Source organism: Pongo abelii, chromosome 10 (assembly GCF_028885655.2).
Source record: "Pongo abelii isolate AG06213 chromosome 10, NHGRI_mPonAbe1-v2.0_pri, whole genome shotgun sequence".
NCBI classification, from domain to species: Eukaryota; Metazoa; Chordata; class Mammalia; order Primates; family Hominidae; genus Pongo; species Pongo abelii.
The window spans coordinates 54,748,567-54,820,655 of record NC_071995.2 but is presented as its reverse complement, the minus strand read 5'-3'; the positions used below and the strand labels follow the sequence as shown (position 1 = coordinate 54,820,655).

Here is a 72,089-nt window from a genome sequence, read left to right as displayed (position 1 = left end):
AACATTATTCACTAAAATATAACCTGAAGATCAAACACCAGTTTATTTTGACAATCTTATATAACTAAATATGTCAAATAATTCCAATTACCTCTCCTTTGGATGCTCCAGGGGACCTCTGTATCATCCAAAAGTTTGGGATTAGAAAAGACAATTTTGAAGCTGAAATTTGATTTTGGGAAGCCTATCAAATATATGTTAAAGGCTTAAAATGCTTAATAGAATTTCAGGTTACCATAAGTCATCCATTTAGTCAAAATGATGACTCAAATTTTAAAAAGGAATAAACCTTTACTCATTAAGGGGGAAGACCTAGTTTTCCAAACAACCAGTCTCTTGTCCTTCCCTTCTTTTTTCAGTAGTTTATTCACAAGACAAACCGAAATTTTTCATTACATAAAAATCTTGTTCAAGAGAGAAAAAACCAAATTTTACCCTTGCATTAGTCAACCTCAATTTTTTAATGAAACCTTACAGACAAATCCATCCAATCTTAATCAGTTTGACCATGAATTGAGATTCTTATAAACCCTTTTTTTTTTTTTTTTTGAGATAGAGTCTCCCTCTGTCACCCAGGCTGGAGTGCAGTGGCGAGATCTTGATTTTGGCTCACTACAACCTCCACCTCCTGGGTTCAAGTGATTCTCCGGCTTCAGCCTCCCGAGTAGCTGGAATTACAGGCATGTGCCACCATGTGTATTTTTAGTAAAGATGGGGTTTTTCTATGTTAGCCAGGCTGGTCTCAAACTCCTGACCTGCTAACCTCAGGTGATCCACCTGCCTTGGCCTCCCAAATTACAGGGATTACAGGCATGAGCCACTTCACCCAGCCAAGATTCTTATAAGCCTTTTATAATCCTTTACAAATTTTTGTTAAAGAGCAGGTCAGTGCCTCAAGAAAACTTTGTTGTGATTTTATTCCAATGTTCACTTTATGGAAAAACCATATTATATCCTTTTGGGTTTGGTCAATATGAATTTCTTTTACAAGATTAATTTTTATAAACCTTCCACAATTTGTTCAAACTTTTAGCTTTTAAACAATCCTTTAACTCTCTAAACTTACGTATAGATTTACATTCCCATGCCATGTGGTTTCTTTCACCAAAACCACATTTTACTCTTCCTATACACTTTGCATATAAATCTATTTTCAGTAGTCTCAATTATATGTTGCAATGTTAACTCTCAGCTATTTTAATTTTGGTGTAAAATCTGGTAAATTATTTAAAATGTGTATTAAGTGCAGATGAGATCTGACTCTTTCCAGCATAGTTACGGGCATGATTAACTCCACATGTCCCTAGGCCTTAACAAATTATAAAGCAGGCAAGTAGAACAGTTTTCAAAAGCCAAAGAAGCAGTTTATGACCTGAAAGCATGTAGCAAACCTAATATCTGACCTGCATAATTTAGGCCACCTGTCTACATTTTGAAGACATTTTTATTTTACCAATAATCTTTATATTTCTCAAAAATTAAAGCCATGTGAATTAAAGGCATTAAGGCATCTATTTTTCTTAAGAATATTTTATCTAAGCACTTATTTTTCCCTAAGCCAGTCAATTAGTGCTCTTTTACGTAAATATCACACACATAATACATGTATAATTACACAGACAGACAGAGATCCGGTAGTTGTATAACTTTTCATTTGCCAATCTTTTAACTGGATTACTGGCCTCAGGGTGGAGCCCTTCAAGAACCAGGACTAGGAAAACATGCAATTTCTTTTTCTTTTTTATTCATGACTTTCCTTATCAAAAAGTCATACCTTCATACTATTGGCTTTGAAGATTTCTCCTAATTGTTTTTTTTTCTTTTTCTTTATTTCTTCTAAAAAAAAAAAAAAGAGATACATGTGCAGAACGTGCAGGTTTGTTACATAGGTATACGTGTGCCGTGGTGGTTACTGCACCTATTGAGCTGTCCTCTAAGTTCCCTCCCCTCACCCCCGACCCCCCCACTGGCCCTGGTGTGTATTGTTCCCCTCTCTGTGTCCATGTGTTCTGAATGTTCAACTCCCACAGATGAGTGAGAACATGCAGTATTTGGTTTTCTGTCCCTATGTTAATTTGCTCAGGATGGTAGCTTCCAACTTCATCCATGTCCCTGCAAAGAACATGATGTCATTCTTTATGGCTGCGTAGTATTCCATGGCATATATGTACCATATTTTCTTTATCCAGTCTATCATTGATGGGCATTTGGGTTGGTTCTATGTCTTTGCTATTGTAAATAGTGCTGCAATACACATACGTGTACATGTGTCTTTGTAGTAGAATGATTTATAATTCTTTGGTTATATACCCAGTAATGGGATTGCTAGGTCAAATGGTATTTCTGGCTCTAGATCTTTGAGGAATCACCAGACTGTCTTGCACAATGGTTGAACTAATTTACACTCCCACCAACAGTGTAAAAGCATTCCTATTTCTCCACAGCCTTGCCAGCATCTATTGTTTCCTGACCTTTTTTTTGACATGAAGTCTTGCTCTGTGACCCAGGCTGGAGTGCGGTGGTGTGATCTCAGCTCACTGCAACCTCTGCCTCCTGGGATCAAGTGATTCTTCTGCCTCAGCCTCCTGAGTAGCTAGAATTACAGGTGCCCACCACCATGCCTAGCTAATCTTTGTATTTTTAGTAGAGATGGGGTTTTATCATGTTGGCCAGGCTGGTCTCGAACTTCTGACCTCAGGTGATCTGCCCGCCTTGGCCTCCTAGAGTGCTGGGATTACAGGCATGAGCCACCACACCCGGCCTCCCGACTTTTTAATAATCACCATTCTAACTGGTGTGAGATGGTATCTCACTGTTGTTTTGATTTGTGTTTCTCTGATGATCAGTGATGTTGAGCTTCTTTTCATATGTTTTTTGGCCACATAAATGTCTTCTTTTGAGAAGTGTCTGTTCATATCCTTTGCCCACTTTTTGATGGGGTGAAAACATGCAATTTCTAAGGCCTAATAAATAGGTATAGCAGGATGACAAAAACAGATTTTGAGAGGGATTTATCCACCCTTAATCCCTGGGGTTCCATGAGGTAAAAGAGAGTTTTTCCCAAAATGGGTCAGTGGCACCTCATCTGCTTTTCCAAAGGAGTCCTGGGGCCACCAGATGCTATCTTGGAGACCCTTGTATGTGCATTAAGAGTGGCCAGACAAAAATGGAGAAAAATAATTCAGTCAACTGAGAAGAAAAAACCTTTTCCAGAAAAACAAGATCCATGAAGAAAAAAGACATAAAGGCCTTTTAAATATACCTATAGCTTGGATATCCATCTTTAATTAAGCTTTTAACCATAGCATTCCTTTTTTAAGAAGTCCTTTTAAATATCTTACTACCTGACCTTAGCCATGCCAAAAGGCCAATACTTCTGATTTTTGAACTCATGGAAAGGCAGAGAATACAGTGGTTTTTTACCATTCCTGCAACCAGTTTGCACAGAAAGAGAGAAGCCAGAAGTCCAACTGGTAAGAACTTTTACCCTTTTGCCAGCATGTCAGACTTCTGGGTTCCCTTCCCCTGAGCCATGGAGCCCTATTTACCCTGGAATTTTATGAAGGGTAACAGATAAAGGAAAGTTGTCCCTCCTCAAGAGATTGCCAAGCAGTTTAAGGTTTGGGGAAATTAAACTTTTCCCAGTTTAGGGAATGCATCCAAAGGGAGTGTCTTTTAGCACAGAGATGTAATTACCCACCTGTGAAGGGAAGACAGAGGAAGAAAAAATAAAAAAGATTTTTTTCTTTCTCCATAGTCTGAGGTTCAAAGGAGTTCCAGTGATTTAGGATGCACTCAAGAGGAGTGCAGGCTGAAAATGGTTCATTACCCATCTGAAAAGAGGGGAAATGGCATCCCTTTGTTCCTCTCTCTTTCCGGAGAATAGCCAGGGTACATGATGGAGAGAAAAAAAAGGCATCCCTATTTCTTCTTCTGACCTTCTATCCCCAAGTCCCAGTGGCCTTTGCAAGTGTCATCCCATGGGTGCAAGTGCAACCTTCACCCATGTAGCAGGGAGGCCTAGTGAGTAGGAATATTTGCACTTAGCTACATGCCACCCTATCCTCCTGCTTTCACTAACCTTTGGGTTCCCTAGACCTTATGATGTGAGCATGACCTACATCCACAAAGCAGGAGGGCCTGATGAGCAGGAATTAGTCATATTCACCTGCACTGTGCCCCTTGACTCCTGCTGTCATCTGCCTCAGGTCTAGTGTTCCATTCCAGGGCTTCAAACTGAAGCTTGGGACAAAAAAATGCCTCAGGAGAGTGTATGGATCCATTAAATTAGTCCCAGGTGGCCCTCACCAAATTGCAGCCCACAGCTGGTCTTCTGTTGCTTCCCTATCATAAGCAGGTGAAGCTGTGGGACCAGGTCTTCCTCAAACAAGGGGGAGAAAGGGAATCCCAGGAATTGACCTAATAAGGTGCTTCCCAAAAGGAAAAAAAAAACTAACCCCTCACATAGAAAAGCTCCCTGTATTCACAGGACTATGTTGGCTTCTGACATTGTAGAGGAATGAAATCTGAGATGCCCCTCACGGTCATGTCAAGAGAGGAGTGGGGCCTAGATTGGAAAGGAGAACTGAAAGTCCTGCTCCAGATTCCAGGAGGAGGTCCACCCTCCTTCCCTTGACCCCCAGAGTCATCTGGGTCTCCAGGGTGGCAATGGCAGTCTGGACCACTGGAGTCAGTGACAGGAGCCCCAGGACCCATCAGTCCTGCTGGACCATTTGGGAGACCATCCTTGGACCTGGTGACTGGTGTTTAAAGGGACAGTCCACCCTCGCATGGTCCCCATCACAAACAGGACAGGATTGAGGTGGCCTCCCCCTGCTGTCCAGACAGTCCCTCCTAAAGTGCCTGGGCCTGCCACATTTGCAGCAGTCAACAGATGTATCTCAGGGACTCTGGGGTCCATGAGCCCACAAGGCAGTTATTAGAACCTCTGCCTTTTTCCTGTGCCTCCCCTCACTTTTCTGGACTTCCTCCTGGTTCCCACTGCAAAGACCAAGGTGACTACTCCCAGGAGGCCCTCCAAAGTACCGTCTGGTCCAACAGCTCATTTCCGCAGTCCCCTCCTAATATCAAGGGCTGCCTCTGTGATAAACTCATCCCCTAGGACCAGCTGTCCCTTGACTGAATCAGGAGACAGACAGATATGCTTTAACAAGGCCCCTCCCAACACTCTAAGGGACTCCCACCCAATCTCTGGTCTACCATGGATAGCCTGGTGAAATCAAGAGGCCTGGCTCCAGTCCCTCACAAGCACTCCAGTATGCACACCTGAAAGTGTTTTCTCCATTCTCTCATTTCATCATTGAGATACCATTTAGGATCCTTCAATGGCACTGCTATTCTTTCAATCAGATAAGGCTCCTCCCCCTTCCTGACCCTATATAAAAGATAAAGTTCATCCCCAAAATTCTCTGCTGCTTGTAGGATGGTCGGCTTTTCAGTAGTGGTCAGGCTTTGATTCAGAAGTAACATGACATCCCTCCTGGAGAGCTCAAATACTTGGGTTAAGTTCTGAAAAGCCTCTATATGCCTGTTAGCACCATCAGAAAACTTGCCAAGATCCCCCTTAATTTACCTTAAGTCCTGTAGAGAAAAGGGGACCTTAAACTTAATGGGGCCATATCCACCAGGCATCTGTTGTGTGGACAGGAGTGAGACTAAGACCTGCCTAGAGCAAGGATTTCTAGGCTGGGGCAAGCTTGAGAGAGAACCTGGATAGAGAGGAGGAGAGGAGGTGATTCCCCCGATGGAGGTACCTCTGGAGTTTTCTTCCCTATTTCCCTCGGATTGCTCATTGTAGCCTCTCCTGAGATAACTGCTAGGAGGGCTGAATCAATAATACAACATTGACAAAGGTTCAGGTTATCCTACAAGGTAAAGAAGGACTGAACATATGGGACCTCAGACCATTTGCCCTTGCATTTACAGAAAAAGTCCAGCTGCAGGATAGTATTGAAATTAACACTTCCTTCCTGAGGCCATACTTCTTTTCTGTGCCTCAAGATGCTTGGCACTAAGTTTTCAACCAAGGAAACGACAAGAACATTTTCACCACAAATTTATTTACAGATACCAAAGCCCACTTTGCTTCATCTGTGCTACTCTTAATCTTCCATTTTATACTTTTGATGACTAAGCCAAATGCTCATTCTACCCAGTACTATTATCTCTGTGGTTTGCAACATCTTTAACATTTAACATTGTATATAAAGAAGAGACAGGAAACATGACAGCCATGAAAGAAAGAAAGAACAATAGGACAGACTGGAGGTCCTAGTTCTAACACTCTAATGAGTGGTCAGGGACCAGAATTAGTCCAGGGGTCTTTGGATAACACCAAGGTGTAGCCTTAGCCAGATACCCTCAGTTTCCCCAGGGCCTCCTTCCAGTCCCACAGCTAGACCTCCATAAAGGAAAACTAGGTTGGAACAAAGCCAACATTCCCAATACTCGAGGGTAAAAGGGGATTGACTGTCCTCCCCAGCAAGTCTGTCCTCCGTGTCTTAAGTTCAACAGCCATGCTAGTCACATTTAACTGGTTGACAGAGGCCCAGTATTTTTCTTTCATCTTGGCTATTGCGGAATTTAGAGACTCTGAAAAAGGACAGAAAGAGCAGGTCCACTTTTACTAACCCTTCTGCAGATCCTGGGCAAGCCCCCATAATGTGACAGAATCTTTGGGGTGTCACTTTTCTGGTCAGAAACCTGTGGCCAATGGCACCTTTGCCCAAGTTTTGGTCAGGCCCGCTGAACTCATTCTGCCCACTTGACCTGGGAGACTACACTCAGCTCATGCTACCAGCCTGGATCCCACACCTTCAAGGGAAACTGTGAGTCAGGCATGGAGTGGCCAGTGATGTGTGAGTGAGCGAGGGTTCTGGCCACTGTGCAGTCAGACATACTGGCTGCTGCCACAGGGTGGGCAGCTCCAGGTGCCACATGGGCACCAGCTCTCTGAGAGGCTGCAGCTGGACCAGGCACACTGCAAGCAGCTTCCTCGCTGGCACTGGAGAATGTGGTAGCACCTGGAAGCTTGGAGATGGAATGAACTACAGGGTCCCAAAGAGGGAGTCACAGCCCTGGCTCAGGGAGCTCTCAGGTCTGGGCCCCCTGAAGGGCCACAGCTCTTCTCTCCTTCTCTTTGCCCACCATATGCCAAGCAAGGGGCATGTCTCAGCCTTGTTTGTGTTACAGCTCTTTTAGCCTTGCCATTCAATGGGTCCCAAGTTCTTGTCCTGCAACCAGGAAGAATGAGGTACACAGACAAGTGGAGGGTGAGCAAGATGAAGAGGAGCTTTATTGAATGATAGAACAGCTCAGAGGAAACCCACAGGGGACAGCTCCTTTTTGCAGCCAGGGTGTCCTGATGAGTGTTCTGCTCCTAGCAGAGAGGGCAGCCCCTCTCTGCACTGCTCATCCCAACAAGTGTTCAGCTATCAGCAGAGAGGGTAACTCCTCACTGCAGCTGGTCATCCCATTGTGTGCTGTGCCTCAGGCTGAGCTCAGGGCTTTTGTGAGCCTCAGAGGGGAGAAAGTGCACACTGATTCATTCATATGTGGCCATGGGCAGGCCTAGAAAAGGCACCATAAGTTCCCACTCTGGTCTGCATGACTGGCAGCCCATGGGGCACGGGAAATGCGGGGCACAGGGGTCCCCCCCCACCACTGCTGCTCCTGCAGCCACTCCTGCCACCACTTCTTGCATCTCCCCACTGTAGCTGGCACAGTGGCAGTGGCTGCTCCAGATAGCCCACTGCTGCCATCACTAGGTGCCCATCAATGGTGGATTGTGTGTAAAGAAAATGTGGTACATATACACTGTGGAATACTACACAGCAATAAAAGAGAATGAAATCATATCCTTTGCAGCAACAGGGATAGAGCTGGAGGCCATTATCCTAAGTGAATTAACACGAAATGGAAAATCTAATACTGCATGTTCTCACTTGTAAGTGGGAGCTAAACATTGGATACTTATGAAGTACGTCAACAATAGCCCCTGGGGACTAATACAGTGGGGAGGGAGAAAGTGGTACAATACTTTAAAAAGTAAATGTTGGGTCTCACTTCCTGGGTGACAGGTTCAATCATACCCCAAACCTCAGCATAAGCATCATGCAATATACCCATGTATCAAACTGCACATGTACCCCCTGAATCTAAAATAAAAGTCAAAATGATTCTTACAATAAATAAAGAAATAAATATTTTTAAAAGAAAAAGAGAAAACTGTAGGCCCTCTCCTGCCAGCAATCAGGCAAATAGTTTTGACTTTTGATTCATAATAACTGATTGTGAACCTCAAACAGGGCTCTGATCTGTAAAATTTCATTCTTGTTATAAAACAGAGTTGAGAAGCCAGGAAGAAAAGGCACTCAGGACACATATAACATTGCTCCAAAAAATGTAATTATCTGCCAACCTGGCTGCTGAAACTGCCTGATGTAACCCAAAGCTAGTTTTATCTATTAGTTGCTGAAATGACCTACTGCAATTTTAAGATTAATTTTACACCCAGCCCCCACCCGCCATCATTCACCAATCAACTTTCCAGCTCACTAGAACATTTACCAGGTGCCCATTAACTTTTTCAAGGAGCAATACATAGCATTTCTCTTTTTTATAAAACCTCCAACTTTCTCTTTGGCTTTCAGACATGCTGAAGACCACCCAGCCTGTACGTATGCCCAGAATTGCAATTGTTTCTCCCCCACCAAAAAATTATATTTAGAGATTTGTCTCTACATTTTTATTTTAAGTTTGACAGATCCATGAAGGAAAAGTCCCTCAAAGCTGGTTGGTTTTGTCCCGAGAAAGCCAGCTTCCTAAGGTCTTATTCCTTGATGGCTGCTTCTCCCTAGCAGGTTAGGCTTCCCCATTGCCTCATCTTCCCTGCTGCATCTTACATACTTGAATATGCACACAGATACATTGAAAATTTGTTTTCTAGAACAATCCAACTCCAGCTTCAGTAAGACCAGTAACCTATATCTGAGGTACCCCAATGAAGGCCCTGCTGAAGATACTCTCCTCCAAGTGCCAAAAATCAAGGGCAATAGCTTATTCATTTATTCAACTGATTTGTGTTGGGGAACCTACTGTAAGTGAGCACTGTGCTAGGGCCTGGGGATATGATCGTGAACATGCCACAGTTCTCGCCCTAGAGCAACTTTCAGTGTCAAGGAGTAGACACAAGTAAATAAGAATTTATAATAACATATGATATGCATAATGGCAAGAGAAGAATAGGCTGTCATAGGAACTCATACAAGGCAGAGGCAATTAATCTAGGCTTGGGAGGTCAGAGAAGATTTCTTGGAAGAAGTAATGTCTGCACTGAGAGTAAGGAATGAGTCAGAACTAGGCAGGCAGCTAACTGGCCTACACCGTGCATTATTCACAGATATTCAAGCCCAGGCAAGTTTAACTCAACCTCTCAACCACTCACCTTACTTCTAGGTCACCTTCTCTACTTTGCCTCCTTGCCTCACCCTACCTATGTAATTTGGCATTTGATCTTCCAGAAATTCCAGCTCATATTGATATTTATTTTAGCCAGATAGGTTTACAAAGGTAAATGTGTAGCAATAAAAGGGATCCTTGGCCTGGTGATTGAGAAACAGAATCCCCAAATTCCTGGAAGCTTCTGAGCATGAGGTGTCAAGCCAATTGGCTGGGCTTCTCTACAAGAGTTCAGGTACCAGATGGGGGTTGGACTAGATAACCCTGAAATTCTAGTCCTGAGTCTACTCTTGAGTAACTGTGTGATGTTGGGCAAGTTTCTTTTTTTTTAATTTTAAGTTCTGGGATACATGTGCTGAATGTGCAGGTTTGTTACATAGGTATACATGTGCCATGGTGGTTTGCTGCACCTATCAACCTGTTATCTAGGTTTTAAGCCCTGCATGCATTAGTTATTTGTCCTAATGCTCTCCCTCACCTTTCCCCCATGCCCCGACAGGCCTTGGTGTGTGATGCTCCCCTCCCTGTGTTCATGTGTTCTCATTGTTCAACTCCCACTTATGAGTAAGAACATGCGGTGTTTGGTTTTCTGTTCCTGTGTTAGTTTGCTGAGGATGATGGTTTCCAGCTTCATCCATGTCCCTGCAAAGGACATGAACTCATTCTTTTTTATGGCTGCATAGTATCCCATGGTGTATCTGTGATGTTGGGCAGTTTCTTAACCTTGCTAGGCTCTCTTGGTTTTTTATTAGCAAAACAGAGGGTGTAAGTCCCCAGATGCCTTCCACCTTTAATAGGAAGTGAATCGAGTTTTTATGCAAAGCTAACTAGAATAGATTCTTGAATGGGCAGTACCATAGAAAGCAAGCTGAGGTCCTCACTAAAATGAGAAAGATTCTACCTAAAGTGCCAAGGTAACGTTTAGGAATAGAGCTAGTGGGCTTGCAATCTACCCCAACAGCTCTCTCAGGCTTACACTGCACTTCTCTCATAGGTCTTTTTTCCATGTGGTTGAAGAAGGTTTCCATTGTGCTCCTATAGGTTGCACTTACTTATAAATGTTATTGATTGAAGTTAACCAGATCTGTCTCTAGGGACAGACAGCAAGGGACACATACTGTTTCATATCCCCACACTTGCTACTGCATCTAGTTATATTCGTTTCTCTCTCTTACTAACATGCTTTCCTGGAAGAACCCCTGCTTCTAACTGGGACTAGGCAGAAACCTACAGTAAGTGAGGTAGACCCATTCCACAGCTCACTCCAGGTGTCCAGATGCCACCTGCAAGCTTAAGCTAAACACACTGATGGCCACTAACTCCAATATAATGACAAGTCCTATTCTGATAAATCCCACAATAATATGACCTATTGGCTGAATACATGTTGGCTAAATATGAAAGTCTTCAATATGCTCAAAGAGTCAACCCAAAGTCTCTGTTTTCCAATTTCCAGTTCTAGAATAAATAACTTCTCTTTTAACAGTCCTGCTGGGAAGGGAAGGTGGTGGACAGCACTTTCATCTAGCGTAAGCCTGGGGTTCTTACGTGTTCCAGAGAGCAGGAGGGGGTGCCCGAGGGCGAGACATCCACACAGCTAATAATGTGTGTGTGTGGTGCATGTGTGGGGTGTCTGTGTGGTGCATGTGTTGGGGGAGTGTGTGTGTGTGGTGTGTGGTTTGTGTGTGTGTTGTGTGTGGTGTGTGTGTGGTGCATGTGTGGGGGATGTGTGTGGGGTGTGTGTGCAGTGACTGTGTGTTGTGCGTGTGTGATGTGGTGTGTGTAGTGTGGTGTGTGTTTGGTGCATGTGTGGTGTGTGTGGTGTAGTGTGTGTGGTGTGTGTGTGATGAGTGTTGTGTGTGTGTGTGGTATGTGTGTTGTGTGTGTGTGGTGTGTGTGGTGCGTGTGTGTGGTGTGTGTGGTGCATGTGTGTGATGCATGTGGTGTGGTGTGTGTGGTGTGGTATATGTGGTGTGGTATATGTGGTGTGCATGTGTGTGGTGTGTATGATGTGGTGTGTGTGTGGTGTGGTGTGTGGTGGTGTGTGTGGTGTAATGTGTGTATGTGATGTGCATGTGTGTGGTGTGTATGGTGTGGTGTGTGTGGTGTGCATGTGTGTGGTGTGCATGTGTGTGGTGTGTATGATATGGTGTGTGTGTGTTGTGGTGTGTGGTGGTGTGTGTGGTGTAATGTGTGTATGTGATGTGCATGTGTGTGGTGTGTATGGTGTGGTGTGTGTGGTGTGCATGTGTGTGGTGTGTATGATGTGTGTGTGTGGTGTGGTGTGTGGTGGTGTGTGTGGTGTAATGTGTGCATGTGATGTGCATGTGTGTGGTGTGTATGGTGTGGTGTGTGTGGTGTGCATGTGTGTGGTGTGTATGGTGTGGTGTGTGTGGTGTGCATGTGTGTGGTGTGTATGGTGTGGTGTGTGTGGTGTGCATGTGTGTGGTGTGTATGGTGTGGTGTGTGTGGTGTGCATGTGTGTGGTGTGTATGGTGTGGTGTGTGTGGTGTGCATGTGTGTAGTGTGTGTGCATGATGTGTGCACAAGGTAAGGACGGTGGAGTAGGGCAAGGGATGTCAAGTTGGTTTTCATTTCATTTGGGGAAAATGAAAGGTGAATGATTGAGCTGTTCATAACTGGCACAGGCATAAGGGGACTGTTTACCGCAGACCCATTCTAACCTGCAAATAGTGGTGTCTTTTTGACCCTACAGTGCTGTGCTCTTATGAAGTGCTCAATGATGTTTGTGGGATCAAAGAATGTCACATTTGTATTTGCTTCCTAAAGGAAATGTGTATTTGTCAGGCATATTTTCCCCTTGTAGCAATGTTGTTTATGTTGTTCCTGAGCAGATATTAAAAGGAGTGCTTGAGTATACATTTAGTAAACTTCACCCGTGTTATAGACCATGGAGTCTCATCTGTTTTTCCCTTGTTGCCATTTACCTTAAAACAAAGGAGCAAACAAGAAAACACATACACACACACACACACACACACACACACACAAGCCCTTTTATCATTTTTCCTCATTATGTAACATGTGCTCATTGTAAGACATCAGAACACATGGATAAGAAAGAAGGAAGAAATAATAATGAGCATATGTGTCTCATTATTATTAGTAGAGATAATAGTACTAGTACTAATAGATATAGTTAGTAGAGATAATATCTCTACCACTCAGAGATAACCAGTATTAATATGTTTGTTGAAGCATGTCTATGCTTTAAAAATGGATCACAGGGCTGAGTGCAGTGGCTCACGCCTGTAATCCCAGCACTCTGGGAGGAGGCCGAGGTGGGAGGATCACTTGAGCCCAGGAGTTTGAGACCAGCCTGGGCAACATGACAAAACCTCGCCTCCACAAAAAAAAAAAAAAAAAAAAGTACAAAAAAAAATTAGCCAGGCATGGTGGCAGATCTCTGTGGTCTCTGCTACTCAGGAGGCTGAGGTGGGAGGATCGTTTGAGCACAGGAGGTCAAGGCTGTTGTGAGCTGTGATCTTGCTACTGTACACACTGTGATCTTGCCTGGGTCACAGAGCAAGACTGTCTCAAAAAAATTTTTTAATTAAACAAATAAATAAATAGTATGTCATAGTGTTCATATACTTTTTTCTCTTAATACACATTTAAGTGCTAAATATATTTTATATCATATTTACATCACCACGTTTTTATTGTATGACTGTGCCGCATCTTATCTATTCTTGGCTGGCTGGATTGTTTCCAGTTTTTAGCAATCACAGCACTGCAAGATAGTTAAATATTTAAGTGGTTATTTTATTGTTACCTTTCATATAGTAAAATTTTGAAAATAAAAATGCTAATCCAATGGGTGTGCATATTTTATGTGGTTTTTAAGATTATTTTATGAGCTACCAACTTACCTTCAGACCCCTCAATCAGTGTCTGAATACCCAGGTCCTTGAGTTCTTGCCAGCCTTAGACACTTATTTATAGCAGAAACAAGCAAACAAGACATTTGGTTATTTTAAAGTAATTTTTGTTTTACTTGGCATTTCTTTAATTGCTGGAGAGGTAAAATTTCTTTTCATATGTTTATTGATGCTTTTCTTTTTAGTCAAGTCAGTATTTGAGTCTTTTGTTAATTTTTCTGTTGAATAATTTAAATGCCTTGTTTTTCATGGGAGTTATATCAGTGCCTAGAATTGCCCTGACTGGAAGCCCATTTTGTAATTACAGGTGTTAAGTGAGGCTTTGAGTGTGTGCATGCATGTATGTGTGTGTTCTTGAGCAGGACATTTATGAGTAGGAAAATCTTTTCTGGGGATACTTTGATTATTAAAATTAATGTTTGATTTGTTAAACTTACAATTAAAAACATATTTTTTCATAATTTGTTTACTTGATAGATTTTATTTTATTTATACAATTTAGCAAATATTATCAATTTCTTTTTTTTGATAGTGAACATTTAATTTAAACCTGACAAAAAATACATCAATGCATATGCTACCAAGACTTAGTAATTAAATCACATTAGGATTGAGAAGCTCTTATTCTAGCATGATTTCTATACTAGCTGCAATATTGTTCACTTTGACTCTTTTTTTTATTGTACTTTAAGTTCTAGGGTACATGTGCACAATGTGCAGGTTTGTTACATATGTATACATGTGCCATGTTGGTGTGCTGCACCCATTAACTCGTCATTTACATTAGGTATCTGTCCTAATGCTATCCCTCCCCCCTCCCCCCACCCCACGATAGGCCTCGGTGTGTGATGTCCCCCGTCCTGTGTCCAAGTGTTCTCATTGTTCAATTCCCACCTATGAATGAGAACATGCAGTGTTTGGTTTTCTATCCTTGCGATAGTTTGCTGAGAATGATGGTTTCCAACTTCATCCATATCCCTACAAAGAACATGAACTCATCCTTTTTTATGGCTGTGTAGGATTCCATGGTGTATATGTGCCACATTTTCTTAATTCAGTGGATCACTGATGGACATTTGGGTTGGTCCCAAGTCTTTGCTATTGTGAATATGCCACAATAAACATACATGTGCATGTGTCTTTATAGTAGCATGATTTATACTCCTTTGGGTATATACCCAGTAATGGGATGGCTGGGTCAAATGGTATTTCTAGTTCTAGATCCTTGAGGAATTGCCACTGTCTTCCACAATAGTTGAACTAGTTTACAGTCCCACCAACAGTGTAAAAGTGTTCCTATTTCTCCACATCCTCTCCAGCACCTGTTGTTTCCTGACTTTTTAATGATCGCCATTCTAACTGGTGTGAGATGGTATCTCATTGTGGTTTTGATTTGCATTTCTCTGATGGCCAGTAATGATAAGCATTTTTTCATGTGTCATTTTGCTGATAAATGTCTGCTTTTGAGAAGTGTCTGTTCAGATCCTTTGCCCACTTTTTGATGGGGTTGTTTGATTTTTTCTTGAAAATTTGTTTAAGTTCTTTGTAGATTCTGGATATTAGCCCTTTGTCAGATGGATAGATTGCAAAAATTTTCTCCCATTCTGTAGGTTGCCTGTTCACTCTGATAAGTTTCTTTTGCTGTGCAGAAGCTCTTTAGTTTAATCAGATACCATTTGTCAATTTTGGCTTCTGTTGCCATTGCTTTTGGTGTTTTAGACATGAAGTCCTTGCCCATGCCTATGTACTGAATAGTATATCCTAGGTTTTCTTCTAGGGTTTTTATGGTTTTAGGTCTAACATGTAAGTCTTTAATCCATTTTGAATTAATTTTTGTATAAGGTGTAAGGAAGGGATCCAGTTTCAGCTTTCTCCATATGGCTAGCCAGTTTTCCCAGCACCATTTATTAAATAGGGAATCCTTTCCCCATTTCTTGTTTTGGTCAGGTTTGTCAAAGATCAGATGGTTGTAGATGTGTGGTGTTATTTCTGAGGGCTCTGTTCTGCTCCATTGGTCTATATGTCTGTTTTGGTACCAGTACCATGCTGTTTTGGTTACTGTAGCCTTGTACTATAGTTTGAAATCAGGTAGCGTGATGCCTCCAGCTTTGTTCTTTTGGCTTAGGACTGTCTTGGCAATGCAGGCTGTTTTTTGGTTCCATATGAACTTTAAAGTAGTTTTTTCCACTTCTGTGAAGAAAGTCATTGGTAGCTTGATGGGTATGGCATTGAATCTATAAATTACCCTAGGCAGTATGGCCATTTTCACAATATTGATTTTTCCTATCCATGACCATGAAATGTTCTTCCATTTGTTTGCATCCTCTTTTATTTTGTTGAGCAGTGGTTTGTAGTTCTCCTTGAACAAGTCCTTCACATCCCTTGTAAGTTGGATTCCTAGGTATTTTAATCCTTTGTAGCAATTATGAATGGGAGTTCACTCATGATTTGGCTCTCAGTTTGTCTGTTATTGGTATACAGGAATGCTTGTGACTTTTGCACATTGATTTTGTATCCTGAGACTTTGCTGAATTTGCTTATCAGCTTAAGGAGATTTTGGGCTGAGACAATGGGTTTTTCTAAATATACAATCATGTCATCTGCAAACAGGGACAGTTTGACTTCCTCTTTTCCTAGGTGAATGCCCTTTATTTCTTTCTCTTGCCTGATTGCCCTGGCCAGAACTTCCAACACTATGTTGAAAAGGAGTGATGAGAGAGGGCATCCCTGTCTTGTGCCAGTTTTCAGAGGGAATGCTTCCAGTTTTTGCCCATTCAGTATGATATTGGCTGTGGGTTTGTCACAAATAGCTCTTATTATTTTGAAATACATCCCATCAATACCTTGTTTATTGAGTTTTTAGCATGAAGCATTGTTGAATTTTATCAAAGGCCTTTTCTGCATCTATTGAGATAATCATGTGGTTTTTGTGTTTGGTTCTGTTTATGTGATGGATTATGTTTATTGATTTGCGTATGTTGAACCAGACTTGCATCTCAGGGATAAAGCCAAATTGATCTTGTTGGATAAGCTTTTTATTGTGCTGCTAGATTTGGTTTGCCAGTATTTTATTGAGGATTTTCACATCAATGTTCATCAGGGATATTGGTCTAAAATTCTCTTTTTTTGTTGTGTCTCTTCCAGGCTTTGGTATCAGGATGATGCTGGCCCCATAAAATGAGTGAGGGAGGATTCCCTCTTTTTCTATTGATTGGAATTGGTTCATAAGGAATGGTACCAGTTCCTCTTTGTACCTCTGGTAGAATTCAGCTGTGAATCCATCTAGTCCTGGACTTTTTTTTTGGTTGATAGGCTGTTAATTATTGCCTCAATTTCAGAGCCTGTTATTGGTCTATTCAGGGATTCAACTTCTTCCTGGTTTAGCCTTGGGACGGTATGTGTTTCCTGGAATGTATCCATTTCTTCTAGATTTTGTAGTTTATTTGTGTAGAGGTGTTTATAGTATTCTCTGATGGTAGTTTGTATTTCTGTGGGTTCAGTGCTGATATCCCCTTTATCATTTTTATTGTGTCTATCTGATTCTTCTCTCTTTTCTTCTTTATTAGTCTTGCTAGCATTCTATCAATTTTGTTGATCTTTTCAAAAAAACAGCTCCTAGATTCATTGATTTTTTGAAGGGTTTTTTGTGTCTCTATCTCCTTTGGTTCTGCTCTGATCTTAGTTATTTCTTGCCTTCTGCAATCTTTTCCATTTGTTTGCTCTTGCTTCTCTAGTTCTTTTAATTGTGATGTTAGGGTGTCAATTTTAGATCTTTCCTGCTTTCTCTTGTGGGCATTTTCTGCTATAAATTTCCCTCTACATACTGCTTTAAATGTGTCCCAAAGATTCTGGTACATTGTGTTTTTGTTCTCATCGGTTTCAAAGACCATCTTTATTTCTGCCTTCATTTTGTTATTTACCCAGTAGTCATTCAGGAGCAGGTTGTTCAGTTTCCATGTAGTTTTGCGGTTTTGAGTGAGTTTCTTAATCCTGAGTTCTAATTTGATTGCACTGTGGTCTGAGGGACAGTTTGTTGTGATTTCGGTTCTTTTACATTTGCTGAGGAGTGCTTTGCTTCCAACTATGTGGTCAATTTTGGAATAAGTGCGATGTGGTGCTGAGAGGAATGTATATTCTGTTGATTTGGAGTGGAGAGTTCTGTAGACATCTATTAGGTCAGCTTGGTGCAGAGCTGCGTTCAAGTCATGGATATCCTTGCTAACCTTCTGTCTCATTGATCTGTCTAATCTTGACAGTGGAGTGTTAAAGTCTCCCGTTATTATTGTGTGGGAGTCTAAATCTCTTTGTAGGTCTCTAAGGATTTGCTTTATGAATCTGGGTGCTCCTATATTGGGTGCATATATATTTAGGACAGTTAGCTCTTCTTGTTGAATTGATCCCTTTACCATTATGTAATGGCCTTCTTTGTCTCTTTTGATCTTTGTTGGTTTAAAGTCTGTTTTATCAGAGACTAGGATTGCAACCCCTGCTTTTTTTTTTTTTTTTTTTTGCTTTCCATTTGCTTGGTAGATCTTCCTCCATCCCTCTATTTTGAGCCCATGTTTGTCTCTGCACATGAGATGGATCTCCTGAATACAGCAAACTGATGGGTTTTTTATCCAGTCTCCAGTCTGTGTCTTTTAATTGGGGCATTTAGCCCATTTACATTTAAGGTTAATATTGTTATGTGTGAATTTTATCCTGTCATTATGATGTTAGCTGGTTATTATGCCCATTAGTTCATGCAGTCTCTTCCTAGCATTGATGGCCTTTACAATTTGGCATGTTTTTGCAGTGGCTGGTACCGGTTGTTCCTTTCCATGTTTAGTGCTTCCTTCAGGAGCTCTTTTAGGGCAGGCCTGGTGGTGACAAAATCTCTCAGGATTTGCTTGTCTGTAAATGATTTTATTTCTCCTTCACTTATGAAGCTTAGTTTGGCTGGATATGAAATTCTCGGTTGAAAATTCTTTTCTTTAAGAATGTTGAATATTGGCCTCTGCTCTCTTCTGGCTTGTAGAGTTTCTGTGGAGAGATCTGCTGTTAGTCTGATGGGCTTCCCTTTGTGGGTAACCTGACCTTTCTCTCTGGCTGCCCTTAACATTTTTTCCTTCATTTCAACCTTGGTGAATCTGACAATTATGTGTCTTGGGGTTACTCTTCTCAAGGAGTATCTTTGTGGTGTTCTCTGTATTTCCTGAATTTGAATGTTGGCCTGCCTTGCTAGGTTGGGAAAGTTCTCCTGGATAATATCCTGAAGAGTGTTTTCCAGCTTCGTTCCATTCCCCTGTCACTTTCAGGTACACCAATCAAATGTAGATTTGGTCCTTTCACATAGTCCCATATTTCTTGGAGGCTTTGTTCATTTCTTTTTACTCTTTTTTCTCTAAGCTTCTCTTCTCGCTTCATTTCATTCATTTGATCTTCAATCACTGATACCCTTTCTTCCACTTGATTGAATTGGCTACTAAAGCTTGTGCATGCGTTGCATAGTTCTTGTGCCATGGTTTTCAGCTTCATCAGGTCATTTAAGGTCTTCTCTACACTATTTATTCTAGTTAGTCATTTGTCTAATCTTTTTTCAAAGTTTTTAGCTTCCTTGTGATGGATTTGAACATCCTCCTTTAGCTCGGAGAAGTTTATTATTACAGACCTTCAGAAGCCTACTTCTGTCAACTCATCAAAGTCATTCTCCATCCAGCCTTGTTCCGTTGCTGGCGAGGAGCTGTGGTACTTTGAAGAAGAGGCACTCTGGCTTTTAGAATTTTCAGCTTTTCTGCTCTGGTTTCTCCCCATCTTCATGTTTTTATCTACCTTTCGTGTTTGATGTTGGTGACCTACAGATGGGCTTTCGGTGTGGATGTCCTTTTTGTTGATGTTGATGCTATTCCTTTCTGTTTGTTAGTTTTCCTTCTAACAGATCCCTCAGCTGCAGGTCTGTTGGAGTTTGCTGGAGGTCCACTCTGGACTCTGTTTGCCTGTGTATCACCAGCAGAGGCTGCAGAACAGCAAATATTGCAGAACAGCAAATATTGCTGTCTAATCCTTCCTCTGGAAGCTTCGTCTCAGAGAGGCATCTGCCTGTATGAGGTGTCAGTCGGTCCCTACTGGGAGGTGTCTCCCAGTTAGGCTACATGGGGGTCAGGGACCCACTTGAGGAGGCAGTCTGTCTGTTCTCAGAGCTCAAACACTGTGCTGGGAGAACCACTGTTCTATCTTCAGTGCTGTCAGACAGGGATGTTTAAGTCTGCAGAAGTTTCTGCTGCCTTTTGTTCAGCTGTGCCCTACCCCCAGAGGTGGAGTCTACAGAGGCAGGCAGGTCTTATTGAGCTGTGGTGGGCTCCACCCCAATGTTATCAATTTCTTAAGGGGAACTTAAATTAATATTTCATTGTGTTAATTAAACTCACTTTAAAAATTTAAACTGTGTTCACAAATTTAACATATTTAATATTCTTTTAAAGTATGTCTTCAATAGAATTGTAAACAAAAGAAAATAAATAAATACAGTCTTTCAATTGTATGACTGATAAACCTTAAATAAGCCTTATAAATCAAGTAACGCAACATATAAATATGGAAAAGCCACATTATCTTAAACTTTCTAGTATCATTTATAATATAGCACAATTTTCCTTTATCTTAAAATCACAAATCTAATTGAATACTCATTATACATTTAAAAATTGGAATTAGAAAGCAAATGTGTTTGATAATCTATTATGTGAAATTGTTCATAATATGCCACATTCTCTTTTATGTTTTAAATATTTAAAATACTGTATAAATTATTTCCAAATTTAATTCAAAATAATAATTCAGGGTTTGGTTTACTTGACTGTCTCTATACATTACCATTTCTATACTCTATTATAAATCTCCTCGGACATTTACCCAATAAAGAGAAAATTATTTCATTCCAAGTAATTTGACATTGCCTTTTAAAGTGGCTGAACTTGGATACAGACCTGAGATTTTGGTTGGGATAAGAATATTTATAGCTGTAGACATGTAGCAAGAATTTTCTCACAATTATGGGGAACATTTATTAGAAGCCCTTTTAAATGCTCCTATGCTGCATGGGGATGCCTCACACAACCCACTACCCCTGCATTATAGTGGGTGCCCCTAATTCGCACATCCAGTCTGTATTAGTCCATTCTCAAGTTGCTGTAAAGAATTACCTGAGACTGGGTTATTTATAAAGAAAAGAGGTTTAATTGACTCAGAGTTCTGCAGACTGTACAGGAAGCATGGCCAGGGAGGTCTCAGAAAACTTACAATCACAGCAGAAGGTGAAGGGGAAGCAGGCACATCTTACATGGCCAGAGAAGGAGGAAGAGGATGAAGGGGGAGGTGCTACCACTTTTAAACAACAGATCTCATGAGAACTCACTCACTATCATGAGAACAGCAAGGGGGAAATCTGTTACCATGATCCAATCACCTCCCACCAGGCCCCTCCACCAATATTATGTATTACAATTGGACATGAGATTTGGGCAGGGACACAGATACAAACCATATCATTCTGCCCTTGGCCACTCCCAAATCTCGTGTCTTTCTCACATTGCAAAATACAATCATCTCTTCTCAACAGTCCACCAAAGTCTTAACTCGTTTCAGCATTAACTCAAAAGTTCACAACCAAAAGTCTTATATGAGACCAGGCAAGTCCCTTCCACCTATGAGCCTGTAAAATAAAAAACAAGTTAGTCACTTCCAAGATATAATGGGGCTACAGGCATTGGGTAAATACACTCATTCCAAAAGGGAAAAATCAGCCAAAACAAAGGGACTACAGGCCCCATGCAAGTCCAAAACCCAAAAGGGCAGTCATTAAATATTAAAGCTCCAAAATAATCTCCTTTGACTCCATGTCTCACATGTAGGCTACACTGATACAAGGGGTGGGCTCCCAAAGCCTTGGGTAGTACCACCTCTGTGGCTCTGCAGGGTACAGCTCCCTCAACTGATTTCATGGGCTGGTGTCATGTGCCTACAGCTTTTCCAGGTGCACAGTACAAGCTGTCAGTGTATCTATCATTCTAGGGTCTGGAGGATGGTGACCGTCTTCTCACAGTTCCACTATGCAGTGCCCCAGTGGGGACTCTGCGTGAGAATTCCAACCCCATATTTCCCTTCTGCACTGCCCTAGTAAAAGTTCTCCATGAGGGCTCCACCCCTGCATCAGACTTCTGCCTGATCATCCAGGTGTTTCCATACACCCTCTGAAATCTAGACAGAGGATCCCAAGCCTCAACTTTTGCCCTCTGCACACCTGCAGGCTTAACACCACATAGGAGCTGCCAAGGCTTAATGGCTTGCACCCTCTGGAGCAGCAGCCTGAGACTTATCTGGGGCCCTTTTAGCCATGGCTGGAGCTGACGTGGCTGGGATGCAGGGAGCAGTGTGTCAAGGTTGTGCAGGACATCAGGGCCCTGGGTCCAGTCCACAGAGCCATTCTTCCCTCCTAGATCTCCAGGCCTCTGATGGAAGGGGCTGCCACAAAAGTCTCTGATGCCTTCTGATACATTTTCCCCATTGTCTTGGCTATTAACATTTGGTTCCTCTTTACTTATAAAAATTTCTATAGCCAACTTGAATTCCTCCCCCAGAAAATAGGTTTTTGTTTTCTACCACATGGTCAGACTGAAAATTTTCTAAACATTTATGTTCTGCTCCCCTTTTAAATATAAGTTCCAGTTTCAGATCATCTCTTTGCACACATGGAGGACCATACACTGTTAGAAGCAGCTAGGCCAAATCTCAAATGCTTTGCTACTTAGAAATTTCTTCTGCCAGATAGCCTAAATTATTACTGTCAAGTTGAAATTTCCACAGATCCTTAGATCAGGGGCACAAGGCTGCCAGTCTCTTTCCTAAAGCATAGCAAGAATGACCTTTACTCCAGTTCCCAATAAGTTCCTAATCTCCATCTGAGACCTTCTTAGCCTGGAATTCATTGTTCATATCACTATCAGCATTTTGGCCACAACCATTTAACAAGTCTCTAGGAAGTTCCAAACTTTCCCTCGTCTTCCTGTCTTCTTCTGAGCCCTCCAAAGTGTACAACCTCTGCTCATTACCTAGTTCCAAAGTTGCTTTCACATTTTCAGGTATCTTTATAGCAATGCCCTACTCCTGGTACCAATTTCCATATTAGTCCATTCTCACATTGCTATAAAGAACCACCTGAGAATGGATAATTTATCAAGAAAAGAGGTTTAGTTCACTCACAGTTCTGCAGGCTATATAGGAAGCATGGCTGAGGAGATCTCAGGAAACATAATCATGAGAGGGGAAGCAGGCACGTCTTACACAGCTGGAGAAGGAAGAATAGGGAAAAGAGGTAGGTGCTACACACTTTTAAACAACTAGGTCTCATGAGAACTTACTGTCACAAAAATAGCAAGGTGGAAATCTACCCTATGATCCAATCATCTCTCACCAGGCCCCTCCTTCAACATTGGGGATTACAATTCAACATGAGATTTGGGCAGGGACACAAATCCAAACCATATCATGATGTAAGCCTGCAACTCTCATTCAGGTTGCTTCACCAACTGACTGGATCCAATGGATGCTTTCCAGTTATATTCTAAGCTGAATTATTTTCCTATTCTTTCTATCTGTAATGAGACAATTCTTACTGATATTCAAATGTCATCTCTTTGTATTCTGTCAAGTCTATGTTTGAGTCTAGGGTCATAATTCTAAGGTCATTCTAGTGACAAGAGGGTTTTTAAATATTTTTCTGGCCAAGACAAGTAAAGCAAGATAAGTACAAAGTATTAAATTTACTTGAATAAATAATCACTGGCACTTAACTAGGTTTAACCGGTTTAACTCCTTCCTTTCCTTCTTACTCTCTCCCCTCTTGTGCAAACCACCAAAATCATATATTATCACTTCACTTATAATGTTAAATCCCTAGTTGATGCATATGGTAGCTACTGGCTCTAAGTCAGGAGATGAGCTCAGAATTTGGGATAATTTTAGAAATAATGTCACTCAAATGCAAGATGAGTCATCTTAGAAGAAACCCTACCCAAGAGATTATTTGCAAATGTCTCACTAAGGTGTCATGGGACACTTCAGAATTTCATCAGGGCAAGGCAGGTCTCCAAGAAAGCAAGCCTGGAATATAATGTGTGCACATTCCGTGCATGTACTCCATACACTGCAGCAAGTGAGAGTAGAAGAGGGTCTGCCAGGGGTGATGGGTTTCCTGGATCCTAGGAGAAGGTAGCCAAAGAGAAGGACCATGCCTGGTGGCCTGCTGCCCTGTGCAAGAGAGAGGCTGTTCTGGCCTCAACAGCTGCTGCTGGCTCTCAGGACCCCATACTACTAGAGTGAAGAGAGGCAGTTCATTCCAGGAACTTGATAAAAATATTCTTTAAAAACATCAGATTTCTTTGGCTCTAAACCTGGCCTCATGAAACAACCTTCTGATCTCTAATAGGTGCTCTCAGTGTCCTTGATCTCACTCAGAATAAGTTAGTGGCCCATGATTATGCCCTAGGTAGGTTTTCCACCTAGCAGTAGCTTCCCTTGTAAATTGGGTTCTGGGTTTGTAAATCATCTTCCTTTCAGAGCTTGATCTCCTGGGGTAATGGCTGGAATTGAATGTGAGGACCTGCAAAGCTAAAATACAGACATTGCCTGTGAGCTCTTACACCAAGTAGAGCTTCCTGGATGAGGTCTAAATTGGCCAGTTGACCTTCTAACTGTTAGCTGAGTTTTCTTCAGCTAAACTTTGGCTGTGGATCTGGTGGATATAGAATTCAGAATCAGCAGATTCTGATTTTTCTATGGGATAAAACAAATTTTGATGGAAGTGGAAAGAAAAGTTCAAATATGAAAGAAGTTGGTGATTGTTTGCCATCATATGGGAAGTAATAAGCCTTGATGAGGCTTGGTGAATAACAGGGCTGTAGCTAGAGCAGAGACATAAGGATCAGTAGCAGTCAAAATTGCATGTTATTCCTGACACAGCATGCTCTTTGGGGGCAGCCCAGTGTCATGGGTGGGGAAGCACATGGACTCTGGAGCCAGCTTGCCTAGGACTGAACCCAGGATCTACCACATACCAACTGCATAACCTTGGGCAAGTAAATTAACTTCTGCATGCCTTAGTTTCCTTAACTGTAAAATGGGTTATTGTAAAGATTAAATGAGATGAGGCACATAATTAAAACTGCATCTGATATATAGAAAGTGAGACATAAGTGTTTAATATTATATTATTACTAGGTGATAGAATATTGTCTAATAACAATTGTGGAATATCTTATTTTTCATGAATTACCTGAGAAAGAGAAAACCAACCAGCTTGTTAAAGAGCTGACATAAAGAATGTAAGGGGCCAAATGCAGTGCCTCATGCCTGTAATCCAAGCACTTTGGGACACTGAGGTAGGAGGATCACTTGAGCCCAGGAGTTTGGGACCAGCCTGAGCAACATCGTGAAACTTCATCTCTACAAATAATAAAAACTTAGCTGGATGTGTGTTGCAGGAAGTCACAGACCCCAAACAGAGGGACCAGCTGAAGCCATGGCAGAACATAATTTGTGAAGATTTCATGGACATTTATTAGTTCCCAAAATTAATACTTTTATAATTTCTTACACCTGTCTTTACTGCAATCTCTGAACATAAATTGTGAAGATTTCGTGGACATTTATCACTTCCCCAGTCAATACTCTTATAATTTCCTATGCCTGTCTTTAATCTCTTAATCCTATCATCTTCATAAGCTGAGGATGTATGTCACCTCAGGGCCCTGTGATGATTGCATTAACTGTACAAATTGTTTGTAAAACATGTGTGTTTGAACAATATGAAATCTGGGCACCCTAAAAAAGAACAGGGTAACAGCAATTTTCAGGGAACAAGGGAGATAACCATAAGGTCTGACTGCCTGTGGGGCTGGGCAGAACAGAGTCATATTTCTCTTCTTGCAGAAAGTGAATAGGAGAAATATTGCTGAATTCTTTTCCCAGCAAGGAATAACCTTGGGGAAGGAATGCATTCCCAGGTGGAGGTCTATAAATGGCCGCTCTGGGAGTGTCTGTCTTATGCAATTGAAGATAAGGGATGAAATATGCCCTGGTCTCCTGCAGTGCCCTCAGGCTTGCTAAGATTGGGAAATTCCAGCCTGGTGAATTCTAGTCAGACCGATTGTCTGCCCTTGAACCCTGTTTCCTGTTAAAATGTTTATCAAGACAATGCATGCCCAGCAGGACAGGGATCCTCATCAGTAATTCTAATTTTGCCCTTGCCTTGGGATCCTGCTCTGCCATTTGCCTTGTGACCTTTTATTGCCTTTTGAAGCATGTGATCTCTGTGACCCACTCCCTATTCATACCCCCCTCCCCTTCTAAAATCCCTAATAAAAACTTGCTGGTTTTGTGGCTTCAAGTCACCATCACGGTCCTACCAATATGTGATGGCACCCCTGGAGGCACAGCTGTAAAATTTCTCTCTTTGCACTCTTTATTTCTCAGACTGGCTGACACTTAGGGAAAATAGAAAAGAACATATGTTGAAATATTGGGGGCTGGTTCCCCCAATAGATGTGGTGGCACACACTTGTAGTCCCAGCTACTTAGGAGGCTGAAGCAGGAGAATCCCTTGAGCCCAAGAGGTGGAGGCTGCAGTGAGCCATGATAGCACCACTGAACTCCAGCCTGGGTGACAGAGCAAGAGACCTTGTCTAAAAAAATACAAATAAATAATAAGGATTTGTTAGCTAGTTCTTAAGTCTATAATGTTTTATGAATAGCAATGGCCAAGGCTTTTATTTGAATTCATTCAGACAGGATTTATTTTTATTATTCAATAAATGAATTTTTTATTGAATAAATTGAATATTTTATTATTCAATAAATGTTTACATAGCCCATATTAAATGCCAGACACTGGAATAAGTGCATTGCAGATACTAACTCATTTAATCTTCTGTAACAATCATTTGCTATTATTAACATGTCAATTCTACAGATGAGGAACCAAGTGAGATGAAAGCTGAGGTTCTAACCTCAGTCAGGCTCCAGTGACATGTGCTGAACCACTGTGTGACACTGACGTCTCCCACCTCCACACAGAATTGTAACTGCAGAGCAAGTGGATTCAAGAGCCTGCAGCTCAACAAACAGCTCTGATGCAAAGCATTTTTTCACCTGTTTGTCTTGTCTAAATTTTTTTCTTCATCAGATTTGTATGAGAAAAGAAATTATAGTTTTCATGATCTGAATTGGGCTTAAGGTATACAGAATTTAATTTTTCTTATTGGGATAATAAAGCCAAAAGAAATTAACCACTTGGGGTCATCAGGCAACTGTAGTGCCCCAGGCTTTACATTGAAGCTACGCCAAGGATAACAACATCACTCTCAGTCAGGTCAGCCAAAGTGAAGGCCTGTGAGCTCTTGTAGTAGGTATACAATAAGAATTAAATTTAGTAAATTCCTGCCTAGCCTGAAATGCATATAATTTTGAAGGCACATTACTGGCCTCACAAAGTTTCTTCTCTTTTTAGAACTTCTGGTGCTGCAAGGATTAAACTCAGTAAGTACAGTGTTTATTTGCTAATAAGAAAGAAATTAGGCAGGTGATTTCTTGAGGCAATCAAAGCCCTATGTTGCTTTTGCTTCTAACAGTGTAAGTCTAACCCATAACAGAATTAAAGGACAGGAACTGTGTCTTATCTCTTATGTTATTTGCACCCAGTGACCAGTTTGTGTTTATGCCATTCAATTGAATCTTGAGATGCAACAGAAATGTGCTGGGTTAAATATTTGACTGGGAGGAAATATACTGAGTCTTAGCTGAACTCTTAACAGCAATTGTCTTTGGGTAGTCAGATGCCTGTGGTTTTTATTTTCTTCTTTATACTTTTGATATTTCCCCTAAACCACAACCTTAGGTGTTCACAACAGAAGACTACTTAGAGAAAGAAGAGAACCCTTCTCTCTATCTCATTCCTTTTCAAATTGTGGTTTTTATTTTTACAAACAGTATATGGGCACACAGACGACCAAATAGTTACAAGGGCTGTTATGAAAACCCACAGGAGCTCCTCTCCTATTTCCTTCCATTTCCCACTCCACAGAGGATACCACTTTGGATTATTTTAGCCGATTCCTTTTAGTTTAATCATGATGGTTATTTCTCTCTCTTGCAGCAGTTTGAGCAGAAGCAGGCCAAAGTGGCATGGTAGCTCCCCAGTGTCGAAAGCCCTGACTCCTTATACCTTGCTTTACCATCTTTAGGTGTTGTTCTTATTCACATCTTCCAATATGGCTCATCACCAAGTTTTAATTCCAACCAAGAGAAAAGGAAAAATAGGAACAAGGAGCACATACTCCTTTCTTTTAGGGATGTGAGTTATAAGCTGAACAAATTTTTTGCCAGCATACCATTAGCCAGATTTTAGTCATAAGTCCACATCCAGATGGAAGAGAGGCTAGAAAATTATTTCTTTCACTGAGCAGTAATATGCCCAACACTGAAAATTCCTTTTGCTACTATAAAAAGGAGAAAATGGGTATTAATTTCTACCCCCCATGCACAGTGATTGATTCATGAATGGGTTATTGAGGTGGGAAATTAAAGAAAGAAAGAAAGAGAAATAAAATTAAAAAGAGAAATAAGCTTTCCTGTATTAGGCTGACTTGTCCCAGAGGCAGAAACAGGCACAGCCCAGACCCAGGAAAAGTCTTGATAATACTATCTAATGTGCCCTGAAGACTCTCCTAGCACTCCCTCAACATAGGGAGAAGAAAAACAAATTTTCCTTTCTCTTATGGTATGAGTTTATAGATTCCTGTTCTCTGTAACTAGTAAATTCAAGTATTCTGTTTTATCTAAGTGGTATAGAGAACACCCTAAACCATCTGAGCAGGGGTGAGATACAGCCATCTGGGTGCCATAGTGAAGGTCAGGGAATGCTAGGCACTAGGGCAAACCCAGATAACAAACATCTGGGCTGCACAGCAATGGCCATGTGTAATCCTGAGTTATGAGCCTCTCACAATTTGATTAACTGTCTTTGTTCTGCCTCTGTATCCTTGCTTTTGCACCATGGTAAGCCTGCTTCAAGCTAGCCTACCCCCTTTTTGAAGTGTGTATAAACATTAAGTGCTGTCTTTGTTCTAGGCCCAGTTTTTGGATAAGTCTGATGGGTCTGAGTGTACTCAATAAAGATCTTCCTGTATACACCCCAAGGTCTCTCTTATCCTACTAATTCCTGCAACATTATGACCCAAGACAGGCCAATGAGAGTCAATCCTGGGGTTTGTGCTAAAATTATTATGAAACTTGCAATGCCGATAGAATGTAGGCTTGACTACTGGCCATCCTGACCATGTCAAGGAGACAGCTTGACTGAGAATGACATCAACACAATGAGAATGGAACCATGAGATGGAGAGAGACAGTGTACTAATGACATAGTTTAAGGCCCTGAATCTATCTGGGTAGTTTCTTCTGTAAATGTTTTCTCTTTGAACAGAATACTGCATACTAAGATGTTGATCCTTTAGAGTTTCATCCACTGTCCTTCATCCTGGCTGTATTAAAATGTCCCAGGACAAAGCTGGGATTTGTCCTTTGAATTGCCACCTAGAATTGTACAATGTGCAATTCAGCAAACTTGCTATGTGGGATAATAGCTAGAATTTACAAAAATCTCTCCTTGACAGATATTTATCTCATTCTACTTTCATGTATTACATAATGTCAGGAGGTGGATATCTTGCTACTTCTGCTATTTTCACTCCCACTGCTCTAAGTGGAGCTGCACTGACTGCTGACCTAGATGCACATGAGTATGTGGTCTGTGTCCTTGCTGTTTTCCTAGTGTTCCTGTACCTTGAACTTCCCAATTATATTAGCCAATACAGTCTCTTTTTGCCTAAGCCACTTTCAGTTGGATTTCTGTCACCAGCAAGCAAAATAATCCTGACTCATGCTCCAAGTAAGCCTTGTTCAAGGAAGAGACTTTGCATCATATTCTAAATGTTCTAGCCTCAATGGCTTTTCCTAAACTGGAGAATAAAATTTAAAAGATTAATATGTATATCTTTTCCTTGGGAACATGCATATAAATATAAAATTATATTTTTAAAGGTTAGAAGGATACACATCAAACTAGTAACAGTGAGTTACTTCCTGAAAAACAGTAAGCAGAACAGAATTAGGTATAGTGATCAAAAGAGCCTTTGGTTTTATCTGTAATATTCCAATTTTAAACATAAGTTTAAAATATTGTGATTTTTAAGCTAGTGATTAAAAAAACTTATAAAAAGCAAGATTCTCTTTTCTTCTCCTCTACCAGTCCATTCCTGAATAGTTCAATTCAAAAACAAGGTAAGCATGCATGTTGAAGGGAGGTGGCAGTGCATGATAGGAACCACAATGGCCAGAAGGAGGTGTCAGAGCACAAGAAGGTTGAAGAGGGAGTCCATGAAGGAAGGCTGTTTGGGATGAAGTGTTGGAGCCCAAGTGGGGCATGAAGGAAATATGTACACAAGAGGGGCAATAGTAGGCCAGGCATGGTGGCTCATGCCTGTAATTCCTGCACTTTGGGAGGCCAAGGCAGGTGGATCACTTGAGGTTGGGAGTTCGAGACCAGACTGGCCAACACTGTGAAAGCCCATCTCTCCTAATAATGCAAAAATTAGCTGGGCATGGTGGCAGACACCTGTAATCCCAGCTACTTGGGAGGAGAATTGTTTGAACATGGGAGGCAGAGGTTTCAGTGAGCTGAGATTGTGCCACTGCACTCCAGCCTGAGTGACAGAGCGAGACTCCATCTAAAAAAAAAAAAAAAAAAGTAATGGCAGGAGTTTTGAACAATAAGTAAATCTACTAAGGGCAATGAAAATTAGAGTGCTCACTGGGAAGGGATTAAGAAATATGGAAAGATAAATGTAAGAATATAGAGAGGAAACAACCACTCTCTCTCACTACTTAATCAACACAGAATACTTCTGTGGCCACAGATGTGTGAGGATTTTTCCCCACAGTGAACCCTGAAAATGTGAGACAGGTTTCAGTTAATTTAGAAAGTTTATTTTGCCAAAGTTGAGAACATGTGCCCATGACACAGCTTCAGGAGGTCCTGATGACATGTGCCTAAGGTGGTCAGAGCACACTTTGGCTTTATACTTTTTAGGGAGATATGAGACATCAATCAACACTCGTAAGATGAACATTGGTTTGGCCTGGAAAGGCTGGACAACTCAAAGTGGGGAGGGGACTTCCAGGTCATAGGTAGATAAGAGAAAAATGGTATAATTCTTTGGAGTTTCCAATTAGCCTCTCCAAAGGTGGCAATCAGATATGCATTTATCTCAGTGAGGAGAGGGATGACTTTGAATAGAATGGGAGGCAGGTTTGCCCTAAGCAGTTCCCAGCTTGACTCTTCCCTTTAGTGATTTTGGGGACCCAAGATATTTTCCTTTCACACCACCAATAACCAATTCTCCAGCAGAGTCTCCAAAGGATACAGCTGGGTGTCCTCTAATTCAATTCAATTCTAATACTACCTACCTGGAAATAATGTCAGATTCCATAGGTTGAGGTCTCAGTCCCATAAGATTATTCCAGCTTCTGATACCAATAATAATAGGTTGTCACATATAATTCTGACAGATCAGCTATAAACTAGGGTTCCCACTCTCCCCTCCTCAGGTTTGATTGTTACTAGGATGGCTCACAGAACTCAGGGAAACACTTAATTTACCCATTTATTATTAAGGATATGACAAAGGATACACATGAACAGCCAGATGGGAGAGGCACATGGAATGAGGCTAGTAGGAAGGGAACAAAGCTTCCATGCCCTCCACAGAACTCCCTCCAGGCAACTCCATGTATTCAGTTATCGGGAAGCTTCCAGAACCCAGTCCTTTTGGGTTCTTTGGGTTTTTAATGGAAGCCTCACTATGTAGACACAATTAATTAAATCATTGGCCATTGGATTATCAATTCAACCTTCAGCCACTCTCTGCTCCCCAGAGGTTGAGGGGGTAGGGGGATGGACTGAAATTTCCAACCCTCTAATCTACATGGTTGGTTTCTCTGGCAACCAGCCTCCCTCTGAAACTAGGGCCCCAGCCACCAGTCATCTCATTAGCATACAAAGGACACTCTTATCGCTCTAGAGATTCCAAGGATTTTAGGAGCTATATGTCAGGAGATGGGGATGAAGGTCAAATATATATTTCACAATATCACAGGAGAAAACTGGAATGAATCCTGAGATTTTGAATTGGCATTGAAGGTATCCATGTTAAAGCATACCATTGGCCCACAGACAAGATAAACTCCTCATGGCAACTGAGGTGCTCAAATTTAAAACAGAGCCAAGTGGCCATGGCTGGATTTGGGAAAAGTCATGTACTCTCTGTTCTCAGAAGATGTTGTAAAAATATCATAGGACCTCCATTTCTGTAATCAAGCTAAACCAGTTCCTGTTGCTGTTAAGACAAAGGGGAGCCAGCAAGCATCCCCATTGGCCATTTTAAAGAAACACCCCACAGAGACTTCTGGTTTGGGGCTTGGAAATAAACCAATCAGAGACAACCTGCCACAGCCAATCAGGGCTCAGCTGTATCAACCAATCAGGGCTTAGATGCCCCAATGAGTCCGAACTAAGGAAGTTTCAATCTTTCATTTGCGTAAACAGACCTGATTGAGAACCTGGAAAGGAACTTTTGCTATAAAACCAAAACCACTCTTTGTTCTCTGGAATGCACCTTCATTTTACACTGAAGGCTGGACCCAGCTTGGAAATTGTTTACTGGAATAAAGTTACTTTCCTCCAAATTCCTTTTCAGATAACTTTTTTTAAAGTTTTAAAATGCTCACTTTATTTCACATAACACTTAACCAGATATGATCTATGTCTGAGGAAGAGATGGCCTAGGAGACTGATCTATAGTAATACATTCTAAGAAATGCAGTCCAATCTTATGCATGTCCAGGCATCCCTAGACAAGTATATCATGATGCAGAAATATAGGTATCACTACCACATTTTACACAAAAGGGAATTATCAATAAACTTTAGAAAGTAGTAAATTCACCCGTCCCTTAATATAGGAATATGCAATTGTTACAAAGCCACAGTAAATGGTTTATATTAGGTTGGTGCAATAGTAATTGTGGTTCTGCCATTACTTTTAATGTAATTTTATTTTATGTTATTCTGCTGTTACATAGGGCACAACATTTTCACAAGGCTTTTTTGGGACTTAGTCAATGATGAGCAACACACAACAGTTGTCCAACTAAATAACAATCACTAGACAAACAGGACACCCTCTTACATATACACAAATCTGCATAGAAATGTACTAAAGTTTTAGACTTGGACTTGTGTGCTTTGTTTCCCCTTTCTAGTGTGTTAAGAAGTGACATGTACTTCAGTTTGCCAAAAGAAATGCTAGTATTCGGGCAGCAACATGCTACTTCTATTACATAGTAAAGTAGATACCAGAACTATAAAGGCAGGAAGTGTAAATGAATTTTTATTGGGAGGGAAAGCTGCCAACTTAAACAGCAGCAAATGAAAAGTGAATAAGGAAACTCTTATTTACTCTTTCCACAGATACATATGACCTCCATAATATGTGATAAGGAGACATTTCAATTTGTGACACCTCAACCCAGAAATGGCAAGTGCTTTTCCATTCAATCTGATATTTCTGGATTTCTACTAAAAAGAATGCATTAAGAGCATGGAAAAGTTGATTATTGAGTAGAAACCCCCAAAGAGTAAGGGAGGGAATGTAGAAATTAAGAAGTTACATGGAACACTGCTGGAGATAGGCCCCCAAATCTGGCCATAAACTGGCCCCAAAACTGGCCATAAACAAAACCTCTGCAGCACTGTGACATGTTCGTGATGGCCATAATGCCCACGCTGAAGGCCGTGGGTTTACCAGAATGAGAGCAAGGAACACCTGGCCCACCCAGGGCAGAAAACCGCATAGAGGCATTCCTGAACCACAAACAATAGTATGAGCGATCTGTGCCTTAAGGACATGTTTCTGCTGCAGATAACTAGCCAGAGCCCATCCCTTTGTTTTGGCCCATCCCTTTGTTTCGGCCCATCCCTTTGTTTCCCATAAGGAATACTTTAATTCATCTATAATCTATAGAAACAATGTTTATCACTGGCTTGCTGTCAATAAATATGTGGGTAAATCTCTGTTCATGGCTCTCATCTCTGAAGGCTGTCAGTCCCCTGATTTCCCACTCCACACACTATATTTCTGTGTGTGTGTCTTTAATTCCTCTAGCACCTCTGGGTTAGGGTCTCCACAACTGAGCTGGTCTTGGCAGAACATTCTTTAAATTATAATTAACTACATTTTTATATCTTCACAGTAATACAAAACACAGCCATTTGCAAAACTGGTTCAGATTACTTAAATACCAGGTACATTTTTTAGTCCTCTACATAAGCATTTGGAAGGTACTTATGTTTATATGAAATTAAGCTATGAATGCTTTCCTACAGCAGTAACTGCACACCAGGAAGGCCAAGACAAACAAAAATCAGGGAATGGAGTTTTCCCAAAGATGCAGTGTGAAAAAACTATAAACAGTGAATTCCAAGCACATGAATGGGTTTCTTTGCTATAGGAAATTCAAGTGGAATAAGGAATGAAGATGCATAAAAAGGTTTCTTGAAGGAAGGAAGGATGACACCCTTTATGCATTTAGTTTTCAGCCCCTTCTACTGTATCACATTCTTCCTTGCACTGACTGATATCCATAGTGTTAGGTTGTCTCTAAGCAGGTAAGTGTGCTGTCTTTGTATGAATCTTCATTCCGTGTATCAAGTTCTGAGGTGTATCTGTTTTATTCAGCATGCAGGTGAGCTCTGCATTATTAAGGGTCTCACAGTAAAATACAGAAAAGTTAAGAGGAAGCCCCAGGTAGACTGGGTGGGTGAATTGCCTCTCTTTCTTGCTTGTATCAAATGCCTCTTGGTAAGCTCCTTGGGAATTATCTATCTTGTTTTCAATCATCACCACTTGCAACTTCCACAAGGTACAGGAAGTAATCTCCCTTCATTTTCAATTAGAAGACCTTACTCTCTGGATTAGTCACATCAGCTATTAAATACTTATCCAGCAATTCCAGGACTGTGGTACAGATGGATTTCAGCTCAGACTCTACTTTCTCCTGATAGCCCTTAATCAGCTGCAACTTCTTGTCAAAGGTAACAGTTTTCTGCTCAATGCTCAAGATGACCCTCTAGGCAGACCTGTGATCCCCTGACCATGTATGTGTAAACCACTGAAAGCAGGTTGATCTCCTCGTTGAACAGCTTGGTGCCCTGCTCTGTCACAGCCTTCACCCAGGTAGTGATGTAGTCATACCATCTGGCCAGCTCAGCCAGCTTGGCCTTCTAGGATCAGCTCCATCTTCTCCATGGCAGGCACAGGGCTGCGACTGGGAGAGAGGCAGAAGATGAGGAGAGTGAGGGCAAGCCCCAAGCCAGATTGAGAGGAGTTCTCAAGAGCTTCCACCCAAAGCCATCCCTGAGGAGATCCTGGCCACTTCGTGAGGGCTGTGCCTTGCTCAGGCCCTCAAGCCCAGCACCACCGGAGGAGGCCCATGGGCCCACCCTGGCACTCCCTTTTTCAGAGAACTTTCATTCGCATTCTTGGCATCAGAAGTGGGATTTGAAGCAAACTACAACTCTCCTCCCTGCATCATCCTAAACCAATACATTAGGGCCTGCAAGAGCCCCTTGGACTCAGTTGTCTTCTTGGCCTCAGTTGTCTTCAGGATGGGAGGTGAGTAGGGGGGTGGCCTCCAGTAAGTCCTCTTGAATTCCCATGCTTTGGCTAAGGTCTCACAGACTTAATTTTCTTCAGGAAGCCTGTTCATCTGGCTCCACAAGGTACCCATTTGCGGGATATGCTTGCACTTTGTGGGGTACCCTCATACTTCGTGGGATATGCTTACACTTCAGTTTTGCCAGGATGCATGGACTTCTACTGCACTTGAAAGGATGCATTTGTCAGGTCAGTGCAAAAGTTTTGTGGAGACATTCACGCTAAGGACACTGGAAGGGAAGGGATGTCTTTGTTAAGTCAGTGCAATGGGTAGCTTGTATTTTAAGTTTTCTCTGCTGATCAGCCACTTTTCAGCACTCCAGCTGGCTTTATAGGCAAAAATTATAATCCAGGGGGTTACAATTGGCTAAGTCTCTGGACAAAAATTACCTAGGATAATCCTAAACTTCCTTGGCAGAAATGGAGCTCTTTTGAAATTTCAAATGTTCCTGCTTGCACAATTGGAATAGAAAACACCAAAACTGCCAGAGATAATGGAAAGTTTTTTTTTCAGATGAGATCTGTCACATTCAAGGTGGTATGGCTGCAGACAGAAAGTCTTTTTTTCCCAATTGGCCTTTTTTTTTTTTTTTTTTTTTTTTGAAGCAAGTTATCTACAAATGGTTTAGCACCAGATTTCCCAGGAATGTGCATTACATGACAGGCAAGGGGGTGGCTGCACCTCGTTTCCCAGGACTAGGGGCTCTCTGCAGTGCAACTGGACCTTTTGAAAGTTATTTTATTTTACTTTCAGTTCTGGGATACATGTGCAGAACATTCAGGTTTGTTATATAGGTATACATGTGCCATGATGGTTTGCTGCATTTATCAACCCATCATTTATGTTTTAAGCCCAAGATGTATTAGCTATTTGTCCTGATGCTCTCTCTCCACTTGCCCCCACCCCGCAACAGGACCCAGTGTGTGTAGTTCCCCTCCCTGTGTTCATGTGTTTTCATTGATCAACTCTCACTTATGAATGAGAATATACGGTGTTTGGTTTTCTATTCCTGTGTTAGTTTGCTGAGGATGATGGTTTCCAATTTCATCCATGTCCCTGCAAAGGACATGATCTCATTCCTTTTTATGGCTGCATAATATTCCATAGTGAACATGTACCACATTTTGTTTATCCAGTCTATCATTGATGGGCATTTGGCTTGGTCCTTTAGAAAATTCTAAACAGAATCAAAAGGCTACTATTGCCTCCCTTAAGAGAAAATAATTCCAGGCTGGATGTGATGGCTCATGCCTGTAATCCCAGCACTTTGGGAGGACAAGGTGGGTGGATCACTTGAGGTCAGGAGTTCGAGACCAGCCCGGGCAACATGGTGAAACCCCATCTCTACTAAAAATACAAAACTTAGCTGGGCATGGTGGTGCACACGTGTAGTCCCAGCTACTTGGGAGGCTGAAGCATGAGAATCACTTTAACCAGGGAGGCAGAGACTGCAATGAGCTAAGATTGCACCACTGCACTCCAGCCTGGGTGACAGAGTGAGATCTTGTCTCAGAAAGAGAGAGAGAAAAAAAAATTCCAAATTGAGTGAATGCCTTAATGAAATAGAAAGAGAGATTAGAGCTTGTAAGCCTGAAACTAAAACTGCAAAAAACCCTCTGGAAGAAACTTCTTCCACTAGACTCCCCTTTCTGCCACTCTTCCTGTCTTCATTCCCCTTTCTGCCACTCTTCCTGTCTTCCTGTCTTCTTCCAGTCTTTCTTTCAGAAAATCTTTTTGCCACTTGTCCTTTATCCCTCACTTTCTCCTGCCTCTTTCACTCTTTCAGCTGGTTATTTTGGAAACATTTCTTAATTTTTTCTGAACTTGTCTGTGTGTTTCTTGTAAAGTCCTGTGAGAAATTCCTGCAATTGTATGTTACATTGATACCCATTTTAATCCTCTTCTAACACACCCAGATTTCTTGAAAAAGCTTAAATTCCTTCTGTGCTTGAGGTATAAATTTGCTACCCTATTTTCTTTAAAGCTCAATAAAGGCTTCAGCCATGTGGAACAGATAAATTTCAACCTGTTCCATTTACAGAAATGCAGTTGGAATCAAATTGTTTTTTTAAACTAATGAGTTTTACTTAACTCATGGCTAAGTTTTAAAACAAAAGCTATAAGATCTTTATTTGTGTCTGTATTTTTGTGCATATATATGTTTACATATCTATTCATATATTGTCTATAGTTCCAAATTGTTTTATAAATAAATGAGTACTTGCCAGGTGCAATGGCTTATGCCTGTAATCCAAGCTCCTCAGGAGGCTGGGGTGGGAGGATCACTTGAGCTCAGGATTTTGAGGCTGCAGTCAGCTATGATTGGGCCACTGCACTCCAACCTGGGTGACAGTGAGAGCCCATCTCTTAAAAAAAAAAAAAAGGAATACTCATAGATTAAGTGAATAACCTGAAATGCTTTTCAAGTTAATGTGATTTAGTCATCTTTTGGCAGATGGGACTAGACTAATATTGTTGCTTTGATGTAAATTGCTGCATCTTCTGAGTTATCAGCAAAATGTGCATGTATTTAACTTTAGAGTTCTTGCTTTTGTAATATTTGCCTGGAATGCAATAATGTACAATTGGTTGACAGAAACAGCTTGGGATAATGGCTAGATTTGTTTGATGTCTCTGGAAATTTTCTAGGCATAATTATTTGAGAGTGAATGGATTTGGTGAATGTGGACAGGATAAATTTTGTAAATTAGCTTTTGATAATGGTTTATGTTTTGTAATATGTTTACTTGGGAAGGTTTTTTAAATCTCTTTGGTAAGTATACCCTTAGAGTTTAGTTAAGCTAAGTTAAATGATGGATGTTCATTGAATGTCTAGGTCATTTCCAGATAAAACATAATGCCAAGATATTTGTTGTTGAATATAAGTATAGGCTCATATACTGCTGGCTTCTTATTTCCAAGAAAAACAAAAGTTTTTTGAATCTGTTAGTAGAAATGTCCTGTTTCATATTAAAGAGTTGTTTTGTTAGAAAGCCTATGTCTCTGGAAATTGTAAAATGTGTATTCATGAATTTTTGGTATGTGATTGGTGGTTAAGAGTTGATAACTTCTAGCTGGGTGTGGTGGCTCATGTCTGTAATCCCAGCACTTTGGGAGGCCAAAGCAGGTGGATCACCTGAGGTCAGGAGTTTGAGACTACCCTGGCCAACACAGCAAAACCCCATCTGTCCTAAAAATATAAGAATTAGCCAGGTGTGGTGGTGTGTGCCTGTAGTCCCAGCTACTTGGGAGGCTGAGACACGAGAATAGCTTGAACCCAGGAGGCGGAGGTTGAGGTGAGCCAAAATTGTGCCACTGCACTCCAGCCTGGGTGATAGAGTGAGACTCTGTCTCAAAAGAAAAATTGATAACTTCCTGGGTTTTCATTGAAAATTAGGGTTTCTAAGAGTTGACGTTATAACTAATGTGTGTGATTAAACTACTAGAGATGAAAAAGACCATTCCATATGTAAGTATATGAGAAGAATATGATGCATTTTTGGTAAGAAAGGTTGAAAAGAAAGAGGATTATTTTGTATAAGAAAGAATGCTATATGGCAAATTTTTCTCCTAGAGTAAAATGATTGGTTATTTAAGAAAGAGAAAGTGTAAGAAAAAGCAGAAAGTCCAAGCATATCATAAATGGTCTGAGTAAGTCATGATAAGGTTTATAAAAATAGCATTTATAGAGGAAATTTTCTGTGTCATCAATTTGTCTACAATTGGAGGGAAATTATTTATGGGTCTTACTAGGGATTGAACTTTGATGTGAAAAACACACTGATGCAGATTTTGTCCCCTGTGTTAGAATAGCAAGGTTTTCTTAGAATGTAGATTTGCTCTTAGTAAAATTATAAGAGGTTTTGATTAATTCTGAAATTTTTTTCTTTGACAGCCATCCTCTCAATTACAAACAGTTTCTATTTCTGCCACATTTCTCCCTGGAATCTATCTAACTTCTTTCCCTAGTTTCAGGTTGGAAATACAGCTCTCCTTCTTTCTATCCTAAAAAGATATGGTTTTTGCTTGGTTGGGATGATAACATTCTCCTTCAACCTTTTTGTTGACTGCTGTAACATTTTTCTGGTTCTGCCAGTTCACTTTTCATCAGGTTTAACTTTCAGGTTATCTAAATGAACTTACCAAAAGAAAAAGCAATCACATTGCAAGAGATTTTCTTTTCTTTGCCTTGTGGGTAATTGGCCTAAGAAACAAAGATTCTGTTTTACCAAGATAATTTCCTGTGCTTCAAGTTATCTTTATTAGGTTTTTCATTACTTAGGAAAACTGAGCTTTAAAAGGGTTAAGGTTTTTACATTCATGTAACTTTTTCTATTGTTTTTGACATCTTTTGATTGTCAGTCTGGTTAAATGAATAACTATCATCTTGCAGCGAACTTTGATTCTATTGAATCAGATACTTTGAACTTTAAACCTTGTGACATCTTTGGAAGGTTTCCTGGGATCAAAGCCCTAAATTACATCTTTTAGATATTATTAGGAAGCATTGTCAAATAAAAATTATTTTTAACTTTCTTTAAGTTACATGTGTAAATGTGTTATTAAAATGTGTTTCAAAATTGCATGTGATAAAATTCTGAGATATAGTGACATGTGTTGTCAATCAGCTATAGTCCAAAATTGCTTTTCATGGAACTGCTGATCAGTGTCAAGCAAGGTAAAATTGATTACATGAAATTAAGTAATTGATAAGGATAATGTTTTATGACTTTTATTTAGAGGATTCTTTTCTTACATGTTTTGTTTTTCAGATTCAAGGAAATTTACTTCATAATTTTTTATAGTTTGTAATAATTTAGTAAAATATCCTTTTGTTAACAAAAGTGGAAGCATTTGCTTTTTCTCCCTACTTGAGATCTCCAAAATTTAGAAACTATTTGTGAGTATGCTTATTTTATTTACATGCTCTCTATAAGCAGGATACAGCTGGAATTCTCAGTTATAATATCAAGGTTTTGACTGAAATGTCATATTTAAGAATGTACATAAAATGCGTGGCTTCAAGAGTTCCCAGGCTTACAGTAAGTGAGTCAAAATTGCTACTTCCAGGCATGCCCAAGGACACTAAGATTGTAAGTGAAATCTAAAGTTTGCCTTCATTTGGCTTCCTAAACTCAAAAGGTTTTAAATTTAAGATTCCTATAAAATCAGTGTAAAAAGAAAAACTTATGTTTCCAAAGAAAAACTATATAACTGTTACTATATTGTAGACCTGAACATTGTTTTCAGATCCTTGTTATCTACCTGTAGACTGAACTACACCCTGAATTCTCCTAATTTCCTGATGCCTCTGCCAAACTCCAACAAGGAACACTCTTAGACAATTAACAGTTGCTTACCTGACTTTCTACCTTGCCTGGCCCAGGCTGTTCAAATTGGCTATGAGTCTCTCAGTCACAGAAGTCCCACCAAGGGACTACATGGACCCAGAGCAGGTAGCCACGTCACTTCAACAATAATATGGGACAAAGACATAACACTGGTAGTCAATGCTGCCCGTGGCAGGTTTCAACCAAAGGGAGGGAAATGTCGAAGTATGTCCCTGGCCAACAGACAAAATGAATTCCCCATGGCTAACTGAGGTGCTCAAAGTTACAGGAAGTATGGCTGAGAAGGCCTCAGGAAACTTACAACCATGGCAGAAAGCAAAGGACAAGTAGGCACATCTTACATGCAGGAGCAGGAAGAGGAGAGTGAAGGGGGAGGTGCTATACACCTTTAAACCACCAGATCTCATGGGAACTCACTCACTATCATGAGAACAGCAAGCGGGAAATCTGCCCCCATGATCCAATCACCTCTCATTAGGCCCCCTCCTCCAACATTATGAATTACAATTCTACATAAGATTGGGCAGGAACACAGATTCAAATTGTATCATTCTGCACTTGGCCCCTCCCAAATGTCAGGCTCCTCTCACATTACAAAATACAATCATCACTTCTCAAGAGTCTCCCAAAATCTTAACATATTTCAGCATTAACTCAAAAGTCCACAGTCCAAAGCCTCGTCTGAGGCAAGGCAAGTCCCTTCTGCCTGTGAGCCTGTAAAATTAAAGACAAGTTAGTTACTTCCAAGATACAATGGGGCTACAGACATTGAATAAATACACCCATTCCAAAAGAGATAAATCACCAAAACAAAGGGGCTACAGGTCCCATGCAAGTCCAAAATCCAGCAGCGCAGTCAGTAAATCTTGAAGCCCCAAAATAATCTCCTTTGGCTCCATGTCTCACATGTAGGCTACACTGATGCAAGGGGTGGGTTCCCAAGGCCTTGGGCAGTACTGCTCCTCTGGCCTGCAGGGCTCAGCTCCCATGGCTGCTCTCAAGGGCTGGCATTGAGTGCCTGCAGCTTTTTCAGGTACATGGTACAAGCTGACAATGGATCTACCATTCTGGTGTCTGGAGGATAGTGGTCCTCTTCTCACAGCTCCACTATGCAGTACCCCAGTGGGGACTCTATGTGGGGGCTCCAACCCCATATTTCCCCTCCACACTGTCTTAGTAGAGGTTCTCCATGAGGGCTCCACCCCTGCATCAGAATTCTGCATGGACATCCAGGTGTTTCCATAAATTCTCTGAAATCTAGGTGGAAGCTTCCAACCCTCAACTTCTTCCCTCTGCACACCCACAGGCTTAACACCACAAAGACGCTGACAAGTCTTAATGGCTTGCACCCTCTGAAGAGTGGCCTGAGATATATCTGGAGCCCTTTGAACCGTAGCTGGAGCTGGAGCAGCTGGGGTGCAGGGAGCACTGTTCCAAGATTGCGCAGGGCAGCAGAGCCCTGGGCCTGGCCCAAGAAACCCTTCTAGGCCTCTGGGCCTGTGATGGGAGGGGCTGCTGTGAAGGTCTCTGTCATGGTTTCAAGGCATTTTCCCCATTGTCTTTGTTACTAACATTTGGCTCCTCTTAGGCAAATTTCTGTAGCTGACTTGAATTCCTTCCCTGAAAATGGGGTTTTCTTTTCTACCACATGGCCAGGCTGCAAATTTTCCAAACTTTTATGCTCTGCTTCCCTTTTAAATATAAGTTCCAGTTTTTGTTTTATGTCATTTCTTTGCTCATGAATATAAGCACAGGCTGCTAGAAGCAGCCAGGCCACACCTTGAATGCTTTGTTGCATAGAAATTTCTTCCACCAGATACCCTAAATCATCACTCCCAAGCTCAAAGTTTCACAGATCTCTAGAGCAGAGACACAATGCCTCCAACCTCTTTGCTAAAGTATAATAAAAGTCACCTTTGCTCCAATTTCCATTAAGTTCCTCATCCCCATCTGAGACCTCCTCAGCCTGGACTTCACTGTCCATATCACTACCAGCATTTGGTCACAACCATTCAACAAGTCTCTCAGAAGTTCCAAACTTTCATTTTCCTGTCTTCTTCTGAGCCCTCCAAATTGTTCCAACCTCTGCCCATTACCCGGTTTCAACTCACTCACTATCATGAAAACAAAAAGAGAGAAATCTGCCCCTGTGATTCAACCACCTCCCACCAGGTCCTTCCTCCAACACTGAGGATTAAAATTCAACATGAGATTTGGGTGGGGACACAGATCCAAACCACATTAAGAACAGTCTTATACTCTGTGTTCTCAGAAAGATGTTTTAAAACTATCCGCTGGGTGCGGTGGCTCATGCCTGTAATCCCAACACTTTGGGAGGCCGAGGTAGGTGGATCAATTGAGGTCAGGAGCTCAAAACCAGCCTGGCCAACATGATAAAACCCCGTCTCTACTTAAAAAAATACAAAAGTTAGCCGGGTGTGGTGGCACCCACCTATAATCCCAGCTACTCAGGAGGGTGAGGCAGAAGAATCACTTGAACAAAGGAGGCAGAGGTTGCAGTGAGCCAAGATCGTGCCACTGCACTCCAGCCTGCAGCCTGGGTTACAAGAGTGAGACTCCATCTCAAAAAAAACAAAAACTATCATAGGAACTTCCTTTCTATGATCAAGCCAAACCAGTTCCTTTTGTGGGTGCCAAGATAAACTGCACCCAGAAATATCCCCCGTTGGTAGTTGGAAAGAAACAACTGACAGAAATTTCTGTTGGGGTTTGGAAATCAACCAATCAGAGATCACCTGCCTCCAACTCAGGGTTTAGTTGTATGAGCCAATCAGGGCTCAGTGGTATTGACCAATCAGAACTCAGCTGCACTGACCAATCAGAACTAAGTTTTTCCATACTTCATTTGCATAAATAGACTTGATTGGGAACCTGGGCAGAGAAACTTTTGCTATAATACCTGAGTCCTCTCTTTGTTCTCTGGAATGCACCTTCATTTTACAATGAAGGCTGCATCTCTCCAGTTTGCAATTTGTTCTCTGGAATAAAGTCTCTTTCTTCCAAACTCATTTTCAGAGAACTTCTGTTCACAATGTGAAGTCAAGATTTTCAGTACATAGAGGGGGTAGGTAGATAGGTAGATAGATACTTGTCTTAGTCTATTTTCTGCTGCTATAACAGAATACCACAAACTGGGTAATTTACAAATAATAGAAGGTTATTTGGCTTATGATTCTGGAGGCTGGAAAGTCCAAGAGCATGGCACTGTCATCTGGCTAGGGTCTTCTTTCTGCATGATAACGTGAGTGGAAGATGGACGTGAGCACACAAGGCAGAGAAAGAAGATCATCCAAACTCATCTTTTTTTCAGAAACCCACTCCCACAATAACCAACCCACTCCTTCAAAAATGGCCTTAATCCATACATGTAGGGCTTCACCCTCATGACCTAATTACCTCTTATTAGGCACCACCTCCCAACACTGTTGCATTGGGGATTAAGTTTCTAACAAACTTTTGGGGGGATACATTCAAACCATAGCAATACTTAAACCTGAATATCTTTGGGTGTGTGTATATATATATGTGTGTGTGTGTGTGTGTGTGTGTGTGTGTGTGTGTTCCCTTTCTCCCTGAGAGGGCCTGGGAGCAGCAAGATCTCAATAATAATGCAAATACATAGTACTAAGATCGTGGCTTCTAAATACCATTCCCCCATTGAAAGGAAAAAATCTGCTTGGAGAAATGGCTGACTTCAGAGCTGATGCAGGGAAAATACAAGATGAGCCAAGCTGGTTTGAAAGGGGTCCCACCAGCTAAACAAATGATAATTTAAGCATCAAAATAATTATTGAAATCAATAGATAATAACCAATCAAATAAGATAGAAAACCTTGAGTCCATACTAATGGACTGAATTGTATTCTCCCACAAGTCATATGTTGAAAGCCTAACTCCCAATGTCTTTGTAGATATGTATTTGGAAATAGGGCCTTTATGAAGTAATTAAGGTTAAATGAAGTCATAAAGGTGGGGCTTTATAAAAGAAAGAGACCTCTCTCTCTCTGCCATCTGAGGGCACACCAAGAAGACTGCCATCTACAAGCAAGGAAGAGAGCCCTTACCAGAAACCAAACCAGGCTGGACTTTGATCTTGAACTTTCCAGATTCCAGAACTGTGAGAAACTTAATTTTTATTGTTTAAGCCACCCCCTCTATGGTATTCTTTTTTCCTTCTTCCATGTGTCCAAGGCATGAACCAAGCATGGGCACAAACCAAAAGCCAAGCTAGGATAAACAAGGGGTTGCTTTGTCCCTGGCTGGTATGAGATGGTCACCACCAACCAGATTCTACTCTACCAGGTTGGGAACATCTATGGGTTTTTTATGGTAACCCTAAGCTGACTAATACATTGATATTAATTAATTAGTTAATGGGCAATACAATATTTACATATTTTCATAGTTACCTCCCTACAAAACACTTACTAATTACCAAAGGAAATTATAGTAAAGAAGCCTAGAAGATACCACCTGAACCAAGTGAGGAAAGTGAGCATTGTCAGTAATGGGACAAATTGAAATTATACACCACCTGAGAGTATCTGATAAGAGGAATACAGCTCACTTGTGTGATATTCCTGCTGAATTTAGCCACAAGGAAATATCAGATAAAGCCAAATTGAGGGACATTCTGCAGCATAAGTTGGTTTGTAACCTTCAAATGTGTTTAGATCATGCATCAAAACACAGGCAACAAAAAACAAAATAGACAAATAGGACTTCATTAAACTAAAAAGCCTCTGCACAGCAAAAGAAACCATCCACAGAGTGGAGAAAAAAAAAGTGTAGAATGGGGGCCAGGCACGGTGGCTCATGCCTATAATCCCAACACTTTGGGAGGCCGAGGCAGGCAGATCACAAGGTCAGGAGACCGAGGCCATCCTGGCTAACACGGTGAAACCCCTTCTCCACTAAAAAAAAAATACAAAAAATTAGCTGGGCATGGTGTCACAGGACTATAGTCCTGGCTACTTGGGAGGCTGAGGCCAGAGAATCACTTGAACCCATGAGATGGAGGTTGCAGTGAGCTAAGATTGTGCCACTGCACTCCAGTCTGGGTGACAGAGCAAGACTCCATCTCAAAAAAAAAAAAAACAAAAAACTGTAGAATGGGAGAAAATATTTGCAAATATTTATCTGACAGTAAACTAATGTCCAAAATATATAAGGAACTCAAACAACTCAACCAAAACAAAAACAAATAACCCCATTAAAAAGCAGGCAAAAACTGAGCATGGTGGCTCATGCCTGTAATCCCAGCACTTTGGGAGGCCAAGGCAGGTAGGTTGCTTGAGCCCAGGAGTTCAACACCAGCACGGGCAACACAGTAAAACCCCTTCTTCACAAAATAAATAAATAAATAAAAATTAGCCAGATGTGGTGGCATATGCCTGTGGTCTCAGCTACTCAAGAGGCTGAGGTGGGAGGATCACTTGAGCCTGGGAAGCAGAGGTTCCAGTGAGTTGAAATCATGCCAATGCACTCAAAGCCTGGGTGACAGAGTGAGACCCTGCTTCATAAAAAAAGTGGCCAAAGAATATGAATAGATATTTTTCAAAAGAAGACACATATATGAGCAACAGATATATGAAAAAATGCTCAGAAATGCAAAGTAAAACCACACTGAAATGTCATCTTATCCCAGCTATTATTAAAAAAAACAAAAAACAAAGAGTTTACAAGACATAGAGAAAAGGGAACTCACACACTCTTGGTAGAAATGTTTATTAGTACAATCTCTATGGAAAATAGTATGGAGATTTCTCAAAAACCTAAAAATAGAATTACCATTCAATCCAGCAATTCCACTACTGAGTATCTATCCAAGGGAAGTAAATCAATATATCAAAAAGATGTCTGTACTTGTATGATCATCATAGCACTGTTCACAATAGCAAAGATATGAAATCAATCTAAATGTCCATCAATAGATGTATGGATAAAGAAAATTATATAGATATATATAAAATACACTATTTAGCCATAAAGAATAAAATCATGTATTTTGCAGCAACATGGATGGAAATGGAGGCCATTATCTTAACTGAAACAAGCCAGGCACAGAAAGTCAAAAACCTCATGTTCTCAGTCATACATGGGTGCTAAAAAACATGTACACGTGGACATAGTGAGTAGAATAACAGATAATGGAGAATTGGAAGGGAGAGGGCAGATTATGAGAAAGAAAGTTAATGGGTACAATGCATATTATTTGGGTGATAGATACCTTAAAAGCCTTGCCTTGACCAATATGCAATCTATGCCTGTAACCCCATGAATTTGTACTAATTTTTAAAAAAGTGTTTAAGTCATTGTATTAGGGTTCTCTAGAGGGACAGAACTAATAGGATGGATATATATATGTAAAGGGGAGTTTACTAAGTATTAACTCACATGATCACAAAGTCCCACGATAGGCCATCTGCAAGCTGAGGAGAAAGGAGAGCCAGTTCGAGTCCCAAAACTGAAGAACTTGTAGTCTGATGTTTGAGGACAGGAAGCATCCAGCATGGGAGAAAGATATAGGCTAGGCTAGGAAGCTAGGCCAGTCTAATCTTTTTATGTTTTTCTGCCTGCTTTATATTGTAGCTACCCTGGCAGCTGATTAGATGGTGCCCACCCAGATTAAAGGTGGGTCTGCCTTTCCCAGCCCACTGACTCCAATTTCCACTGGCAACACTCTCACAGACACACCCAGGATCAATACTTTGCATTCTTCAATCCAATGAAGTTGACACTCAGTATTAACCATCACAGGCATGAAAGGCAAGGAAAGACTGAATGAAGAATTGTTGCAGATTGAAAGAGGCTAAGAGACTGACAACTAACTGCCACATATGGTTCAGAACTGAATCTTTGACTACAAAGAACAATATCTGGTCAACTGGTGAAACATAAGTAGGGTCTAAGATTAAATGATAGAAATGTAACAATGTCCATTTCCTGATGTTGATGGCTATATTGTGGCTCTGTAGGAGAATGTCCTTGTTAATAGGAAATACAACTAAAGTATTCAAATGTGATAGGGCATCATGTTAGCAACTTGGTCTCAATTCAAAAAAAAAAGGTTTTTTACACTGTATTTGCAACTTTTCTGCATATTTGAGACTGCTTCAATATAAAAAAGCAAAGTACATAATAGAATGTATCATAAAGCAATATTTATGTTAAAATGGGACACTGAATAGCTCTAGAAAAATACCCAAGAAACTAGCAATATTGCTTTCCTCTAGGGAAGAGAACAGGAAAACTGGGAGACAGTCCTGAGGGAGAGGGAAAGACTTACATTTTTTCATTTTTTGAGACAGAGTCTCACTTTGTTGCCCAGCCTGGAGTGTAGTGGCATGAACATGGCTCACTATAGCCTCAACTTCCTGGGCTCAAGAAATCCTACCACCTCTGCCTCCTGGGTAGCTGGGACTATAGGTGTGCATCACCTTGCCTGGCTAATTTTTTTATTTGTTTGTAGAGATGTGATTTTGCCATGTCCGCCAGGCTGATCTCAAAACTCCTGAGCTCAAGCATTCACCAACCTTGACCTCCCAAAGTTCTGGGATTACAGGCATGAGTCACTGTGCCCTGCCAGGACTTACATATCACCTCTTTTATTGAAGTCTTTTTTTACCATATGTATGTACTTTTAATTAAAAATTTTAAATTAATATTTTAAAATAAATAAATACATATTTTTAATGTGACCAGAAATTTGATTTCTAGGTATATACTAGAGAATCACTTGTATATATTTACAATGAGGCATTTAGGAGGATGTTCATTGTAGCATGGTTCTTAGTAATGAAAAATGGAAAACAAGGGTTCATTAATCTAAAAAAGGTGTAAATTTAATAGAATATTATACAGCGGCTAAAAAGGACAAGATCTACATGTATTAATATGTGTAGATTGATAAACTATCTTGAATAAAAGGGGCATGCTGCAGAATATGAAAACAGAATATATTTTATGTTAAAAAAAATCAGGCCAGGTGTGGCTCATGCTTGTAATCCCAGTAGTTTGGGAGGCTAAAAAGGGCAGATCACCTGAGGTCAGGGTTTGAGACCAGCCTGGCCAACATGGTAAAATCTCATCTCTACTAAAAATACAAAAATTAGCCGGGTGTGGTGGCTCACACCTATAGTCCCAGCTACTCAGGAAGCCGAGGCATGAAAATCTCTTGAACCCAGGACAGAGGTTGAAGTGAGCTGAGATCATGCCACTGCACTCCAGCCTGGGCCACAGTGTGAGACTCGGTCACAAAAAAAAAAAAGAAGAAAAGAAAAGAAAATCAACTGTAGAAGATATGTGTAGTTTCTGTAATTCCTTACTGCTCAAGTCACAAGATTTTTTATTTCCCCAATTGCTCCTATAGATAATATCATTACAGCAAAACCTAAGATTTGTCTTTTTAGATGTATTTCAGATTTTTTGATTCAGGCAACTGACTGACACCACCTGGACTCATGGCTCATGACTCAACTGGTCCTGTGGGCCCACCCCCAGAGGCAGACTCAGTGCATGAGGACCATTTTCCACACCCCCATCATTATATCCCTAGACAATCAGTGACACCTATTCCCTAGTTTCCTGCCCACCAAACTCTCCTTAAAAATCCCTAACCTCTGAGCCTTTCAGAAGACTGATTTGAGAGATAATTCCAGTTCTACATGGCCAGCCTCATGTCAGTTAAACTCTTTCTTTACTGTAATACCACCACAGTCTCAGTGAACTGGTTTTGTCTGTGCAGTGGGCAGGAAGAGCCCATCAGGTGATGACACTGTGACTTAATCAATCCTATCCCTTCTTTACAAAGAATGTCCAAGGCAAAATATTTTAAGAAAGGCATATAAGTCAGGGAAGGACATGAAAGAGTATACCCAGGCATCTGGGGACAATGTCCAAGTACAAACTCAAAGGGACAAGAAATACAGACTGCTTCCTTACCAGATCTGAAGAGCTTCAAGAGGAGAGAGGTGTTAGTGCTGCCACTTGCCAGCCCAGTCTCATATCTCTCTCACTGACCCACCCTCTGCAACAGCCATGCTTAGAGACATTTAGTTCCTTGAATATCCAAGTTCATTCCTATCCTTGTCTCTTCCTTTCACCCAGAATGCCTTTTCTCTTCTTACCTACCTGCATGGGCTAGAACTCAGTTCCTTTGTGAAGTCTTCTCTCTGCACCAAGAGAAGGTAAGTCACCCTGTCATTGGTGCCCCTGAGCACCTGGTATATCCCTGCATTTGTATTTATTGTATTTATTGTATAGCCATTACAGAATGTTTTCACCCACAGAACTGGGTTCAGATTCTGGCTCATTTGGCTGTGGAGAATTTTGTCTAACTCAGAGAGTTTCTGTAAGGAGTAAATAGAGCACTTGACACAGCATTGCCCTTAAATTAACTCTCTGATGTTCACTCTTTCCACATAGGAACCATGAGTCAGGTTTAGTGACTTAAGGTACTTAATAAGCAATTAATTCTTTAGTAACAGACCCATTCCCATCATTCCCATGTGGGGTATATTTTATATATTTTGTATATATAAAATATATATTCATATGCATATGTGTCTTATAGTAACATTACATCAGTTTTGAAACAGGTAGACATTTTAAAGGAACAGCAATAAGAATAAATCTAAGTTCTAATATCTCCTTTGCATTCCCTAATGAATTATCTTATGCATTTGCAAGATTTGGACATTCCACTTCCAAAGGCCCTCATTTCAGATGACATCAGTAAGAATGAAACCCAGGCCTATCACTCAGGAGTACACTCCTTCAGCAATGGTCAAGTCTTCCTCAGCAGTGAGGCTCTTGCCTCAGGTTGTCACAAAGAGCTTCTACACCATACTTAGAAATGCAGTAGCTACCATCAAACACAGATATTCTCCCATCTGGGCTAGAAACATTGATTACTCTTCCTTTGGCCTTTCTGATTAGGGGATGAAAGTTCTGTGTCACCTCAATGAGTCCAATCAAGTTAATATTCAAGATCTTTAAGAGGTAAGGTGCAGTCACTCACACCTGTCATCTCAACACTTTGGGAGACCAAAGCAAGAGGATTGTTTGAGGCCACGAGTTTGAGACAAGCCTGGGCAGCATAGAAAGACCCTATCTCTACAAAAAAAAATTTTTTTAATTAGCTGGGCATGATGGTGTGCACCTATAGTCCAGGCTACTCAGGAGCTTGAGGCAAGAGAATTGCTGGAGCCCAAGAGGTCTAGGCTACAGTGAGCCATGATTGTGCCACTGCACTCCAGTCTGGGTGACAGAGTGAGATCCTGTCTCTCAAAAGTATATTGAAATAGGGCCGAGTGCAGTAGCTCATGCCTGTAATCCCGGCACTTTGGGAGGCTGAGGAGGGTGGATCATTTGAGGTCAGGAGTTTGAGACCAGCCTAGTGAACATGGTGAAACTCCATCTCTACTAAAAATACAAAAATTAGCTGGGCATGGTGGTATGTGCCTGTAATCCCAGCTACTTTGGGAGGCTGAGGCAAGGTAATCACTTGAACATGGGGGGTGGAGGTTGCAGTGAGCTGAGATTGCACTACAGTACTCAAGCCTGGGCAACAGAGCAAGACTCAGTCTCTCTCTCTCTCTCTCTCTCTCTCTCTCTCTCTCTCTATGTGTGTGTATATATATATATATATACTCTGTTTTCCAGAGAAATGGGGAATATATATATATATCTAGACAGAGAGAGAGAGAGAAATGAAAATACTTCATTATGGGATAAAGGATAGGAAAACTGTAGAGGTGTCAATTAATGTAATTCCTTAAGAAGATCATTTGGCAACAGTCTCCAAAAGCCTTAACTATTTTACCCTTTGAATTTATAATTTTACTCCTTGGAATTTATAGTAAGGAAATAATACAAGTGGAGAAGAAGCCTTTTACACAAAATGGTTCTTTGTAAGTTCACACAGAGAACTTACAAAGAACTACAAGGCAAGAATAATAAATTCTGAAAAAGAATAAGAGGAGCTTGCCTTGTCATATATCAAAACTATAAAGCTATAGGTACTAAAACTGTGCTGTGCTGGCACTGAAATTTCCACATTTCTCTGGAAAACCGAATAGAGAGCACCAAAATACAACCAAATATATACTATATGGGATAGGTGTGTTATAAAAACTGGTCTTTTAAATCAGTAAGGAAAATACTGGCTTTTCAATAAATGCTGTTGATAGAATTGGCTATACAATTGGAAGCAAAACAAATTAGATCCCTGTCTCACATCATGAACAAATATAACTTATTTGTAGATTATAATTAGAATTGTTTTACATTCATATGAGTATTAAAAGAACATATAGGAGAATAGTTTTATTATCCTTGGAGTACAGAAATATTGGGGGAACCCACTCCCAATATTTCAATGTAGGTTCTTTCTATTTTCCATAAGTGTCAGCCAGCTGAGAAATAAAGAGAAAGAGTACAAAGAGAGGAATTTTACAGCTGGGCTGCCAGGGATGACATCACATATTGGTAGGACCAAGATGCCCGCCTGAGCCTCAAAACCAGCAAGTTTTTATTAAGGGTTTCAAAAGGGGAGGGTGTGTAAGAACAGGGAGTAGGTACAAAGATCAATGCTTCAAAGGGCAAAAAACAGAACTACTAATAAGGGTCTAACAAAGATCACATGCTTCTGAGGAAACAGGACAAAAGGCAAAAGAAGAACTACTGATAAGGGTCCAACAACGATCACAAAGCAAAGGGCAAAAGTAGAACTACTGATAAGGTGCATGTATTGTTCATGTTCAGTGGTGCATATATTGTCTTGATACGTTCAGTGGTGCATGTATTGTCTTGATAAACATCCTAAACAACAGAAAACAGGGTTTGAGAGCAGAGAACCCATCTGACCACAAATTTACCAGGGTGGAGTTTTCCCCACCCTAGTAAGCCTGAGAGTACTGCAGGAGACCAGGGCATATCTCAGTCCTTATCTCAACTGCATAAGACAGACATTCCCAGAGCAGCCATTTATAGACCTCCCCCCAGGAATGCATTCCTTTCCCAGGGTATTAATATTAATATTCCTTGCTAGGAAAAGAATTTAGCGATATCTCTCCTATTTGCACGTCCATTTATAGGCTCTCTGCAAGAAGAAAAATATGCAGCCAGGCACGGTGGCTCACGCCTGTAATCCCAGCACTTTGGGAGGCCAAGGCAGGTGGATCATGAGGTCAACAGATCGAGACCATCCTGGTCAACATGGTGAAATCCCATCTCTACTAAATATACAAAAAATTAGCCGGACGTGGTGGCAGTCACCTGTAGTCCCAGCTACTGGGGAGGCTGAGGCAGGAGAATGGCATGAACCCAGGAGGCATAGCTTGCAGTGAGCCAAGATCGCACCACTGCACTCCAGCCTGGGCGACAGAGCGAGACTCCATCTCAAACAAACAAAAAAAAAACCAAAGAAGAAAAATGTGACTCTTTTTTTCCTGACCCAATAAGCAGTCAGACCTCATGGTTGTCTTCCCTTGTTCCCTAAAAATCGCTGTTATTCTGTTCTTTTTCAAGGTGCACTGATTTCATATTGTTTAAACACATATGTTTTACAATCAATCTGTACAGTTAGCGCAATTATCACAGTGGTCCTGAGGTGACGTACATCCTCAGCTTATGAAGATAACAGGATTAAGAGATTAAAGACAGGCATAAGAAGTTATAAAGGTATTATTTGGGAACTGATAAATGTCCATATTAAAATGAAATCTTCATAATTTATGTTATTCTGCCATGGCTCCAGCTGGTCCCTTCATTTGGGGTCCCTGACTTCCCACAACATAGAAAGCCTTTTCAAGCATTACACAAAAACCTAAATGAAACAAAGGTAATGATTTATAGACTTGAATAAAAATTAAAAACCTCTTTATTACCAAAAAGCATTTTAAAGAAATTAAAAGATGATTCAACAGAGTGCCAAGACAATTCAATAGGGGAAGAATTTTTTTCCAAATTGTGTTAAGACAATCGTATATCCATGTGTAAATAAAAAAAATGAAATTGCACTCCCTATATCACACCACATATAAAATATTAACCCAAAAAAATGAAAGTCCTAAATATAAGAGCTATAACCATAAAATCCTTAGAAGAAAAAGTAGATGTAGATCTTTGTGACTTTGGATTAGACAGTAGTTTCTTAGGTATGACTCTGGTACAAGCCATCAGAGAAAAAAATAGATAAATTGGACTTCACTAAGATAACAAATCTTGTGCTTCAAAGGACACTAGCAAGAAAATGAAACAACTCACAGAATGAAGAAGAATATTGCAAGTCATATCTCTCACAGGGATCTAACATCCAGAATATATACTTTTTACAACTCAATAATAACAAGACAAATAGCTCAATTTAAAAATGAGCAAAGGATTTGAATAGACATTTCTCCAAAGAAGATCTAAAAATGACCAATAATCACATGAAAAAATGCTCAACATCATTAGTCATTAGAGAAATGCCAATCAAATCAACTATGACATATCACTTCACATCCAGTAGGATGGCTAATATGAAGACGACAGAAAATAACAAATGTTGGTAAAAATGTAAAGAAATTGGGACCCTCATACATTGCTCATGGGACTGTAAAATGTTTCAGCCACTTTGGAGAAGAGTTGGGCAGTTCCTCTAAAAACTTAAATATAGAGTTGTATATGACCCAGTAATCCCATTCCTAAGTATATACCCAAAAGAAATTAAAACATATTCACTTGTATATAAATTAAAATATATGTCCACTTACATAAAAAAAAAACTTGTATATGAATATTCATAATATTAGTCATAATAGCCAAAAAGTGGAAATAACCTAAATGTCCATCAACAGATGAATGGACAAAATGTGGTATATCCATACAATGGAATATTACTCAGCCATAGAAAGGAAGGGAATAATCTTTTTAAAGCACCCAGATTCATACAGCAAGTTATTAGAGCCCTTTAAAGAGACTAAAACTCCCACACAATAATAGTGGGAGACTTCAACACTAAACTGACAGTATTAGACAGATCATTGAGGCAGAAAGTTAACAAAGATATCCAGGACCTGAACTCAGCAGTGGATCAAATGGACCTGATAGACATCTACAGAACTCTCCACCTAAAAACAATAGGATATGCATTCATCTCATCACCACATGGCCCATATTCTAAAATCAACCACATAATCAGATACCAACATTCCTCAGCAAATGCAAAAAAAAAAAAAAAACTGAAATCATAACAACCACTCTCTTGGACCACAGAGCAATCAAATTAGAAATCAAGACTAAGAAATTCACTCAAAATCATACAATTACTTGGAAATTTAATAAACTGCTCCTGAATGACTTTTGTTTAATAAAATTAAGGAAGAAATAAAGAAATTCTCTGAAATTAATAAGAACAAAAATACAATATACCAGAATCTTTGGGACACAGCTAAGGCAGTGTTAGGAAGGAAATTTATAGCACTAAATGCCCACATCAAAAACTTAGAAAGATCTCAATTTAACACCTAACATCACAACTAAAAGAACTAAAGAACCAAGAGCAAACCAACTTCAAAGCTAGCAGAAGACAAGAAATAACCAAAATCAGATCTGAACTGAAGGAGATTGAGACCAAAAAAACATCCAAAAGATCAACAAATCCAGGACCTGATTTTTTGAAAAAAATTAATAAAATAGAACACTAGCTAGGCTATTAAGAAAGAAAAGAAAGAAGATCTAAGTAAACACAATTAGAAACAACAAAGGGGATATTACTGCTGGCCTCACAGAAATAAAAATAACCATCAGATAATATAATAAACACCTGTGTGCACACAAACTAGAAAATCTAGAAGAAACTGATAAATTCCTGGACACATACACCCTCCCAAAACTAAGCCTGGAAGAAATTGAATCCCTGAACAGAACAATAATGAGCTCTGAATTTGAATCAGTAATAAATAGCCTACCAACCAAAAAAAAAAAAGCTCAGGACCAGATGGATTCACAACTGAATTCTATCAGATGTACACAGAAGAGCTGGTACCATTCCTACTGAAACTATTCCAAGAAGCTGAGGAGGAGGAACTCCTCCCTAACCAATTCCAGCATCATCCTGATATCAAAACCTGGCAGATACATGACAAAAAAAAAAACAAAAAAACTTGAGGCCAATATCCTTGATGAACATCAATGCAAAAATCCTCAACAAGATACTGGCAAACTAAATCAAGCAGCACATCAAAAAGCTAATCTACCACAATCAAGTAGTCTTTGTTCCTGGGATGTAAGGTTGGTTCAACATATGCAAATCAATAAATGTGATTCATTACATAAACAGAACTAAAGACAAAAGCCACATGATTATTGCAATAGATGCAGAAAAGGCTTTCGATAAAATTCAACACCCTTCATGTTAAAAGCTCTCAATAAACAAGGTATTGAAGGAGCATATCTAAAAATAATAAGAGTCATCTATGATAAACCCACAGCCAACTTCATACTGAATGGGGAAAAGCTGGAAGCATTCCCCTTGAACACTGACACAAGACAAGGATGTCCTCTGTCATCACTCCTGCTCAACACAGTATTAGCAGTCCAGGCCAGAGCAATCAGGCAAGAGAGAGAAATAAAGTGCATCCAAATAGGAAGAGAAGAAATCAAACTATCCCTGTTTGCAGATGACATAATTCTATAGCTAGAAAACTCCATAGTCTCAACCCAAAAGCTCCTTCAGCCAATAAGCAACTTCAGCAAAGTCTCAAGAAACAAATTCAACATATAAAAATCACTACTGGCCAGCTGCGGTGGCTCATCCCTGTAATCCCAGCACTTTGGGAGGTGGAGGCAGGCAGGTCACCTGAGGTCAGGAGTTCAAGACCAGCCTGGCCAACATGGTGAAACCCCATCTCTACTGAAAATACAAAAATTAGCTGGGTGTGCTGGCTCACACCTGTGATCCCAGCTACTTGGGAGGCTTAGGCATGAGAATCATTTGAACCCAGGAGGCGGAGGTTGCAGTGAGCTGAGATTGCCCCACTGCACTCCAGCCTGGGTGACAGAGTGAGACCCTGTCTCAAAAAACATATATATAAATAAAAAATCGTGACCATTCCTATAAACCAACAACAGCTAAGCCAAGAGCCAAATCAGGAACACAATCCCATTCACAATTGCCACAAAAAGAATAAAATAAAATACCCAGAAATAAGCTAACCAGGGAAGTGAAAAATCTCTGCAAGGAGAACTACAAAACACTGCTGAGAAAATCAGAGATGACACAAACAAATAGAGAAACACTCCATGCTCTTAAATAAGATAAATCAATTTCAATAAATGGCCATACTGGCCAAAGCAATTTAGAGATTCAATGTTATTCATATTAAACTACAGATGACATTCTTTACAGAACTCAAAAAAACTTATTTTGAAATTCACATGGAACCCAAAAAGAAACCAAATAACCAAGGCAATCCTAAGCAAAAAAAAACAAAAACAAAAACAAACAAAAAAACACGAAACTGGAGGCATCATATTATCCAACTTCAAACTATATTACAGGGCGACAGTAACCAAAACAGCATGATATTGGTACAAAAACAGACATATAGACCAATGGAACAGAGTACAGAGCCCAGAAGTAATGTCACATACCTACAACTATCTGATCTTCGACAAACCTGACAAAAACAAGCAATGGAGGAAGGATTCCCTAATCAATAAATGGTGCTGGGATAACTGGCTAGCCATATGCAGAATTGAAACTGGACCCTTTCCTTATGCCATATATAAAAATCAACTCAAGACAGATTAAAGATTTAAGTGTAAAACTTAAAACTATAGGCTGGGTGCGGCAGCTCACGCCTGTAATCCCAGCACTTTGAGAAGCTGAGGCAGGCAGATCACAAGGTCAAGAGATTGAGACCATCCTGGCCAACATGGTGAAACCCCATCTCTACTAAAAAATACAAAAATTAGCTAGGCATGGTGGCACATGCCTGTAGTCCCAGCTACTCGGGAGACTGAGGCAGAAGAATCGCTTAAACCGAGGAGGCAGAGGTTGCAGTGAGCCGAGATCATCCCACTGCACTCCAGCCTGGGTGAAAGAGTGAGACTTCATCAAAAAAAAAAAAAAAAAAAAAAAAAAAAGGTCTAATATCCAGCATCTTTAACGACCTTAAACAAATTTACAAGAAAAAAAATTGAAAACTGGGCAAAGGACATAAACAGACACTTTTCAAAAAAAGACATATATACGGCCAAAAATCATATGAAAAAAAACCTCAACATCACTGATCATTAGAGAAATGCAATCAAAACCCCAATGAGATACGATACCATCTCACAGCAGTCAGAATGGCCAGTATTAAAACGTCAAAAAATGGCCAGGCATGGTGGTTCATGCCTGTAATCCTAGCACTTTGGGAAGCTGAGATGGGAGGATCGCTTCAGACCAAGAGTTCAAGACCAGCCTGGTCAACATAGTGAGACCCCCATCTCCATTTATTATGTAAAATTTTAAAAGAAAAGAAAATATAAAAAAGAAAAAGTCAAAACACAACAGGTGCTGGCAAGGTTGCAAAGAAAAAAGGAACACTTATCCACTGTTGGTAGGAGTGTAAATTAGTACAACCATTGTGGAAAGCAGTGTGGTGATTCCTCAAAGAGCTGAAAACGGAACTACCATTCAACCCAGCAATCCCATTACTGGGTGTATATCCAAAGGAATATAAGTTATGCCATCATAAAGACACATGCACATGCATGTTCATTGCAGCACTATTCATAATAGCAAATACATGGAATCAACCTAAATGCCCATCAATGGTAGACTGGATAAAGAAAATGTGATACATACACACCATGGAATACTATGCAGCTATAAAAAAAGAGTGAGATCATGTCCTTTGTAGGAACGTAAATGGAACTGGAGGCCATTATCCTTAGCAAACTAATGCAGGAACAGAAAGCCAAATACCACATGTTCTCACTTATAAGTGGGAGCTAAATGATGAAAACGCATGGACACATAGAGGGGAACAACAGACATTAGGGCCTGTGAGAGGGTGGATGGTGGGAGAAGGGAGAGGATCAGGAAAAATAACTAATGAGTACAAGGTTTAATATCTGGGGGATAAAATAATCTATACAACAAACCCCCATGACACAAGTTTACCTATATGATAAATGTGCACATGTAGCCCTGAACTTAAAATAAATGTTTAAAAAAAAAAAAAAAAGAAAACCTAGGATATGCAATCGATCTTAACAATAGTTATTACTAGGTTGCAGGATTTCCTTTAACTTTTATTTTGTTTTTTATACTTATCTGATATGGTTTGGCTCTGTGTCCCCACCCAAATCTTCATCTCCAATTGTAATCCCCATATGTCAAAGGAGGGTTCTGTAATGCCCAAGTGTTGAGGAAGGGAGGTGATTTGATCATAGGGGCAGTTTCCCCCATGCTGTTCTCATGATAACGAGGGAATTCTCACAAGATCTGATGGTTTTAAAAGTATGGCATTTCCTCACTCACTCACTTTTCTCTCCTGCTGCCTATGCTTGCTTCCCCCTTCGCATTCCACCATGATTGTAAGTTTCCTGAGGCCTCCCTAGCCATGTGGAACTGTGAGTCAATTAAACCTCTTTCCTTTATAAATTACCCAGTCTCAGGTATTATCTTTACAGCAGTGTGAAAATGGACAAATACATTATCTATAGTCTTCACAATTTCTACAATGAGTTAGCTTTTATAATCAGAGAAAAATAAACATATTTTAGAACAACTTGATATTAGTCCAGAATATGCATGATTTATATTATTCTATGAAAAAAAAATGCCAAGTGCCAGATATTTGTGTCATATAACCCCCTCTCGATAGATTTTGCCCCTCCTACTTTGATGTGCTCACATTGTGTCTGCTGAGTGGATAGTGGGCCATATGTTCCCATCCCTTTGACCACAGTTTATCAGATAGAGGTAGAATTGATCCCGGTTAGCCTATTGTAGTATCTGGAAATTGGAATTGGGACTCAGAGCCTCTTGTTAATTCTCTGCTGAGTTCTTGAACTAGGAGATCAAGTAGGGATAGGGTACACATTTTCTTTATGATTATTATTGTTATTATAATACTTTAAGTTCTAGGGTACATGTGCATAACATGCAGATTTGTTACATAGGTATACATATGCCATGTTGGTTTGCTGCACCCATTAACTCATCATTTACATTAGGTATATCTCCTAATGGTATCCCTCCCCCAGCCCCCCACCCCCCAACAGGCCCCAGTGTGTGATGTTCCCCTCCCTGTATCCATGTGTTCTCATTGTTCAATTCCCACTTATGAGTGAGAACATGCAGTGTTTGGTTTTCTGTCCTTGTGATATTTTGCTGGGAATGATGGTTTCCAGCTTCATCCATGCCCCTGCAAAGGACATGAACTCATCCTTTTTTATGGCTGCATAGTATTCCATGGTGTATATGTGCCACAATTTCTTTATCCAGTCTATTATTGATGGACATTTGGGTTGGTTCCAAGTCTTTGCTATTGTGAATAGTGCCACAATAAACATACATGTGCATGTGTCTTTATAGTAGCATGATTTATCATCCTTTGGGTGTATACCCAGGAATTAGATTGCTGGGTCAAATGGTATTTCTAGTTCTAGATCCTTGAGGAATCATCACACTGCCTTCCACAATGATTGAACCAACTTACACTCCCACCAACAGTGTAAAAGCATTCCTATTTCTCCACATTCTCTTCAGCATCTGTTGTTTCCTTACTTTTTAATGATCGCCATTCTAACTGGCATGAGATGCTATCTCATTGTGGTTTTGATTTGCATTTCTCTAATGACCAGTGATGAGGAGCTTTTCTTCATATGTCTGTTGGCTGCATAAACATCTTCTTTTGAGAAGTGTCTGTTCATATCCTTTGCCCACTTTTTGATGGGGTTATTTTTTTCTTGCAAATTTGTTTAAGTTCTTTGTGATTCTGGATATTAGCCCTTTGTCAGATGGATAGATTGCAAAAATTTTCTCCCATTCTGTAGGTTGCCTGTTCTCTCTGTTTCTTTTGCTATGCAGATGTTCTTTAGTTTAATTAGATCCCATTTATCTATTTTGGTTTTTGTTGCCATTGCTTTTAGTGTTTTAGCCATGAAGTCCTTGCCCATGCCTATGTCCTGAATGGTATTGCCTAGGTTTTCTTCTAGGGTTTTTATGGTTTTAGGTCTTACATTTAAGGCTTTAATCCACCTTGAGTTAATTTTTGTGTAAGGTGTAAGGGAGGGATCCAGTTTCAGCTTTCTACATATGGCTAGCGAGTTTTCCCAGCACTAATTATTAAATAGCGAATCCTTTCCCCATTGCTTGTTTTTGTCAGGTTTGTCAAAGATCAGATGGTTGTAGATGTGTGGTGTTACTTCTGAGGCCTTTGTTCTGTTCCATTGGTCTATATCTCTGTTTTGGTACCAATACCATGCTGTTTTGGTTACTGTAGCCTTGTAGTGTAGTTTGAAGTCAGGTAGCATGATGCCTCCAGCTTTGTTCTTTTTGCTTAGGATTATCTTGGCTATGCAGGCTCCTTTTTGGTTCCATATGAAATTTAAAGTAGTTTTTTCCAATTCTGTAAAGAAAGTCAGTGGTAGCTTGATGGGGATAGCATTGAATCTATAAATTATCTTGGGCAGTATGGCCATTTTCATGATACTGATTCTTCAGATAGGGTAGACGTTTTCAACCACATGTATATAAATAAGGAATTCAGTCTTCATAGAAAAATAAGATCAGTATAGAAGACAAAGAACTTCTGGTTCAGAACTCAGACCTACATAAAGAAGTGTCATGCAGGAAGGCTTACATGGAAAAAGCAAAAAATAAAATAAAATAAAATAAAATTGAAAATACATAAAGAAGAGAAGAGCATCAGAAAAGGGATAAGTGAAAGTAAAATAAATAATTTTATTCTTAACTGATGTAACAGTTTGTTCAAAATAATAATAGCAACAATGTATTTGATTTTACATACACACATACACACACATACATTATACTCCCATACCTGTGGTTTCCCCATTAGTGGATTCAACCAACTGTGGATCAAAAATACTCACACACAAAAAAGAAGGCCAGGCACAGTGGCTCATACCTGTAATCTCAAGCACTTTGGGAGGCCAGTGTGGGAGGATCACTTGAGGCTAGGAGTTCAAGACCACCCTGAGCAACACAGCAAGTCCCAGTCTCTACAAAATAAAAAGTTAGCTAGGTGTGGTGGTGCACCCCTGTAGTCCCAGCTACTTGAAAAGCTGAGGTGGGAGGATCCTTTAAGCTCAGGAGTCTGAGACTAAAGTAAGCCATGATCATGACACTGCACTCCAGCCTGGATGACAGAGCAAGACCTTGACTGAAAAAATTGTTTTTCAAAAAAATTAAAAATAACAATGCAGCAATAAAAATAACACAGATTTTAAAACAGTACAGTATAATAATTTACAGGAGGATAAAATACAGGAGGATGTACATAGGCTATATGCAAAAACTATGCCATTTTGTATAAAAGATTTGAGCATCTGCAGATTTTGGTATTGGCCAGGGGTCCTGGAAACCATCTCCTGTGGTTACTGAGGGATGATTGTGTGTGTGGGGGGGTGTGCATGTATGTGTGTCTACATAAATATACACATATATATACATATATACAGAACATATATGTATAAGTGAAATGAATGACAGCAATGATTCAGAGAGGACAGGAGAGAGGAATTAGAATTATTTTGTTATTATTTTGTTATTTTGTTACACTACCCATGAAGTGGTATAGTGTTATTTGAAAGTGGACTTGGATTAATTGTAAATATACATTGCAAACTCTAGGGCAAACACTAAACTAAAAAATTTTAAGACCGGGCATGGTGGCTCATGCCTGTAATCCCAACACTTTGGGAGGCTGAGGCAGGTGGATCACGAGGTCAAGAGATTGAGACCATCCCGGCCAACATAGCGAAAACCCTGTCTCTACTAAAAATACAAAAAATTAGCCAGGTATGGTGGCAGGCACCTGTAGTCCCAGCTACTAGGGAAGTTGAGGCAGGAGAATGGCATGAACCCAGGAGGCAGAGCTTGCAGTGAGCTGAGATCGTGCTACTGCACTCCAGCCTGGGTGACAGAGCAAGACACCATCTCAAAACAAAAAAAAGTTTAAAAAGAAGTACAACTGATACGCTTAAAAAGGAGAAAAAAAATAGAGTCACATAAAATGCTTAATTAAAACCACGAAAGACAGAAAAAACAATAGAAGACAAAAATAGGAACAAAGAACAAGAGCAACAAAGAGAAAACAGCAAAAAAGATGATAGATACTAATTCAATTACGTCAATTATCACTTTGAATGTCAATAGTCTAAACAGACCAATTAATTAACAGAGTTTGTCTGAGGAAATCAAAAAACAGGACCCAACCAGTAGTCTGTCTACAAGAAACCCACTTTTTATATAAAAACATATATAGATTAAAAGTAAATTGGGCCAAGCGTGGTGGCTCACACCTGTAATCCCAACACTTTGGAAGGCCAAGGTGGGCAGATCCCCTGAGGTCAGGAGTTTGAGACCAGCCTGGCCAACATGGCGAAACCCCGTCTCTACCAAAAATATAAAAAATTAGCCAGGTGTGTTGGCACATGACTGTAATCCCAGCTACTTGGGAGGCTGAAGCAGGAGAATTGCTTGAACCTGGGAGGTGGAGGTTGCAGTGAGTGGAGATAGTGCCACTGCACACCAGCCTGGGCAACAGAGCAAGACTCCATCTCAAAAAAAAAAAAAAAAAAATTAGCTGGGGATGCTGGTGCCTGCCTGTAGTCCCAGCTACTCAGGAGGCTGAGGCATGAGAATTGCTTCAACCCAGGAGGCAGAGGTTGCAGTGATCTGAAATTGTGCCACTGCACTCCAGCCTGGGTGACAGCATGAGACTCTGTCTCAAAAAAAAAAAAAAAAAAAGAAAGAAAAGAAAAGAAAAAGAAAGTAAGTAAGAAAAAAAGAAACTATCAACAGAGTAAACAGACAACCTACAGAATGGGAGAAAAGTTTTGCAAACTATGCATCTGGCAAAGATCTAATATCTGGCACCTATAAGAAACTTAAACCAATTTACAAGGGAAAAAAAAACATTAAAAAGTGGACAAAGGACATGAAAAGACACTTTTCAAAAGAAGACATAACATGTGGCCAAAAAGCATATGAAAAAAAAGCTCAGCATCACTGATCATTAGAGAAATGGAAATCAAAACCACAATGAGATACCATTTCACACCAGTCTGAATGGCTAGTATTAAAAAGTCAAAAAATAACAGATGCTGGGAAGGTTGTAGAGAAAAAGAAACACTTATACACTGTTTGGAGTATAAATTAGTTCAACTATTACAGAAAACAGTGGGGCAATTCCTTAAAGACCTAAAGACAGAACTACCATTCAACCCAGAAATCCCATTACCAGGTATATACCCAAAGGAATATAAGTTACTCTGTCATAAAGACACATACATGCATATGTTCATTCCAGCACTATTCACAATAGCAAAGACATGGAATCAACCTAAATGCCCATCAATGATAGAGTGGATAAAGAATGTGGCACATAAACACAATGGAATACTATGTAGCCATTCAAAAGAATGAGATCACGTCCTTTGCAGGGACATGGATGGAATTGGAGGTCATTATCCTTAGCAGACTAATGCAGGAACAGGAAACCAAATACTACATGTTCTCATTTATAAGTGGGAGCTAAATGATGAGAACACATGGATATATAGATGGGAACAATGGACACTGGGGTCTATCAGAGGGTGGAGGGTGGGGATAGGGAGAGTATCAAGAAAAATAACTAATGGGTACTAGGCTTAATACCTGGGTGATGAAATAATCCACACAACAAACCCCATGATACACGTTTACCTATGTAACAATCCTGCACGTGTACCCCTAATCTTAAAATAAATGTTAAAAAAGAAACCTTTCTTCTTTTCTAATATAGGCATTTAGTGTTATAAATTTCTCTCTAAGCACGGCTTAGCCCCACTCTACAAACTTTAATGTACCACATTTTCATTTTCATTCAGTTGAAATATTTTCTAATTTTTCTTTGTATTTCTTTTTTAATCCATGCATGTATCATTTAGCCAAATATTTTGTAATTTTCCAACTACTAGGAGATTTTTTTGGATACTTTTCTGTTATTTATTTCTAATTTAATTCCACTGTGGTCAGAGAACATACTTTTTAAGGTTTAGAAGATTTTCTTTCTTTCCCAAGGTGAAGGAGAGACCTCTGCCATGGGACTCTCCCTGATAGCCCTCGTAGGCCTGCACTACCTTCCACACTGGTAGTGGAAGAGGCAGGTGGTGAGCCTCCCTTGAGACAACTGCTTCATCATGGGCTGTGACTCGGGCTTCGGGAAGCTGCTGGCCAGACAGCAGGATACACAAAGCTTGAGGGTGCTGGCTATGTGACTGATGGAGAAGGAGGCAGAGCAGCTGAGGGGCCAGACTTCAGACAGGCTGGAGACGGTGACCCTGGACGTCACCAAGACAGAGAATATCACTGCAGCCACCCAGGGAGTGAAGGAGTGCATGGGGGACAGAGTATGGTGCAGGGGATGGATGGTGGGGGTGGTGGGGGAGCCTGTCCTTCAGACAAATTGCTTTGTCCCCAATGTCTTTGGTTAGCCAGATAATGTTCCAGGTACAAAATATTAGTAGTTAGCTTAAGCATATACTGGGGATGTGTTTTCATTGCTGACAGATACATTATGTATGATAACTGTTCTTAGAACTGACAAATACAAGCATTTTTATGAGAACAGTGAATGAATGCTTGGAATCAAGATTGCTCTGAAATATTCAGGTTGTGTGGTACATGTATATATCTGGGTAGAAGGAGGGAATGAATGAAAGATAGGGAGGTATAGATAGTAAAGGTATAGAAACTGGTATAGAAAGCAAACTGCAAGAACAGTGGCCCTCAAAAATCCAGGGCATGAAAATGCTAACTTAGTAAATAAGAGGTGCTTATTCTTTTTCACTCTTGTTTGGAGAAACTTACTTCACAAAAGGATTCTTAGCTGCATCCTTTAAAGCAGGAGGTAATTACACTGACTACATTTTATTTTGCTTTACTGAGGGTGGATCACTTGTGTAAATCAGTGTTTTCCAAGCTTACTTAATCATAAGATGAGAAAGACCTCATTAATCGAGGGGGATTCTTAATAAGTTTTATTATTCAAAAAGTACCCCTAGCTGAGTCTTAGTATGAGGCAATCAAATCACATCTATATTCTGATCACTAAGGCATGGTCTGTGGTTTTCTGGGTGTTGTTTTCCTACCATCAGTTGTAAGCTAGAGTTTTTGAAGCAGCCCAGGTAATTGGCAGAAACTTTGTGAGCCTAACCAAGGACTGACTGTAAGACAAGAGCCAAATTTCAATGATTGCTGGAGAAACTCCAAAGCAGTCCATTTGGGGCCCTCTGGTGGCTGGGGGGTACACTCAGCAGGACAGCAGGACCAGCTGCAGCTGAGTTCCAACATGCCATTTTACACATTCCCTTGACTTATCATGGCAGATCTTGACTCTCATCTTTGCATCAATGTGGCACAGGCCTCAGGGCCAGCTGGCATCCTACACAAGTCCTCTGAGGGGTGAGGGACAGAAAACCCCACAGGGAGAGGCTGAAGCCAAAAGGTCTCCTAATCAGCCTGAGGCACCAGGAATAAACTTGAGGTCCAACAAAGTCAGGTCTTTTGTCCTATTGCCATGAGGAAGACTGCATACCAGGGAACTCATGGGTCATCTGATCAAAGGAAAAGAGAATTATTATAGGATATGGAGATGAAACGATTTCTTGATAGGCTCCAAGCAAAGCAGGGCTCTGTGAAAAGAGATCAACTCCAGGTCTGGATTACAAAATGGTCCCAAGGTCTTGTTTCATAGAAAGCACAGTTTAGATGTGAAATGTTTCCAGCAACCCCTATCTAAAGTTCTGCACCTGGGTTATATAATGAGGCTGCTTCTGTGTCAAAGTGACTCGGGCAAGAGTGGGATATTCATTTTTATGATATACTTTTTTTAGAGATAGGGTTTTGCTTTATTCAACAGACTGGTCTCAGACTTCTTGCCTCAAGCCATCCTCCCACCTTGGCCTCCCAAAGTGCTGGGATTATAGATGTGAGTCACCATACCTGGCCTCTTACAATAGAATTTTAAACACTGAAATTTTTGATAGTCTTTGCTTTTAGAGAACAAGATTTCTCAGTGAGTAAAAAGTCTATAGTCACTCAAAGAAAGAGGTCGTTAAGACACTTTACAGTTGCAGCGTGTCCTTCAAAAAACCCTTTGGCCAGCCAGAAAGATACTTTCTCTGTTCAAATTAATATTTACTTTCTCAAGGATCAGGGCAGGGCACGGAGGGGGGTGAGTGCAGGAGAGGGAGGTTGGTAAGCAGCACAAGGACTTACTTTCTTTAGAATTCAATCTGTAGTTATCTTGCATTTCCCTCCTGCACATATCCCTTCTGCTCCAAATTTTGAAAAGGAAATAGGGAATTAATATTCTCTCCCTGTTGTACCATAAAACCTAAAGTATAATAATAATAATAATAATAATAAAATAAATAAAATAAAATATTCTCTCCCTGACCCTGCTGTCCTCCCGTCCCCGGGGCCATGGGTCCAGGAATGACCAAAGGAAGTGAATATTTTAGCCCTGGGACTATTTCTGTTTGAGGAAAGTAAAATGTCTTCCTTTTGAGATTTGAGCAAGCAAAGCCTTCTTACAGCTCTTGACAGCAGCACAGATCTGTGGTTAAAACTCACAAGGAAACCACTTAATCTGTTTTTCTTAGGTTTCTGATTTACTTGGCAACAAACTAAGGCCAAAAAAAGGCCGGGAAAATGGAATCCCTTCTGTCTTTGCTCCCGCCTGGCTAGCTTTCTACCCACATGGATTACACCCCTGGCATGCTCAAACAGCTGAAGATTCTAATGCCTCATAAATAAAACTGTGTGATAGTTTTTAATAAACAAAAACAAAATCTTTTTAAAATGTGGCTATCACTAATTCACTGAAAATTACTTGGCTACCATTAATTCGTTTTAACATAATTACTTATCACTTTTCATCTTGCAGGATCAGGAATTTGTTTCAGGTAATGATAACTAATCTATAATTTATTTTTAAATGCAATAATGTTTAGGAACAAATTTAATCAACTAATGAAGTTGATATATTCCAATTACACTCAAATCAGTGGTTTTTATTTTGCTATTGCCCTTATGATCTGGAGAAAATAATGTTTGAGAACCAAAAGAAATTTTGTGGATCCTTGAAAATTTCCTAGACACAGAGCCTACAGTAAGGTGGCCATGCTAGAAATGCTTCTTTATTTCTCTCCTCTTCCTCTCCCTTTTACAGGAATAAAACTCAGATGAAAAAGAACCTCTGCTATCTCAGATATAAATCTGACTAACTGACTAAAGATTGAAGAGTTTCACAAAGTCATAACTCTCCTTGTTTTCAGAAATAATCCCATTACACCTTGAGGACCTAAATCCCAACTTGCTGGTACTGGCAGCTTCCTAGGTTCACCTTGCCCAACTTTTTCCTCCTCTCTGAACCTAACCCTCTTTTTAAAGGCCATTCCCTCCTTGAACACCTCCATGATGATTCTGTTACAGTAGGTAGCTAGTCATACATGAGCAGGGCAGGAGAGGGCCACTCTCCAGCCCCCACCACCAGGAATGTCAGGCAATAATCAGGTGATGGTCAGGCAGTTGTTGCATTGTCTCTCTAAAAAATAATTGGTCACAGCCAGCACCAGCGAAAGCAGCCTCCCAATAGACAGAAACACCCAAAACTAGTAATTAGCAGCTTCCCAATAAGATCTCAGGATTAGGCAAGTAGGCTCAAGAATGCACCCTAAGAGGCAAAATGGCAGACAACTTTCCTCTAGGAACACTGGACTGGTAAGGGAAAAACACCTCAACTGAGCGTGCCTACAACTCCAGCAAACACGCTGCACATGTGGCCTCTCCCAAGTGCTAGCAGTCCACTGTGTATGCAGAGAGCCCACCCCAAGGGAAGAATCAGGAGAGAAGGACTGCAAGATCCCAGAGGTATGCCAACATATAAAACTCAAGTCAAACCATGTGCTTGATCTCTCAAGTCGATGGTTGGCCCTCTTCCAAGTGTACTTTACTTCCTTTCATTCCTGCTCTAAAGCTTTGTAATAAACTTTCACTCCTGCTCTAAGACTTGCCTCAGTCTCTCCCTCTGCCTTATGCCCCTCAGTCGAATTCTTTCCTCTGAGGAGGCAAGAAATGAGGTTGCTGCAGACCCATATAGATTCACTGCCAGTAACATAAGTTGTTGCCGTGACTCAGATATGCTCTGCTGCTAACATACTTTGGTGCCACATGACTCATATCATTTCCTGGTGGTAAGACACCTCTATGCCTTTCCTTCTTTGGCTTGAAGCATTCAATCCCCGTACGTGGTTTCCTTTTTCCCTTTTGCTCTCCTGCTTACTAACAAACCCCCAGAATGATTCCTCTCAGCCACAAGTGGCTCTGCTCCTCCTAGTTGATCTCTCAGCTCACCTGATGGGTGGCTCATGGGGGTGGGAAGGACCTTGGGGTCCACATTGAGTAGGAGACACTAATGGTCCTCCAGGACAGGACGTGCACAAGAGTGGTAGGGCTAAAGCCTAAAACCATGCAATGTCTGGGGTCTTCTCTGCTTTTTAAACTAAAATCACCTCTTCCCAAGAACCCACACTGCCTTTTCTGTTTTCTCCATGTATATTCTGAAATGGCCTCATGCACCCACTGGACTGTACACCCTGGGGGCAAGTCTGCCTCTTTACTTTCACTTCACATGCCATCTGACTTCTTAAACACACAATCCCTGTTATTTGTGCACCCACAGCTCTTGCTGCATCTGCATGGCCACAAAGACATGGGCTCCCTGGAGGATATCCCCTGAGATTTATACTTGATTTTACCCTACCAGCTTGGATGACCTCAAACTGTTCTCCTGTCTGCTGGCGCATTGCCAGGACAGACACTAACTGGAACCCCAGGTCTGCCAGCTCCTTATCACTTAACACATGCTTTTCATTCCTGTTATGCCCCAGGGCCAAGTTTTCCAGTGGCTCTTGAAGCAGTTTGTCTGCACAGGACCTCATTCTGTGGTCTTTTAAGGATCCCACGTACTTGCTTGTTTTGACTTTGCACCCTTTTGGAAGGAGGGGAAATTCTTTCTTTGCCATTTGTGATTTCTTACTCCAAGTCCCAAGTCCTCTGGTGGTTACTACTTTATGTCAAGAGGGCAAATAAATGTTGCCCTCTGGAATTCAAGGGCTGCTGTTTTTACAAACATATGAAGGCTTTCCACGAGTATTCTTCTCACTTCCTCCCACTTTCTCCAGTAGCCTCCATTTCTCTAATTACTTCCATGCCCTTCTCAATATGCATCAAGACCTCCAAGGTCATATTAGAAGGGAGGGAAGTCCAGCCCCCTTGAAGCAGTTAGCTAAAAAAAGAATATGGGAAATAGGAATCTGAGAAAAGAGGTTATCATTTTGTTGCTAGAATGCTCGAAATGAGAGTCACTATAAGGTCATAGAGATAAGGCTATAGGACAGCCTAAGGCTGCAGGTACAAGAGACCCATAGGACAAAGATGAAGGTTGGTCCCAGGCTAACAGATTACCATTAGAACACAGATGCAGGCAAGCTTAGGAGTACACAGTAAGACTGGTTCATTTCAGAACCCCAAGGATGAACAGGGGGCCCACTGTTCACTCCATTGTCTCCTCTGTTCTCAAGTGGGTAATTGTGATGAGACAGGACCACTGAGACCAGTTCATTCCAGAACCCTAAGGGTTAATGGGGGTTGCCCTATTCAGGATAGAAGGAAAGTAAAAGGATACACCTTCTTTTTCCTTTTTTTCCTTTTTTGTTCTTCTCTGTTTTGTCTTTGCAGATGGGTAATCGCATCATCATACCACAGGACACGTCCCTCAGATGCATCCCCCAAAACTGGAAAAGTTTGATTCCCCCAAACCTAAAAAAAAAAACAAAAAACAAACAAACAAACAAAAAACTCATTTTCCTTTGTAATACTGTTTGGCCTAAAAATGAACTGAGAGAAAATTATGAAAGTCAGCCTTAGAACCCAGTGCCCCTATGCAGGAAATCCTCAAATTAACCTCCTCAGTCTTTCATAACTGACTGCAGAATAAGGAGGACAGGTCTAAGAAAAAGAAAAAAAAAACAGGGACAAGGGGCAGGCTCAGCTATTGGCTGATTTACAAGCTCTCCAGTCCCCTCCAAGTTGTCCTCAGAATACCCTCCCAGGTAACTGCCATTGGTGTGGGGAGACAAGGCACCAGAAGGCAAACTTCCCCAATGGGATAAATGGGAAAAAAGCCCCTCATGGCTTGTTCCCTCTGCCACAAGCTCAGCCACTGGAATGGGACTACACTGAGGGCTGAAGGGCCCCTGGGACAAGATTCCAACCTTTGATGTCCTTGAGCTGAAAGGGCTCTCCACTCTGGCTGGCTTCCGAATCAGACATCGTCATCAACAGAACAAAGCCAAGGGCAACTCTGGAGACAGCAAGTAAAATTATAAATTTCCTTTTAGGTTCAAGACTTGCCTACTCTGTGCTAATCTCCTCTGAGCAGCTCTCCTCCAAATCCAGTCAGGTAATGGGGGCAAATGGCACCTCCTCCCTCCAAAAGAAAAGATTCACACCCCTTTGGGCAAAAATATACTTTCCAAGATGGGTGCTTACTTTGTATTTACCCAACCTTTGAATTCATCTTTCCATCTAGCCCAAGCTTGTACAACCCACAGCCCATAGGCCACATACAGCCAGGACAGCTTTGAATGTGGCCTAACACAAATTTGTAAAGTTTTTAAAAACATTATATTTTTGCTTTTTTTTTTTTTCTTAGCTTATCAGCTATCATTAGTTTTAGTGTATTTTATGTGTGGCCCAAGACAATTCTTCTTCCAGTGTGGCCCAGGGAAACCAAAAGATTGGACACCCCTGCTCTAGCCCTATTTCTCCTGGGAAAGCTACCTAAATCTTTAACCAATAACTTCATCCTACACAGTCCTGCCTCAGAGGTTTAGACATAGCCCACACTAAATTGGACAAGCCTTAGCAAAAATCTAACTGAGCAGTCTCTTGAGGGGGGATAACTTCTACTGTACATAGATAACCTCTTATCTGCTCCCCCTTCACAGGACCCACACAGCAACATAGAGTACAAATCTTAACTTTCTAACAGAGGGAAAATGATTTGTTTTATTAAAAGATAAAGTAAAGAGGTATTTTTTGTAAGGAAGGTTATAAAGAAAAGAGGTTGTGTATGAAAAAGGATCTGGTATGGTAAATTATTGTCCTAAAGTAAAATAACTGGTT

General features: G+C 40.6%; 1 long non-coding RNA gene, 1 other non-coding gene and 1 pseudogene across 3 annotated transcripts; 1 reads left to right on the top strand and 2 right to left on the bottom strand.

Annotated features, from left to right (window-relative positions):
• Positions 1-34,117: 34,117 nt before the first annotated feature.
• LOC100458947 (14-3-3 protein theta-like) lies at positions 34,118-35,355 on the bottom strand (annotated as a pseudogene).
• Positions 35,356-44,606: 9,251 nt separating this feature from the next.
• LOC129049325 (uncharacterized) lies at positions 44,607-71,364 on the top strand. 2 transcript variants are annotated; one of them, XR_008512356.1, is made up of 4 exons: positions 44,607-44,735; positions 49,727-49,806; positions 50,558-50,620; positions 67,502-67,697. It is a non-coding gene; the product is annotated as an uncharacterized LOC129049325 (long non-coding RNA). The 2 variants fall into 2 exon arrangements; XR_008512355.1 differs by lacking the exon at positions 67,502-67,697 and adding an exon at positions 70,641-71,364 and having other exon boundaries at positions 44,612-44,735.
• On the bottom strand, positions 44,797-44,930 carry LOC112135981 (small nucleolar RNA SNORA48). Its single transcript, XR_002917197.2, has one exon. It is a non-coding gene; the product is annotated as a small nucleolar RNA SNORA48 (small nucleolar RNA).
• Positions 71,365-72,089: the final 725 nt, after the last annotated feature.